The following is a 72,089-nucleotide window of genomic DNA, read 5'->3' as shown; positions in this document are numbered from 1 at the left end:
TTCCAAAGAAGGGCTGTGTTTTGGTTCATATATTGTTCTGGAAAGTGTGTGAATCAGGTAGGTTTGCCTTCAGATGCAAATTGAATGGAATTCCTAGGGAAGGAGACCTTGGGAAATGCTGCTCAGAGCCACCCACCATTTTATGTCCCTCAGCTCTGCCTATGGAGTCTTGCCTCTTTTTTGTATATGCCCATAGCATTACATCCACCGTTTTCAAAGCTCTCCCTGGGATCCATCTGTCTATGCTGAGAGCTGTTTGTTCTCAAGTGAGAACACAAGCATTTAGAAAAGGGCCTGCGTTTGTCTGAAGTTTGTAACATCTCAATGGCTAAGATACACAGAATGATATCCTTTGGACTGATGGAGCCATAAAAGTGAATATTGTAAATTCCCATATAATGAGCTAGCTGCTGTTTTATAAGAAGCCCCCTGATGAGATCCTTGGGGACTATGTGGCAAAAAGAGGGGAAGCATTAGAATCAGGAAACCGGAATGATCTCATGCAGTGGTATTTCAGGCATGCAGTTCCTTAGTTATTAGTCCTCCTTCCTTTTTGGATATACACAAATTTATATATTTCTTGCCTGCGGGGTCTATATTGTTCAGCTTGGAGAAAGGCCTGAACAATATAGTTAGCCAAATGCTTCTTTTTTACTCTGCCCTAAGAAGTCTAAGGTGAATACCTGGCAACATCTGCTTGTGGCAGACGTTTCAGTAGGAGAAACATCTACCACATCTACCACACCAAAAGCTGGCCATGAAAATGAGCCTAAAACCAGGGGTGGGGAACCTGTGAACCTCCAGATGTTGTAGGACTACAACTCCCATCATCCTCAGCTGTTGGCTATGCTGGCAGGGGATGATGGGAGTTGGGAGTCAAGTGACATCTGTAGGGTCACAAGCTCCTCATCCCTGACTTAATTGCAGCTAGAATCTCATCACATCTCAGTGAATTTCCACTGACACTGATAAGGGTGAAGGGAATCTAACTGCCATAAAATCAGCTACCTAAGAGAAGAATTGTGTGGCAGAAACTGCCCTCATCTCCTGGCACCAGCTCTGCTGGTGATGTAGCAGGGAGAGTCCTTATGGGACAGGGCTGCTCTTTGTCAAGGGCAAGACAGCCAGAACCACCACTGAAGTTGCTAAGGAGTTGTTGCTTTGCTAGGCAGCCAGAATCTGCTGAAGAAAACTATATAATGGCACTGTAAGAACTGTAGCTTTAAGAATTTATGCTTGAGCTTGCTTTTTCCTCTTCCCTCCCATTCCATTTTTCTTGTGTGTCCTGACTTCTTCGATTGTGAGCCTGAATGCAGGAAGCATCTTAAGTACTGATTTTTGAAAGCCATTCTGAGTACCCTTTGGCTAAGGGGCAGGGTATAAATGCACACATCAAATAAACAAAGCTTTACACTTACGCTTGTCCTGGAAGATTCCTGCTCACCTTCGTCAGAGAAAGGTGAATGTATCCTCACCCCTCAGTTCTGATATTTTCCATCTTCTCTTTCTTCTTCTTTTTCTGCCATTAAAAACTTAATATCAGCATGAAAAAAGCCCTATGTGGAATTAATCAAAGGAAGGCAACCTCCACCCCCTTTCCAAGTTACCATTCAGCCAAAACCACATATACAGTACTATGCATTTTTCATCATCTTGCCTTTGTGATGCTATTAAAAATGATGGGTGATGTATTAATGTTGCCAGAATGATGCAGCACCCTGTGAATGCTGCGAGCCTGCCAATGAGAGTGAGATAAATGGGATAGGATCCATCAACTATTATTCATTCAAAACCAACCAGTCCTAATAGTCCTAATGTGTGTGCACTAATGCATTAGTATGTGTTTGTGGGGTGGGGGGGAGGAATAAATGGACCCACACACAAGCCATGTTCAGCCCCGATGCTGAGATCATCTGGAGTGGCCTCACAGGTCCATCCCCCCTCCCTAAATGATTACTATAACTTAAAAAGAAATGCAATACATCTCACCCTAATCGGCCTCGGTCCTGTATACCTGAAGGAGCATCTCCACCCCCATCATTCAGCCTGGACACTGAGATCCAGCACCGAGGGCCTTCTGGCGGTTCCCTCATTGCGAGAAGTGAGGTTACAGGGAACCAGGCAGAGGGCCTTCTCGGTAGTGGCACCCGCCCTGTGGAACGCCCTCCCAGCAGATGTCAAGGCAATAAGCAACTATTTTACTTTTAGAAGACAACTGAAGGCAGCCCTGTTTCGGGAAGTTTTTAATGTTTGATACTGTACTGTTTTTAATATTCAGTTGGAAGCTGCCCAGAGTGGCTGGGGAAACCCAGCCAGATGGGCGGGGTATAAAGAATATATTATTATTATTATTATTATTATTATTATTATTATTATTATTATTATTATTATTACCACAGTGGGGAAGAATGTGAACAAGTGACCTGGGTGCCTGCCGAGTCTGCTTGTTTAGGTGTCAATTCTTGATGGGTAACTTCAAGGCCCTTGCCGTCCCTTCTTCTGGTTCTTTTATCTTTAATTCAGACAGCACGTCAAATAGAGGGCTGTCCTCTGCACATTGTCGCACTGTCACACTGGTTTCACAGAGGATTTCTGCATGATTACAGCATGGCCATGATATATTGGATTTGAAAAATAGATGGGACTCTTGCAACCAAACATCCTCCGGAACAGAGAGAAAGCAGATGCCATCTATCAAAACTGTGCAGTGAAGTCAGCAGTTCAGTCCATAATTGCTTTGTCAAGGCCAGGACTTAAGGAGGCCCCCATCTGATGCCTGTGTAATTCAGACTGCAACTGTCAGCCAGTCAAGGAGAAGCACTGCAGTTGGCACAACTTTCTTCTCTCTAAGAAAAGTTTGGTTGCAATGCTTTGACCATTTACTCCAGAGAAGTCCTCCTATATGAACGCAACTGAAGAAGTGACTAGAACAGGCATCCCCAAACTGCGGCCCTCCAGATGTTTGGGCTTACAACTCCCATGATCCCTAGCTAACAGGACCAGTGGTCAGGGAAGATGGGAATTGTAGTCCAAAACATCTGGAGGGCCGAAGTTTGTGGATGCCTGGACTGGAACAAGCTTGTACCCAGACCCACAAAGATTGCACAGGTGAACCTGAAGGTGGTTATTTTGCAAATCACCATGTCTTTTTTAAAATAAATAAATAAATCATTGAAAGCCTAGTTAGAATAGCAACAAATTGTGTTTGCAGTGGTGGCATAGGGTTTCCCTTTTCTTTGTTTTAAAAATGAAGCTAGTTTGAAAAGGAGGGTCCCTAGCTCAGAGGTGTAGCATGCCCATTGGATGCAGAAGAACCCCCCCCCCCAGGTATCCTGATGGCTATGGAAAACACCAATGGCAAGGTGTAGCCAGTGAAAGGGACTTGAATGATAACATGGAAAACTATTTTGGCACTTGAAAGGAATTTGAATGGCAACCTATTGGCACATGGCAAAAGGGCTTCATTGCCTGCGCTTTGAAATGAACGGTGTGGAATTATGTAACAAACTATTTAGGTAAAACTGCAGCACAGGCTGAATGGGAAAATGGCGAAGTCAGGTTATTTATTGGGACAGTGTGATTTTTGCAGCTGATGTTAAAGTTGCAAAACAACGAACCACGGGATGGAGAATTTCTGAATCAACAATGGGATATTAGCTCCACCCAAGGCATGATGGAGAACAGCAACAACCAGGAAAAGATAGACATAACATTTTACAAGGACAGGAAGAAACATCATGGACAGAAAAATTGTCACACACAGGAAGAACAAGGGTACAGTTTGAGTGCTCATTTGTAGATTTATTTTTATTTAATGTGTCAATATGAAGGGAAGTTGCTAATATTGCAGTTGTTGTATAAGGGATTTTTTTGACTGGAGTGTAATTGAAATTAATAAGATTCTGGAACGCAGAAATAAAGTAAATCATCAAACCATCAATTCTAGCATGCAGGCAGCCACCTAAATTATATAATTTAGTATTTGAATGATTGGTATTAGAGATTGTATTATAATTTGGCATTGTTATAATGAGGCTATTATTGGAATGAGGGCACTAGGAGAAGGGGACGACAGAGGATGAGATGGTCGGACAGTGTTCTTGAAGCTACGAACATGAGTTTGACCAAACTGCGGGAAGCAGTGGAAGACAGGAGTGCCTGGCCTGCTGTGGTCCATGGGGTCACGAAGAGTCGGACACGACTAAACGACTAAACAACAACAAAATTGAAAATGAATAAAAATTATCAAAAAATTGCAGCACAGTGTACAGCAAGCTGAATAACATTGTTTTTGCAGGAAACTGAATTGCAGCAGAACAAAAACAACACTGCATGCGTTGCATGTGGGTTACAATGGAAATCAATGCCTTATATCCCTAGTGATAACTCAACTAATATTCCTTGGACACTCACATTCCAGCATTCATCTCTCTCTACTTTCATTCTTACCCACCTTTCTTCATTGTGTATCCTTTTCTATCAATCTTCAGTGTCTTTTTAGTTATGCCACTTATTTCCATTTGCACCTAATTCCAAAGTCTCACAGAAAGCCTAACCTTGTTTTAGTGACAGTTAACTCTACATCACACAAAGAGCTCAGGGTCACAAAGTCCCCTCTTAGGGTAACTAATTTATCCTGAAAAGGCATGATTGCTTTTGAGCACACTATAGAAGCATAAAAGGTCTGAGGACACTAAGGGGTCATAATAGTGTGCTCTTGTGTTCTGACATCTGTCTAGTTGAGGCATTAAAAGTCCTTCATGGCAGTTTAAGAAATGGTGTTGTATGTTTGTGAAGCCACTGTCATTGTGTTTTGGGGGTAGATCAATCCCATATTTTAAATAGGTTGAAATGCTTATGTTTAAGGGCTTAATTACTCCATCATTTGCCAACAACTTTGGGCCAGTGCAAGGGCGTACCCACCACGGGGCAAGTTAGGGCAGCTGCCCTACTCTAGAAGCAGGGCTGGTGGGCAGAGGCGGAGCACAGCCCGGCGGAGCGCGAGTTCGCCATTCCCGCCGTGCCGCGCCGCATCCTCCCTCCAGCTCCCCGGCGCGCCCTCAGGCAAGGCCAAGCACGGCGGGGAACCAGGGAGCGCGGCGCGGTGGGCGGGAACGCCGAACTCGCGCTCCGCTGGGCTGGGCTCCGCCCACCAGCCCTGCTTCTAGGGAGGGGCACAGCCCGGCGGAGCCCGAGTTCGCCGTTCCCGCCCACTTTGTGGCCCCTCCCCTTCCGTGCCTTGGCCCCTCCCCTTGCCCCCCCCTAGTTTTGATCCTGGGTACGCCCATGGGCCAGTGGAGACATTTTGAATTTGGATAGTGCTGTAGGTGCTAGTCATGGGGTGTGCGGCACAATACACAATGGCTGCCACATCTAAGAGAGCAGAAAAAGAGACAGGACCACAAAATGGTATAGCCATAGGACCTACATCTGCGACTGCAACACCTGCTCACTTTTCCTCTGTTCAGAAGGGAAGGGAGGAAGTGCATCCTGGGATGCAATGAAATGTTGCCATGTTTGAGGGGACATGTCCAGTACAGGAAAGCCTGGACCTGGAACCAAGCTGGAAGAGCAAACATTCATTCATGCACTGTGGATTTCTGAAGGGATATTTACTTTTGGGTACACTGGACGCAGGTGGCATTGTGGGTTAAACCACAGAGCCTAAGAAAAAGAAGAAGAGTTTGGATTTGATATCCTGCTTTATCACTACCCGAAGGAGTCTCAAAGCGGCTAACATTCTCCTTTCCCTTCCTCCCCCACAACAAACACCCTGTGAGGTGGGTGGGGCTGAGAGATTTCAAAGAAGTGTGACTAGCCCAAGGTCACCCAGCAGCTGCATGTGGAGGAGCAGAGACACGAACCCAGTTCCCCAGATTACGAGTCTACCGCTCTTAACCACTACACCACACTGGCTTGCTGATCAGAAGGTTGGCGGTTCGAATCCCTGCGATGGGGTGAGCTCCCGTTGTTCGGTCCCAGCTCCTGCCAACCTAGCAGTTCGAAAGTACGTCAAAGTGCAAGTAGATCAATAGGTACCACTCCAGCGGGAAGGTAAACAGCGTTTCTGTGTGCTGCTCTGGTTCGCCAGAAGAGGCTTAGTCATGCTGGCCACATGACCTGGGAGCTGTATGCCAGCTCCCTCAGCCAATAACATGAGATGAGCGCCGCAACCCCGCAACCCCACAACTGGACCTAATGGTCAGGGGTCCCTTTACTTTTACCTTTACTTTGGGTGCACTGTAGCAGGTACTTGTGGGCATATTGGTACCTGCAGGCACCATGCTGACAAACTTTGAATTATTCACACTGGTGCAGCCTCACAAACTGCAGAAGCGCAATGCTGTCCAATGGGGTGGCAGGTCTTGCTCGAATTACCTTTCTCTGGCAGGGCACCTGGGATTTTATCAGCCATGTGGCAAGCAGAAAAGATCATCTCACATCAAGGAGGTAAAACGATGCAGGAATATAATCAATTCCTAGAGTAGTTTAACCATCTGGGAACTCTGGGAATTGTAGTCCTGGGAGGAGAAAAGGGGCCTCCTGACAACTCTCAAGAGCCTAGTTCCCAGAATTCTTGGGGGGGGGAGCCATTGCTGCTTAAAGTGGCATCATAGTGCTTTAAATGTAGTGTGTGAATGTGGCCAGAGTTCCTGGAGCGGCTGCCATTGAAGCAATGTGATAGTGAGCCTCACCTTTTGACCTATTCAGTGCTGCTAAGAATTGGAATACGAGTTTGTGGTTTTCACGTGCTTGTTTGCTTTCTGACAAAACAACATCTAATTCTGTGCCATGTTCCTGTTTTCCTCTCATTAAAAGGATCCACTATTATAAGAAGGGAGAGAAGAGGGCCTTTAGGACCCAGGCAGCAGAATGAGCAGGTACACAAGATGTCACCTGGCCACAGTATTGCCAACCATGGGGAAGATGCATTGTATTTTGGTTTAAATAACAGCCCTGATTTTAAAGCAGCATGTGCAAATTGTGGGCAAATATATGTCTTCTTTTGCACTCTCTCTCTCTCTCTCTCTCTCTCTCTCTCTCTCTCTCTCTCTCTCTCTCTCTCTCTCTCTCTGATGCCTGACTTGCCTTTCCACGGCCATCTCTTTGAACGCATGGAATACGCACAGCCTGAGCTGCAGCCAACCCAACACTTCAGAGGGGCGTTACGTGATTTATTTATTAGCAACAATGGATTCTTTTCATAATTCAAGCATGCACTCAATTATTTATTTCTCCTCTAAATAGGGAAAGGATCTTCAATATTTGATGGCCCCAGCTTCCCTAGCTCCCACAGCATTTACTAGGACTGTCCTTGTTCCTGGTACATTTCATGGGCACTGGCAAACAGGAGCAGATCCACAGGAGCGTATTGCATAATCCTTTAAAATCTGTTAAAAGAGGATTGGACAAATTCATGGAGGAGAGGGCTCTCGGTGGCTACTGGGAACAATGGCTATGATATGCCTTGAGAGCCAGTAATGTTTCTGTGAGGGACAGGGGATATCGGGAGGTCCCTTCCATCTTGAGATCCAGCCCATCTCCGAGCGCTGGGGAAAGCAGGGAGAGTTCCGACTCAAGTGGAGAAGCAGGAAGTGGTGTCCGAGGCTCAGGCAAGGTAGCAGAGCCACTGCCCAAGGAGGGACAGGAAGGGGGGAGCAAGGGGGGAAGGCCAATCCCACCGACTCCGGAATTGCGCAAGAAACGTAGGGGGAAGAGGCTGGGTCTCCCCAAGCTTTTATGCTGGAGAAGAACGCCCCAACCACCATTCGGAGGTTCTGAAGAAGACCGATAAGATGTGTTAATCTCTGTAAATAGCACTGCTTTTAGCACTGTAAATACACAGCACCAATAAAACAATAAAATGCAGAGCTGTGTGGAGTCATTTCTCTGAAGTAGCCCACCCAGGCCACTGTGACAGTTTCTTTTCAAGGAACTCTGGGAGCTGTAGCTTTGTTAGGGGGTCTCTTAACAATTCTCAGCACCCTTATCAGACTCAGATTCCTTTGATGGGGTTGGGGGGAGAGCCATGACGATGCAATCCATCCATCTCAAACCTTCATTGGCATATAGATAAAACTCTGAAAGGTTCAGTACAGTAAAACCACTCAGCAAAATCTACATCTAACAGTTAAAACACTGCTGTATAATATTCACGAATCCTCACTGCGTGTTACAGAAACCTGGCTACATCTCCATCTTATCCCCATCCTGAGGAACCCATCCATTAGGAAGGTTACGTTACATTTGTCTGAGAGCCACTCCCTGCTAACCAACTGATTAATGAACATAGATTGAATTGTGTGATACAAAGAGGCAGTGCAAAATAACATGCACGACTGGTTCTGTACCACTCAATCCATGGGGGCATAGTCTCTCTGCGAAGAGTATTTTCCGGAATCCCCCCTGTAGCATTGCTGAAGGTAGCGCATTCAGTCTCGCTAGCATGTACGCCCTGTGTTGATTCAGGTTGGTCAAATGGAAGAGATAAGTCACTGTTGGCTATTCACATTGCACAATTCCCAGATGTGCAAATAAATAATATAATATGATTGGTTCCCAATCCCTAATTTAAATCAGTGCATCCTGCTTTGAATTCTCTGCTGCTACTCTAGACTGTCTTTAGGAGCAGTCCAATTCTAGGAGCCTTACCTAGAAGAGATACGGGAAATTTGCTCCCTGTACATTGAAAAGTATTGGGACGCGGGTGGCACTGTGATCTAAACCACAGAGCCTAGGGTTTGCCGATCAGAAGTTTGGCGGTTCGAATCCCCGCGATGGGATGAGCTCCCATTGCTCGGTCCCTGCTCCTGCCAACCTAGCAGTTTGAAAGCACGCCAGGGCAAGTAGATAAATAGGTACCGCTCCGGCGGGAAGGTAAACGCCGTTTCCGTGCACTGCTCTGGTTCGCCAGAAGCGGCTTTGTCATGCTGGCCACATGACCTGGAAGCTGTACGCTGGCTCCCTCGGCCAGTAAAGTGAGATGAGCGCTGCAACCCCAGAGTCGTCCACAACTGGACCTAACGGTCAGGGGTCCCTTTACCTTTTACCTGGAAAAGTATTGGTCCAGTAACTGCAGCAAAGACTGCAATCCCCATTTGACCAGCAGTCCATCTCGAAAAGATTAATACCAAAAAAAGTGAACTTGTAAATCAGCAGATATTTAGGTGGTTATATCATCTATAGTGGAAGGAGTGTGGGGAGAAGAGGAGAGAAAAATGAAATATTTCGGGTTTCCCCTTTCTAACCCAGAGCATGGTTTGCTATCGTGTTCCAAAAGAAAGAAAAATAACAGACATCTGCTAAATAATGTGGTTGGAAAAGATTCCTCTAAATAATGCAAACATAAAGAACACCGATATATTTTCTTACGAAATGACATAAACCTCGGCGGGTGATGCACAGCCTTGACTATATATAACGCTCAGTCAAGTAGAAGTCCCCTTGGGCCTGTGGTGGAAACTTGCCTTTCCCAAATACGTTGAACACACAAGCCCAAGGCTGAAATGCAGGATTGCTGAGATCAGGGCTATTCTGGTGCAGACAAGTTATGCACTGCTGATAGGGGAGGATTAATGAGCCAGTCTGCTCATCCGTTGCAATTAGAAACAACACACTGGAACTATTCTGGGGCTGTTTCTGCGCCGAGAACGACAGCTTATCATAGCCCAGCCTCTTGTAGGCCTCCATGGAAAATGAGGAGAGTTATAAATATAGGATAATTCAAACTGGGAGCAGGATCATACATGCCGCTCTTAGTTTATCGAGGCAAAGGGCTGTTTCTTAGCAGTCACGGAACAGTGTTCATAAAGGATAGAATGAGGGAGCAGCCATAGCAGGATTTTAGTGTCTCTTTATCAAGAAGCTCAGGTTGTCCGAGTATTGTTTACCCACAGAAGGGTGCGCAACAGCTCACAGCTCAGTGGAAAGAGCAACTGATTCAGCTGAAGAAGATCCCAGGCTCCATTCCCAGCACTGACATGGAGAGGTCTGTGGCCTCAGGACCTGGAGGTTTCATATTGCCACCACAGCTAGAAGCATTTCCCTTCTTTATCTACAATCCCCTTTTAAATCCTCACAGAATCAGAGAATAGTAGTGTTGGAAGGGACCCCAAGGGTCATCTAGCCCAACCCCAGCAGGAACCTCCTAAACTAGTACCACCACATCTTTTTTTGCAGTCGGTACTATCGGTTAGGACTCTAGGAAGCTGCCTTATACTGAGAGAGACCCAGCTCAATGTTGTCTACCCTGACAGAAACCATCCTCATGAACTTTCCATGGTATTCAGAGTCTGCCAATAGATTAGAATTACATTTGGAAGATTCTGAAAATTTGCAACCTAAAAAATGCACACCACTGAGTGCTATGTGGTCCCTTACTATTGGCCAAGTTACATACATATAAAAAGACACTGTAAATATAACCATTGTGAAATTTGGAGAGCAGCAAAAGAAACCCTTTCCTCTTTACGCTTTTTGAAATTTAGTCTACGTGTTGTTAAGCATGCACTTAACAAATTGTTGAATGAAATGTGCGCTATGTATTTTAGTTATTATGATATAGAGGCATGTGCTAAGTTTAATGGGTTGTGCCCAATGTTAGTCATACTCAGCAGAAACCCGCTGAAATTAATGGACATGACTAACATACGTGCATCAATTTCAGTGAGTCAAGTTCCAGTAGAATGGAGCTTGATGCAACCCAATATTTATAACGTTTTCAGGATGGGTGCAAAGAATTGGAGAAGCAGGCCTAGAAATTAGCCAGCTCATTTTAGTCAAATGTTCTCTCATCATTTTTTCCTGAAACTCAGGAGCCATCTACTTGTGGCCCTTCTTTGTATTATCAAAATTCATTTAGGAGAAACAAAACGCAGACAGAAAGTCTACTCCTGTTCAGAGAAAGCAAAAATAATCAATCCTTGTATAAAAATAGTTTAATAAAGGCATAAAATTTCAAGAAAATATATGTATAGTAACAACATTGTTCAGTAAAAGTGCACAGCAATTTACACATCTGGGGTCAATATACACAGTGTTCTTTTGACACACCTTACTTCACTTTATTCGGCCTGTATAGAATAGAATTTGATCTGAAGCAGTGGGGGGGGGAGCCTTCACTGCAGTACAAAAATCCCACAAAGGTCATCTAGCTGGAACATCTCTCTAATCATTCCAAATTCATACTATCAGGAGGCACAATTCACTGGGAAAGTTCTTCAGCATGCTCCATTGAAATGAACAGAAACTGCACAAAAGCACTCATTTTAATGGCACTTGAGCAGCAGAACTTTACCATGGATTATATCCAAGCTTTGGACTGGCAAAGGGAGCAAAGACTAGCACATCTAAATGAGAGATCAAGTGATAAACGCCCACTTTATCAGCCGCATCTCACACTGATGTGACCATGGCCAAAAAAATAAAATAAGGCTGGGTGGGCAAATGAAGTCAGCTATAGCTCAAACACACAAAAAAAAACTATTCAAAAGCTCAAGGAGCTGGAAACCAAAAGGCCTTTTCCATGTGGGTGTTAAAATCAGTCAGCGAACTAGTGGAGGAATGGGGAAAGCAAGGCTCTGCAGTGTTTTCCATGGAATGGATTGTTACTGAGCCTCTATTCTGCTTCTATCTTCCTGTTTCCCCAATTGAAATTCTAGCAAATGCAATTGAATCATGTTTTTTTTTTCCTAATGTGGAAAATGCTCCAAGTGGTGCAAAATGGTAATTGGTTAGCAGGCTGCCGACCGAGAGGAAATCTCCATAGTCCCTTCTCATGTTACTGATTCATCTCTTAATACTTAAAATGGAGGCATGGCTACCTCCTAGGGTTGCCATATTTTGAAGAGCAAAAAAGAGGAAGCTATGACAACTCTCATTTTAAATGCCCCTACTATATGTAGGCTATAGAAGCTGTGATACATTGCTGAGGGGAACTGGAGAAGAGAAGAAGAAAGCAAGTCTTCAACCACCAGTTACGTCTTGTCTCTTCCAGAAAGTATACCTTCAACATTCAAGCATATGGACTATATGCTTTGAAATTCTCCCTTCAGGTATGCGGGCAACTAGGGATCCATGCATGTGCTTGGCAAGTGTTAGAGATGTGTTAAAAACCACTAGCTAAAAACCCTAGGTGGATGTACCCTACAATAATCAATATTTTCCCTACCTAGCTGTCTAATCAACCCTTGCTCCACATATAAAGGTAAAGGTAAAGGGACCCCTGACCATTAGGTCCAGTCGTGACCGACTCTGGGGTTGCGTGCTCATCTCGCATTATTGGCTGAGGGAGCCGGCGTATAGCTTCCAGGTCATGTGGCCAGCATGACAAAGCCACTTCTGGCAAACCAGAGAAGCACATGGAAACGCCGTTTACCTTCCCGCTGTAGCGGTTCCTATTTATCTACTTGCATTTTGACGTGCTTTCGAACTGCTAGGTTGGCAGGAGCTGGGACCAAGCAACGGGAGCTCACCCCGTCACAGGGATTCGAACTGCCGACCTTCTGATCAGCAATCCCTAGGCTCAGTGGTTTAACCACACTCCACATATACTCATCACAAAAATAGCAGCTCCCTGGGAAATGGTGGAGTTGGCAGCTTGCAGAATAAATCTGCAGTGAAAAAGGAGAATGGGAGCAATATAAAATTGACCCAAAATGGAATAAAATGGGATTGGACGTCTGTACTACAGAGTACAGTGGTGCATCGCTAGACAAATTTAATTAGTTCCACGGGTCTTTTCTTATACAGAAAAAATTGTACTCAAGGCCTGCTTAAGACTGCATGGGAGCCACGAAAGCAGCATTCACCAGTGTGCCCTGTAGCTGCCATCTAGTTAAAATGCTCGTATGAGCATCTGGACACACATGTGCAGTCTGGCCCAGGTGGATATGCTTGGGGTATGCCAATGCTACATGCAGATCAACTTGTTGCCCAGGCCCCTTTCAGACAAGATTAACTTGGTCTGAATAAACCACGGTTTATCAGACTGAAAACAAGAGTCGTATTACCATGCATCCTCTTCCCTTTCTGTTGTGCATCTAGGACTTTTTAAAACAAACAAAAAAAAAACCTGCCATTTCCTATTAAGTCTGAGAAACTGTCCTTTAAGAAACCCCAGAAGGTAGGGTTGGGGAATTTGTGGTCCTCCAGATGTTGCCAGCTCCACTGCCCATCACTCTTGACCATTGGGCCAAGCTGGCGAGAGTTGGACTCTGAACAACATTGGGAGGATCACAGGTTCCCTGTCCCTGAGAGAAAGGGAGAAGGAAGTGTGTGGGCACCATGCTCATTCTTTGTCCAACAAACCATAGTTTCACTGGACCAAGGCCAAAGTTACATGCATCTAGATGAGATAGGAGCCACATGGAACATCTGCATGGCAAGTACTCCCCCCCCCTTGTGCCACAATCTGCCCTCCCACCACTGCGCAATGCCCTGCTGCTTATTGCAAGTGGAAAGCTAACTACATAGGAGCGTTCACGAAAGAAATAAGGGAAAGGAGACACACGCACACACTCACAATTTCTAAAACAGTTTTCATTTTTATAATCAAACTTTGTACATGAACAGAAAAACACACCAGTATTTTGTGCGAAAAAATATTTTAAATAAACTTTGCTTGTTCTTGATCTTTGTACATTCTGATATACATATGTAACAAGGTGTATGGCACTATAACCAGAATCGGAAAAGGGAAAAAAATAATTGCTTTTTGTTGTTTTATACCTTCTTCTAATTCAAGCCAGCCACCTTTATGCTATTTAAAAATATTATTAATATTATTAATGGGCAGCCAGCTGTAACTGGTTTGAACACTCAAAATAAAGTACTCTTTCCATCACTCAAAACTATTATTGCACAAGAAGCCAGTAAAGGCATATGGCGTAAAATGGTCAAGTCCCTTGGTGTTAGCCTACCCCCAACCCCCAAATAGAAAAATAGTACCAGAAGATGAAACACAGCAAATAAAAAGATTTTCTCTAGTCAAGAGGGTGAGAAGGGATTTGCAGATAGTTTTAAGCTGCTCTGATCTTCTTTGCACCAGCAAGCATTTTGCTTAGGGTTTCTTTAGCAAAGCCTTTGCAAACTCAAGGCCGCCCGTGGGTTTTAGTTGTCTTTTCGCTTTTTTATTTTGGCTGGTTGTATTTTATTTTGAAAAAAAAAACATAGCTGTCTTCGGTCTATGAACCTGCACAGACTACTTAGTCATAATCTCTACAAGTCGCTGAATAACCAAAAAGGGAAGAAAAAATTATAGAGTGTCCAGTTTCTCTCTTACACGCAAGGAGACTTTAAAAACTGGTTTCTTCAAAGCATCCCCCCTCATCATCCTCTTTTCAAGAAGGGACTTGCAAAGCTATCTTGCCCAACATTTGTGAAGTCCTTGTATTTTTAAAACCTTTTCTTCAAAAAGGTTCCTGTCCAAAGTTTTGTCTTATAATAAACCCTCCTCAATAAAGCTAAAAAGAAAAAAAAACGGGGTAAATCCAAGCCTTCCAAGTCCATGTCAAGTGAAGAATACAAAAATCTCTCTTTAGTCACATGCTTCTTTGCCATCACACGACAGTCTCTACCCCAATCAGCTTTGGCGTGAGAATTCGCGGCGTGACTCCATTGTTTAGATCTTCCTCGAACTCCAATAACTGCCCCATAAAATTAAGATTAGGAGAAATGATTGGTCGCTTGCCTTTGACAAACTTATAGGCATCAGTCATGGTCATCCGTGTGTGCTTCATAAGGTAAGCGATGACAATGGTGGCAGAGCGGGACACACCGGCCTGGCAGTGGATGAGGAGGCCTTTTCCACACTGGTGAGCTTCCTCTGGAAAAAAGCACAGAAATAAAATGTCAACATTCACTTCCGTGAGTGAAAGCCAGAGGTCAAGAGACCCAAGGTCCTAATGCAGGGGTCAGCAAACTTTTTCAGCAGGGGGCCGATCTGCTGAAAGTGCAAGGTACCATTGTATTCAAGTTGGGTACACATTCACATTGATATTCTTTTGAAACACAGGCAACAGCAAGAAGGAAAAATAAAGTGCTGCCTTAAAGGCAGGGAAAATCAATATTAGATAAATTCTGGGTGGCAGATGTGGTTTGTCCTACATGCCACAGGTGACCCTCCCCACACAACCTTTTCTCCCACTAGCCCTTCTGATCTGGTAGGGGGGAAATATTCATCTTTTTTTTACACCCCAGCAAGTCATGTGTGCCTTTTATCCAAGGCTCGCCAAAGCCAGCTGAATTATGGAAACCACATAGAGTCCAGAATTTTTGTTTCGAAATTGTTAAGCATCTCCCCTGCAGCAAACCTCCAGTTCCTAATGTTCTCCACATTTTTATATATCTTTAGCTGCATCCCTAAAAAAGGTGATGTGAAAGTGACCTTCAAAGTGACCTAAGCCAGGTGGATTGGTGGCCTGATCCAGCACAACTTGTCTTACGGAACCAGACTGTGCTTCATGTTGATTCTTGGAAGGACACACACTGATTTTCCACAGGTCTTCTTCCTTTAATTCAGCCTTCATAAACCCCTGCTTTGGGAGCAGGGAGAAAATCTATTTAAGACACCCAGATCTTTGCAGATCCAATTTAAACTGTCCCTAGGGCAAAGCTAAGCTCTGACTAGTTACTTAACAGAATATTTATCCTACTAAAAAGTCAAGACAAAGAAATATATGTTCATCAAACGTGCAGGCATAGCTCTAGGCTATAGTTACCAAAGTGAAAAGGGGTGGCGTGTGAGAATTTAATTTAGGTAGATGATGATAGATAGATGATAGATAGATAGATGATAGATAGACAGAATTGTCCAGCATATAGCCTTAAGACAGAGCTGTTCCATCTGGCCTTTGGGTTTAGATTTGGGTCATTTAAAAATGAGGCTGCATTTTAAAGCAATTTTTAAATCTAAATTGTATTTTAATCTGCATTTTAATCAATTGTTTTTCTTTCTTTTATGTTTTATTGTACTTTTATTGATGTCAGCCGCCTTGAGCCCGGCTCTCACTGGGGAGGGAGGGTGGGGTATAAATAAATTATATTATTATTATTATTATTATTATTATTATTATTATTATTATTATTTAAGAGAAGTTTGTAAAAGTATTGGTTAATAAAGGACCAGTCAAGGGTAGACATTTTTTGCCCTCCATTTCATTGTCCTCCCACATTTATGACACAGTAGTAAAAGATAGATGCAAAAAGGGACTAAGATTTCCAAAAAGACAACACTGGCTCTGCTTTTCTTTATTATGAACATCCGTCCTAAACACATGAAGGTATTAACGGTGTGTTTAAACAGGAAGAAAATACTGCGCCTCAAAACATTGAGCAAGCTTTTGAGTTCTCCAGACCTCTTCATCGTTGTATTGTATGTCTATACAAAGTCCATACAGGGTGGGGGGTGGGAGAGAAAAAACACAACGAAAGAACTTTAAAAGCTTGCTCACTATTTTTGTGACGTTTTGGTTGGTCCAAATAAAAGGTATTGCTCAACTTTGGATTTCAGAACTCTGGCACTGAGTAAACATTTATGTCACATGGTGAGATCAGTGCCATCAAGAGAGAAAGGCTTGCAATCTCCTTTGGTTGTGGTTAAAAGCAGTTAAATTTTCAAACCGGAGAAATTCTGTAGTCGTATCTCTTTCTGTAGTATAATTTAGAATTAGTAATATCAGGCGGTGCCTTTCTAGGAAGAAAGCCATGAAATGATTTCCCCCTGATAGCAAGGACAGGAAAACCGACGAAGAGCCACAGAAGATCAGCCCAAAGGCATCCTCCTCCCTACAGTGACTAATAAGATGCCTCTGGGAAGCCCCCAAGCATGACATGCATGACGGAAACTGGCTTCTCTCACTGCTGCTCTTAACAAAAGGTATTTAGAGGCCTAATGCCTCTGAAACCAAAGGTAGCATACAGTTAGGGATGGGGAAAGAAGTTGTTCAGCCTGCTTTTCACAGCAGACTGATGTGATCCAGCGCTCCCAAAAGTGCAGGCAGATCAGAATGTCCCCTGTTGATTATGTACCTTTCTAGAAGTTGCAATGTAGCTTGTGTGTCGATTATGTGCACAAAAATATAACTTTTGTGTGAAAGATACAAGCAAATTGCATATATTACAGACCGGAGAAGCATTAAAAAGTGTGCATTTTGCATACAAAATGCATAAAATTTAAATGCAGATTATATCTATCATCAATCTATCTATCTATTATCGATCAATCAATCAATCAATCGATCATCTCCATCACAGAGCAAAATGAGTCTGTGTCTGAGCACCAGCAAGATTGAAATGAGAAAGAGTTAGGCCAGGGGTCCCCAAACTTACCCGGCTTCAGGCCGGTGCCTGCCGTGCCGATCGCACGGCGGGCTGGAGGGCGGGGGAGCGCACGCCCATACGCATGCACACACGCTATTTCTGGCGCACTTCTGGGTCAGAGGAGCAGTTGAAATAGCTTGTGCGCATACGCATTGGGCCTCCTCCAACCCGGAAGTGTGCTGGAAATGACACTTGCGCATGTGCGCAAGCTATTTCCGGCGCACATCTGACCCGGAAGTGGGCAGCCGCGCCGCGCCACTAAGAGCAGGCAGTGGCAATGGGCAGCGGGGGGGCGGCCCGGGGCGGATAAAAGAGGCCTTCAGGCCGTATCCAGCCTGCAGGCTGTAGTCTAGGGACCTCTGAGTTAGGCTGTTCAATCCATCTCCTATGTATAGCTGCCATGACTAGCAGTTATTGATAGCCTTATCTTCCACGAATTGGTATATTCCTTATTTTAGAAATATTCAAATTGGTGGCCATCGCCACATCTTCTAGCAGCAAAATCCCCTATTTCTACCACCCCTTTTAACCAATATTCTTACTCTGAAAGGTAAAGCCAAATGGGAGTTTCAGCGTATGCCCTAGAACACACACCCCCCCTGCTGTCACCTTCTGTGCACTGGGGTGTTCAGACAAACTCCTCGCTGCCTATATGTCATATGTGGAGGTGGAAGCAGGATCACACCCATTGGCCCCACCTATAATGTCCACATGCTCCTGGCTTCCTCCCACTAACACGCACACATTTAATGCAATGCATCAATGAGTTGCCAACAGATTAATGCACTGCAGGTGTGACTATGGGCATGATCTTCCGGCCACCAGTACCCAATGGCTTGGCTTTTAAGTCAGCCTTCGTTTCTCATTCCATCCTCCCCCTTGCAGCCACATTTCCTACCCCCAAAGCCTCAATGTATAACTGAGGCTGCAGAGGGTTGCTGGGGACACTCGTTTCTATGCAATTTAATTCCAGGAAAAAGATCCATTTGCAGCCACCTTAGCCAAGAAAATGATGGAAGTGAAGTGATGGAATTTGGGACATTATACTGGCATACTGTTCTTTCCTGAAGAGAAGCACACATGTGTGGAAAGGGCATAGGAGGAGCAACATTGCCCAATGACATTTGTTCTTGTGTCACACCATGGCCACTGTTGGGAATGATGTTTAGTGTGACATGCTGGTATATCCATCAAAACACTGCTACTCCATAACAGGTACTGCAGTGTGCAAGGTGCAGAAGTACTAGCATTATAATCAGGAAAACAAAGACAATATTTCCCATGCCCGAAGGCAGCCAAAGTGTGAATGTGAGAAACAGGTGTTTTGCAAACATCTGAATGATGCGCACTGTCAGCAGCTGCCCATCTAGCATGCCCCCTCCAGAAAACACAGGTGTGCTCCGGAAATCTTGCAAGTTTAAACACACATGCACATCGCAGAATCAGAGTTGGAAGGGACCCCCGAGGGTCATCTAGTCCAACCCCCTGCAATGGAGGAATCCACAACCCTGAACTATCCCAGCTGCATAAAAGAGGCCGGAAAAACGATAATAAAACCCTGGAAGCAACCAGATTTCTTTGGCAGCACTACCATAGGAAAGTTTTGCAAGTGCTGAAATGCTCAGACAACAACACAACATGATAAAGCTGCTTCCCACCCCCTTGGGCAAAGATAATCAGTTCCACGCCTGTCAGCCTGGAACTAAACGCATTTGCGCCGCAAAAGCAGCCATTGCGGCCGTTTTGCTAGGATAGTTACCAATGAATTCAAAAGCCTCTTCAAAGTACTGCCTGAGATTCTGCTTGTTGCTGTCTGTGGCCGGCAGCCGCTTGTAGTTGAGCAAGCCTTTCTCGTAATGGTAAAGAGGGAGGTGAGTGGTGACGTTGATGACGTAGCCGATGTTCAGCCGCTGCATCTTCTCCAAGTCCTGAGCGTCGTGCTCATTGCCAAGAAACAAGAAGGGCAAGATGGGCGTGAGCTCGGCGTTCTCAATGTCTGGGGTGGTCGGGATGGACTGAGGTAGCGTGCAGGTTACCGCGGCAGCAGCACCGCCCCCTCCTCCACTTTCGGGGCACTCTTGGAGTTGGAGGGAGTTGTCACAGAGGTTTTCGTGGTTCTGTTTAAAACTGCTGAGTCCACCTGCAGCACAGAGAGATTTTAAAAAGGAGAGGGTCAGGAACCTGAGATATTAATTTGTTACTATCATCATCTTTATTAATATTTATATCCCACCCGTCTACCCAAAGGAGCCCAGGCTGACAAGCACACAAATGATAAATTGTTGCAAATCCAAAATAAAACTATTTATTTATTTATCCATCCATTCATTCATTCATACCCCACGCATCTGGCTGGCTTTCCCCAGCGACTCTGAGCTGTTCCAAATAGAATATTAAAACCACGATAAAACATCAAACATAAAAACTTCCCTAAGCAGGGCTGCCTTCAGATGTCTTCTAAAAGTCAGATAGTTGTTTATTTTCTTGACATCTGAAGGGAGGACGTTCCACAGGGTGGGTGTCACCACCGAGAAGGCCCTCTGCCTGGTTCCCTGTAACCTCACTTCTCAGAGTGAGGGAACCGCCAGAAGGCCCTTGGTGCTGGACCTTAGTGTCTGGGCTGAACGTTGGGAGGAGAGACACTCCTTTGGGTATACAGGGCCAAAGCCATTTAGGGATTTAAAGGGCCAGCACCAACACTTTGAATTGTGCTTGGAAATGTACTGGGAACCAATGTAGGACTTTTAGGACCGGTGTTATATGGTCCCAGCAGCCACTCCCAGTCATATAGATGCAGTCATATAGATGCAGACTGGGAAATATCTCTACTTGAAAGGCTTGTTGGAAGACAATGGCCTTCAGTAGATGGTCTTCAGTGACGGCACCTATGTGATATTTAACAGAGCAGAAATTCAACAGGGTAGGGGAGGCGCCTCAACACTAAAGTTCTGATTACAGGTAGGTAGCCGTGTTGGTCTGAGTCGAAGCAAAATAAAAAAATTCCTTCAGTAGCACCTTAAAGACCAACTAAGTTTATATTTTGGTATGAGCTTTCGTGTGCATGCACACTTCTTCTGAAGGAATTTTTTTATTTTACTAAAGTTCTGAGTTATACACTGTGTAGAGCCTGGATAGCTCCGTTGGTTAAAGCATGGTGCTGATGATACCAAGGTTACCAAGTTCGATCCCCGTATGGGACTGTTGCATATTCCTGCATTGCAGGGGGCTGGAGTATAGATGATCCTCAGGGTCTCTTCTATGATTTACCCATTCAATTTGGAGGTTTGCTCAAACTCTAGGGTCTCCTAAAGGTATCTGCAGGAGGCCCTCAACTCCCGAGTGCACCGATTGATTGGGTATATAAGGGGTGAGATGAACTTTCTGGTATCCTAGTCCCAAACTGTAGGGTGTTATACACTGGTAGCTAATTGGTGCACAGAAAAAGTGGACTACTCCCACTAGTGTGAAAAGTCATTTCCCTCACTTTCAGTTTTTTCCCCAGACTAAAAACAAAGCAAAACATGGTTGGGTTACACATGTATTTTATAATTTTTTCACTTCCCAGATAGCACTTTTTTCAGATGCGGGAAATGAATAAACACCTCTCTCTCTCTCTCTCAAATCTGGGAGATGATCCATTTAGATTCCACAATAACATTTTTGTTTTGCCTATGAAAGGGTAACACTCCTCATGTAGTTCCATAATTGATGATTCTGCTTCATAAAAGAAGATTTCTCAAAGAGAGGACACTTGAAGGGTGAGGGGGTTTCAACAAATGCACCCAAGACTGATACACTTTTTAAAAGAATATTGTCCTAACATACTTTGGGATTTTCCAATTTGTTGTCTAACGCTGTTCCACAAAATCTGAAGAGAAAAACAGAAGCTTAAGAACTTTCTACACCTCATTCTGAGATGACATCAGCTCAGGCTCCCCACCTGCCTGGTTTCCATGGCAATTACACAAAGACATACAATGACATCAGCTCGGCATGACATCAGCTCTTTGAGTGCAAACAATGCAAGAAGAACTACTTTGTTTCAGGCTTTTTGGTACAACTGTGTTCTTGGGAACCAGTGATGTAATGCTAACAGGTGGTTGGAGCAGCATTTGCCTAACAGGGAGGAGGAAAAATACAGCTATATCCCTTGTGTACACATGGGTGATTATAGGTTAAGCTTTCACTAATGGCATGTGAAATAAGGCACTAATGCAAGAGAAATGTAGCTTTATGCAAACTGACAAAGATAAGAGAAAATAGCAAGAACCAGAGACACCTTGTCTAAAAAGTGATGTAACTCTTGGAAAGAAGGTTGAAAAATAATAATAATTGCTTTTGGTAAAAGGCAAAGGTTCAAACTATGGCAGCTCAGAGACCTTTTTAGTAACAATTCTTTATACTCTTATTTTGTCTATAAGCCTGTGTGCCAGAATAAAAACCTTTAGACACTCCAGCTAAGATCCCCCCCAAAGATAAGACCCTTATCTTTTATCACTTTAATAGAGATGCTTTTACACCATGTGAAATAATGAAACACCAATCGGCTATTTTAAGAGAGGAACGCAAGGTAATAAGAGCACAGGTAAAGAGGTGATGGACAGGTTAGAGATCTGATTGACCTTTTGGCATTTTCGTTTGCTCGCTTATGAATCAGAAATGCTCATTCAACTGACAAATCTGACAATCAGAATTTAGAAGTTAGTTTTCATAAAGGCATTTCAGAAAGTTTGGCGTAAGTGAGCTTATTTTGCTTTGGACTTGGATGAAGTCCTTTATGGTCCCTTTCCCCCAATTCAGAACAAAGGTAGCTGGATAACAATTTTTACCTACGTCTTCCCTTATTACACAAGAAAGGTTAGTAGCATCAATACCTTGTTTCTCTGAAAATAAGATATACCCATAAAATAAGCCGTAGCAGGATTTCTAAGCATTTGTGCAATATAAGCCATACCCCGAAAATAAGACATAGTGATTGGTGCAGTTCTGGGGGGCGCCAAGGAAGAGGCTAATAAAAAAAATAAGACATCCCCTGAAAATAAGCCGCTGTGGTTTTTTTGATGAAAAATATAAGACGGTGTCTTATTTTCGGAGAAACATGGTAGATCGCAACTCTGGCTTTAACCACAGCTGCAAACATTTTTTCTTCTAACTCTCAGTGCTTATTTAACCATACCCAATTGTTCTTTTTGGGGGAAGTAGGGTTGTCACTCCCCTCCACACACAGTAGAAGCCAGTGCAGGCTGGTCCATTAATGCTAAAGGGGCACCGGCCCAGTAGCTTCACTATACCCTCCGTCTGCCTCAACCTACCTGCCTTCTTACTTACAAGCAGCTTGACAGCTTCCTCTTCTTTAGTTTCAGTGTTGAAGCAAACTTTGTAAGAGCTCATCAGGGAAGAGGATGGGGGAGAAGATTAGAATTAGTTGGCTCTGCCTGTCATTGGCTCCGACTCCATCTACCCTTGGTTTCTGCCCTACTAGTCCCAATGGGCACCAGCCAATAGGGACAGAAGCTCCATCTCTTTAACAGCTGCAGGATGGCATATTTCAATCTGCATAGACTTTCTTATCTCTATACTGTACCTGATTCATTTTCCTTGCTATGCAGCTCCTAAAAAACACAGAGCCTCTGTCCAAAGAGAGGGAGAAACCTTAAACACAACTTCAGTACTTCCTAGAAATATAAGAGCATTTCTGACTTACAAAAATGTATTATTGGGGGAAATTTCTTGCAGAAAATTCTATGTTATTTTTCCTAACATTTGCATTTTTGCGCAACCCCCCCCCAAAAAAAAAATATACACAGAGGGACTGCGAGGAACAACATGGGAGGGGTGTTTCTAGGACTAAGGTCAAACTGAAGCTCCCTTGTTCTTATTGCTTTAGGATGTTGCATGTTGTTTAAAGAATCTTGTTATATTTACAGTATTGAAATGTGGTTTTGGGGTATGTTGTCATATTTATGTTTTGCTACGTTGTTTTGAAATTGTTTCTGTAGCGTTTGAAATGGATCCCTGCTTCTTTCTTGTAAGCCGCTTTGAGCACAATTTTTTTTTTGGTAAAAAATCAGCATACAAATAAAATGAATGAATAAAAGACAACTATGTTTCACATTGTTTTGAGAAGTGCAAATTAGGTAGGTTCACCTTGAAATGCAAAGTGAAATCAAATTTCTCCTCTCTCTACTCATGAGATTGCTTAAAATGGCAGGCAAGCAAAGGAAAGTAGTCACCTTAAAAGGATACCAGTTCAAGAGGTAGCCAGCCAGTGGTCAACCCTAAGCCTATACAAAAACATCCTTTCCTAGTTCCAAAAAGAGTAGGGCCAGAAAAGTCACCAGCAACCATAATATGGGAGAGGGCAGGCAATTATGAACAATAGAAAGTGATGAAGGGCAGCATATAAACATTTTAAATCAACAGTGCAGATTCCAAATTTCTATTTCAGGGAACAGTAAATAGCAACAACATAAGCAGAAGTGAATAAAACAGAAACACAGAAGTACTACACACATGTATATTCCTGCGTATAAGACTACTTTTTAACCCAGGAAAATCTTCTCCAAAGTCGGAGGTCGTCTTATACACCGGGTCATATTTCTTATACAGCGAGTATATCCCAACTGGAAAAGTTGGGGGTCGTCTTATACGTCCAGTCGTCTTATACACTGGAAAATACAGGTATTTTTAAAAACCTGGATAAATAAGAATGTCTCAGCTACTGTCTAACAGGCCTCCTTTCCCCCTAGAGAGCAGGCCAGTATTTAAAACCCCCTGGGGAAACCATACTGGTTGTTCAACAACCACCCCATTGTGACTTCCTACAGCGCAGAAGTGCGCCTCCTGTGGCCTAACCCTCTGTAGAGTCCTCCCTTGTGTTAGAATCCTCCCTCATGAGTTAGAGACTGTCGTGACTTTAAACACTTCTGCTTTCCTGGACTCTTTCCCTTTTTTATTTTCGTTTCGTTTCGTTTTGTACACCACTCTGTTTGATTTGAGATACACAGTTGCATTTTATGTTCCTCTTGCTTTTAAGAAAATTTCACTGGCGTGTATTGTTTTTATGCAAGCCACCTTTTGCATAAATAAAAGTGAAAATCAAGAAAATAAATAGAAATAGACATTTTTATTCTATTATTAAGGAGTATAACAATTGTATGCCTAAGGCAAAATGCTTGTGAACCAGGCATGTCTCTACTGTATAAAGGAGGGCATCCCACCTCGCTATGGAGACGTCCCTGGTTCACAAGCATTTTGTTACTTTAGATTTTCTGAATCCAGCGAGGGCTTCTTAAGGAGTGGTCTGACCACTGGATTCCATCAAGCAGGCAGTGAACATCCCCTCTCACAGGGAGGCATTAACCACCTCCCTGGTCCCAGTCAGCTGTTCCCTCCCTGCTAGTTTTATCAGCCGCTAGTGGCAAGAGTCCACAGCACAAGGGGTCATATCCTGACTGATCCAAGCACCTTGTCCACATCCGCAAGCCTTATTAACTGAAACTCATCCAACACAACAGGACTAGAGAGTGCTCTGGACACCCCTTGAAATTAATCTGCTGTAGTAGCAGAGTCAGGATCCTGGGGGATGCAAGCGATTTTCAAAATGCTTTGCAAACAAGCAAAAGATAAAATCTACTTGGGAAGGACTAAAGTTTATTTTTTTTAATTGTTTTTATTAAATATTTTATTGGGTTACAAAAGTACATACATTGTCTGTTTTCTAATGATAAAGTCATTTTTTTAAGACCATTCCTATTCAGTATGAGACTTTGATACTGTACAGTACAGTCATACCTCAGAAGTCGAATGCCCTGCAGCTCGGACAATTTGGCTCCCGAACGCCGCAAACCCAGAAGTGATTGTTCCGGTTTGTGAACGTTCTTTGGAACCCGAACGTCCGATGCGGCTTCCGATTGGCTGCAGGAGCTTCCTGCAGCTAATCGGAAGCTGCGCCTTCGTTTCCAAACATTTTGGAAGTTGAATGGACTTATGGAACCGATTCTGTTCGATTTCCGAGGTATGACTGTATAAGATTGGGGGAAGAGAAGTGGAGAGGGGAGAAGAAGGGGGTTGTAAACTTCCATTCTTTTACATACTGTGTGTGAGAGGTTTGACAACAGTAAACAGGTTCACACAGGGGAAATAGGAAAACTGGCTAAAGTGTAAGTGTAAGTGTGTGTGTGTGTGTGTGTGTGTGTGTGTGTGTGTGTGTGTGTATTAATAATAAGCAGATACATAAAGGCTTACATTCAGCATACATTTATTTATAAATGGAAAGATTAATGTTTTTGGAATCTGACTGTATCAGCAATATGTATTGAAGTCGTCTCCAAAACATGCACCTGGAAACTATTGGGTTGCATCTGACTAAGTCCTACACAGAGTTGTCCCATTGAAAAATCAGTTCTTTCAGTTGGTCTGCTCCAAGTATGTCTTAGACACAATCCATTGGTTGTAGTTGGGTTCTGAGTATGTTGTTATTTCTAAACATATCTGTGTCGTCATGTTGTTAGCCAGAGAGTAAACCAAAATTATATCCTGCTTGGACATTATTGCAAGCAAGCTCACAGAGACCACCCAGTTATCTGAAGCTATCTTTTGGATGTATCTATGCAAAATCAGAAAAAGAAGTTACAAGAACCTTTCCTCTAGCAATGCCCCACAGCCCACCCATCAACAATGATCATGGAATACATGCTCCAAAGTTCACTAACATCTAGCAATGGCATTAAATGTAAATTCCGAGCCTGAAAAACAAATATTTGATATTCCTAAAAGTGTTGCCATCCTTGCCTATGACAGTTGATGAACTTTATATTTAAAAAATGTATTTTCAGCATAGCCCATTCCTGAAGGCCTTGGGGCCTGTACTGTGTAATGTTTTATGGCTCCATTGATTTATTTTAATTCACCCAAAAGCAAGTTAACCAACCACCAGAAAGCCCTTCTTCTCCCAAGGACTTTCTGCAACACACTCTGGTTTATACCAGTTCAGCTATGTCTTCATTAGAATGTACCACTGAGGATAAAAGATGCTCACCAAAGCTAGTAAATGATCACAATGATCTGTAACAAGTTGTGTTGGGGGGGGTGGCATAAAGAAGGCTCAGGTTTTTTTGGGTGCAACTGAGAATTCTCTCATGCTGCCTCCAACCTTTCTCCGTGTCCTATGTAAAGCAGATACAGTGGTACCTCGGTTTAGAAACACAACTGGTTCTGGAAGTCTGTACTTAACCTGAAGTGTACTTAACCTGAAGCGAACTTTCCCATTGAAAGTAATGGAAAGTAGCTTAATCCGTTCCAGATGGGTCTGCAGAGTACTTAAACTGAAAATACTCAAACTGAGGCGTACTTAAACCGAGGTATGACTGAATTGCAAAACTCTTACCGGTAGTCGTATTGGGCATTCTTTGTGTTTAGGTTGTAAACAGCACTGTGAACTTTGGATGAAGAGCGGTATAAAAATTTAACAAATGATGATAATAATAATCTCACAAATGCCAGACCTGCCTCTGAACCTGGTCGGGATTATCGCAAAACAGTACCATTTTAAAGCAAGAAAGAAAAAAGTGCTATGCGGAATTATGCTGTCCAGGTAACTTGCAAACTTACACTTATTTTACTTACGCGATGGCAGCTTTGAGTGGGTGCGAGGGGAATAAATAAATAAATGGAGAGCAGGGAAAGCCCACTCTCCATTTATTTACACACACACACACACACACACACACACACATACCTGCACAAAACTGCAGTTGCAGGCTTATCCAGCTTTGGGAAGGAGGTATGAGGGCTCTGGCAGACTCCTAGTGCTTACTGGGCTTTGGGAAGGCAGTGGGAGGGCTCTGGAAACCTGTTACACCCCTGTGCCAGCTTTCAAAAGCCAGGCAAGCAGCCCTCCACCTTGCAGGGGGGGGCAGGATTCAGGGGTTCCTGGCTTCACGTGATTTGACTTATTCATACAATGGGCAGGAACATAACCCCCCCGTGTAAGATGCGAGTCACCTGCATTCTATGTTCAGGAGGATTTTTTATTTTATTTTATTTTTAAGTCTATGCTGTTTTGTTCATACTCTCTACCTAAGGCAGCAGGCCATTTTGGAAGTTCTGAAGTTTCCCTAGCATCATCCCTTAAAAAAAAAAAAGCTGCAGAAAACACGGAAACGTGATCCTGACATTGGATGGCGTTCATCCTCCCCAATCTCCGGAAATTCAGACCGGAGAGATCTTCTTGTGGCTCAAACAAAAAAGAGCTATCAATTTATATAACTCATATTAGTAGCCTCATAACGTCAGATCTATTCCCTCCAGCAGTGAAGCTGCTGAACCTGACAGTTCATTCACAAACCCTTTGCTTAGTTCACTCTCAGAAGAGCCTCTGTCTGGACAGTCGGTGTGGTAGAGTGGGTGGTGTTGGACTTAACACAGGCAGGAACTGGGTTTATATGCCCATTCAGCTGGTAAGCTCACAGGCAGACTGACCTAGAGTATTAGGGTGGCCACTTGCATATTGTCAAAAAGACACAGGTTTGCACAAAAATTGCACATGCCAATTGATATTGTAAGTATAGATGCAAATTTAGAAATAGCAGCTGTATTCTGCTGGCAGCACACGGAATGTTCTAGTTAGGAATCCCAAAGCATGTCCACTCTCCACTAAGCAACAATAACAGCAACAACACCACAACCCTATAGCTCCCTGGAGTTTTGTGGGGGGAGGAGAATGAATGGCTATTAAACCAGTTTAACTCTTCAGTACAGATATGCCCACATGCATCAGTTTCAAAACTATTAGGACAACTTTACTTTGCATTTGGTTGTGGTGTGGATCCTGTCCTAGTGCATCTTTTCCTCCCAGGTTTATTTTTAGAGTCACAAGTTAAGACTTCAAGAGAGAAGTTCAGCTGCTGAGCAATATTAGATGATTGACAGGAGATGGTACAGATTGCATTAGTTCAGACAGTCTGGGGATTTAAAAGCCTCCGAATGGCAAAGAGCTCTGCGCACCAGACGGTTATTTCCAAAACTGGTATCAAATAAGTAACATTGGGGCAGTAAATTTCAAAATGCAGGCATATAAATACACACACACTGTTTTGAGTGCACACTTGTGAGGTCCTGCAAGTACAGCCTGTTTAAGAACTGTGACCTCATTTATTTATACTGCTGCAGAAAGCCTTGCCAGAGCAACAGCTGATGACAGCCTTATGTATTTTTCCACTAAGCCAACAATTAAATGGCTTCTGTGGTTTTAATGAGCAGAGGACATTATGTCAAAACTGATTCAAAGCATGAGATGGTTGAAGGATAAGGCAATGTCATTTAAAGTACAGAAAAACAAAACACACGCAGCAGGAATATACTTTGAGCTTGGACCTTTCCGGGATACTGATCTCTGTAAGAGTATGAAAAATTGCTTAAGCCAATGTGGAAACACCCCCGAGTCCTTGCTTAATGGGCTAAAATTTGAAGTGTCATCACCGAACAAAAATGTTAAGGTGGGAAGATATGAGAAATAAAGGTTCTGCAATCCACACACATGTGCTGACTCTGCTCAGGCAATCAGTCCTATTGCATTCAGTGGAGTTCATTCCTAAGTAGGGAATGGGGAACCTTTGATCCTCCAGATGTTGCTAGACTACAACTCCCATCATTCCTGGCCATTAGCCACACTGGCTGGGGAATGTGGGAGTTGCGAGTCCAGCAACATACAGGTTCTTTGACTTTTAGTGTATAGGACTGCAGCCTTACTTGTTCATTCGAAAGTGCATTTCCAGGCATAGGCGCCAGGTATACAAAATTGCACTCACCAGAGGTGGTGAGAGAAGAGCAAAATATAGATGTCATTAACTAACTGGCAGGATGATGGGGAGGAGGGAAAGGATCCCGGCGAGGTGTGTAGCCAGGGCTGGGACACGCTGAGGCAAGGAAGGGTTGGGGAAGGAAGCACTCACAGGGTGACTGAGGGTGGCAAGGGGATGGAGGTCAATGCACAGGAACCAGAGCAGGAGGACTCACCACCAGAGCCAGAGGGAACCCTGTCTTCATTAATACAGCAGGCTTTAAGGCCTATGGAGCACCAGGAGGGATTGGCTAAGAGGCTGAGGCAGGTAAGGGCCTACAGCCCAGCTTCCTAGCTGGCTACGTAGGACTCGCTAGCTCTGGGAGAAGATGAGTAATTCCTCTGCTAGAGTGGGTTTGGAACAGGTGAGGGTCACCTGCCACGTGATGCAACAATAAGCATGCAAAGTATGAAAGGGGAGCAGAGCTGAGGTGCTGTGTCTGCTCAACCTCCCCTGTTGGTGGACCTTGGGCTTGGGGGCTCCTGGACCTCTACATGACTGTGCTTCAGGTTTGACTCTGGACTGCATCCTGACTGCTGGACTTGGCTTACTTGGACTGACCCTGGACTGCGTTTCCTGACTTTTGGTCTTTGGGCTTTGCTTGCTTGGATTGATGCTGGGACTCTGAACTTTGGACTTGACATACTGACTTGCTACCAGGTAGGCCAGAGGTTTAGGACAGCAGAAGTCAGTGGTGCTGTCAGGGCAGGCCTTGGGGACTGAAGCCTAAGGCCCTGTCCTGCAGAATGAGCCCTTTAAAAAAAGAAAGAACCATGATAATTGTTGGATTACAGTTGCTGAAGGTCTACCTGTTGGTTCTTGGATAGAAGCCAAGCAGACTATTATGCTTACCTTCAACATAACCTTTACAGGTGATGCACAATGCAGGGCTATCAACCTTCAGGGCACACGTTTCATTAGTCAGGTTGCCCCATGCGTCAATTATAATTATGCACAAGGCAAGATGAAAGGCTCCAGCAGAACTCCAAAAGGAAGACACACTCCCTTCTTGCTCAAGGCAAACTCAATTCAAGTGAGTCTTCATTACAGCCTCCACCATACTCTTAAAGTAATTTCACCCACAAGCGCTAACCCATCAGTATCACCCAGGGATGTCAAGGAGAGGTTTGCTCTAAGGAAAATTCAGCCCTTGGGTTTTAACTAAGGCGAAACCTAAAACGTTAATCTCTGTTACTGTCCTATTGTCTCTGGCAATATCACAAAATGGAAAAAGTACTACATATATCTTTAGGGTTACAACTAATCCGGATTCGTCATTGTTCTTCTAATCAAGCCATCAGGCATTCTGGTCAAGGAGGTCAGGTCAGGGAGGTCAAACTATTCCATAAAGGGAGGCAATCCAGGTTTAGAATTTATGTTTGACTCAGTGTTATTTTTTAACTTCCATTCTAGTTGTACAGTTTGCACTGAATATCGGAACAAGGAATGGTTAGGTATTGACCTAACTATTGACCTGAAGGCTGAAGCAATGACAAAGGGTTGATTCTCAGCTTCTTGGCTGCACTTGTGGGAGGGGGAGAGAAATGGATCACCAATTATTATGTCCAGCATCACCCTACCTAGAAGAAACCTTTAGCCTTCCTATGATTCTTACAGCCAACAGGTCCAGAAATTTATATTCCAGCTCACAGAACCCATTTTGCTGCATTTTCCCCCCAGAATTCAAAGTTAAATTACCTTTTACTCTCCAAGAGAAAAAGGGGGAAGCTTGTTATCTTAGTTAACATCCTTCCACATACACACACTCTGAAAAACATGCACACATTGGTTCAGAAAGCAAAAGACATCTAGGCAGGGATCAAAGGAGCGGAGAACTCTAGATGTAATTATTTTCCCCGATACAGCCATTACTAATTTTGAGAAGTAGTAGAAGTGCAACATTGATAATAATGGAGGACATTTATGCACCTATATCTGCATTGTATAATTATTCTAATCAAAGATTTGTGGGAGAATTTTATGGCCAAATCCTACGTATATTTGCTTGGAAGTGGTCCCACTGATATCAATGAGACTGGAAAACACTAGAAAGGTGTGCAAGTTGGCAGCCTTAAAAGCAGCAACCCTTGCTTAATGATCAAAGAAAAGGAGCACCTTCGCACACTTCAGCCTGTGTGCCATCATCTCATACAAGTAGGGTGGGCAACAAGGGGTGTGGTCAGGGACCACATGTCAGTGGGCATGGCATGGCCATGGGTGGAGCATGGGCTGCAGATAGGTAGGCTAAGGCCACTGATACTCATTATTCTGTATGCACCACAGGTAGACTCCACTCAGCCTGCAAAAACAATGATTGAGTAAACTGGGAGAGTGAGATTTGCCTGCAACACTCAGTGGGTGAGGATTCAGAAGTATGGGTGGGCTTGTAAGTCCAGCAACATCTGGGGACCCAAGGTTGAAAAATGCTGCTCTAAAGAAATGCTATGAGGACTCTAAACAAACTGTACTATAGAACTTACTCTATAGGAGGGATTGCGGTTTCATCGTCGGTTGCTTTAGATAAAGGAAGCTAACACTGAAAAGCTGGGGTGTGCAACCAGCAAAGAAAATCAAATGGCAAGCCTTTGCAATGAGAGGAAGTGGGTAACCTGATATGTTTCCACCCTTTTGAAAAGGCCTACAGGAATTGCATAACATGACAGCTCGAAGCCTATGGTGGAAGAATGCTCGAGATCTAAATAGGAGAAGAGACGTGTTTCAAGACAGCATAAGTAGAAGGTAGACTGATCACCACCACCAGTAATGTTACGGTCACTATCCAGGCATTGCTTTGGATTTTCACAGCTATGTTCTACTAGGGTTGCCATACATCCAGAATTTCCCAGACATTGCCGGGATTCAGCCATTGGAAACAGTGTCTGGGCAGGAATTGCTTAAATTTCTGGGGAAATCCAGATGCATGGCAACCAATGTCAGAAGTGTAGATTTTGGTGGATTTCCTTAAAAATAGCCCCAAAACTTAAACAAAAAGCTCAACGTTTGTGTCCGGATTTTCACTCTTTGAAATATGGAAACCCTAGTTCCACACATGCTCCAAAAACTTAATGAAAACAGAAGCTGAAAAGCACAGGGTTCTGCCAAATAATTGTTCTCTGAAGCCTTCAAAATGCACAGGGTCTCCACAGTGGCAGAGGCATGACATGGAACAGATATCTAGATTCTTTCCAGAGCAAAACATATGCATTTATACAAAAGCACACACTTCTACAGCCCATGCAACCAACAGACGAACATGGCAAAAAAACTTGTGAGCATTTCTTAACTCTACCACAGGGGTGGGAAACTTGGGGCCCTCCAGATCATTTCTGGACTCCAACTCGCATCAGCCTCAGTCAGTTGCCAGGGATGATATGAACTGCACTCGAGCTATATCTGGAGGGTCACAGATTGCCCACCCCATATACTGTGCAATAGGGGGAGAAAGAGGTGGCAGCTAACTGACAACCAGAAGAGCTCCTTGGAAGACACATTTCTCATGAGAGCTTCAACGGAGGAAAAAGGAAATTCCATTAGGACAGTTCTTCCTCTTACCCAAGTGTCAGAAGAGTAAGCTCATAGGCACTCAAGTCCAATACTCAGGCTGTGTGTCACCCTGTCATTTGCCACTAGCCGTGATATCTATGCTCTGCCTCCACTTTCGGAGGCAGTTTGCCTCCAAAGACCAATTGCTCCTCCAAATCACAGGAGGAGAGTGTGAGCTGTGCTGCTTATGTTCTGCTTGTGAGTTTCCCATAGGCATCTCTGGTTGCCCCTGTGAGAACAGGGTGCGGGACTAGATGGGCTTTTGGCCTGATCCAGCAGGATTCTTCTCTTCTCAACGATATAGCCAGTATTTATTAACAACTACACACATTCCAATTCCAGACACTGACACCCACCCAACATCTCCACCACTAATACTTGAAATGCAGCATTCCTCGCTAAGATTCCATTCTAGAAAGTTAGGGTTAACACCAAATGGATTTGTTTAGACATGGATTTTATTTATAGCAAACAGGAGTGAAATACCAGGATCATGCACAACCTTATATATGATAGTCTCTTTCTATGTATAGCTGTATTTGGGTACGCATATCTAAAAAAAAAGATTCAAGAACCACTGTGTATTATATGAACTTTCACTTCAGATGCAGGTAGTGAATAGGTATGAAATTCCCCTGCGGCACGTTTCAGGTGCAGGAAGGAGACCAGAGGTGCAAGAGGGGAGCTCAAATTGGGACTGGATACCAAGCTCTTACCCTACAAAGCCCTCATCAGAGTGTCATTATAGTTTTGTTCACATGTTTACTCTTGAACACAAGTACAAGCAATCTCTGCACAAGTGTTTCTATGAGAGTGTCCACGTGCTGATGGGCGGGGGGTGGGGGTGGTAATATATATATATATATATATATATATATATATATATATATATATATATTATTAAGCATGTGAACACCACTTATGTGATAAATGTAGCATTGTTTAGGGGGCTTCAAAGGGGATATGGAAACTACCAGACCTTAGCAGCTGGCTTCATCCACCTCACCTCCACTGCCCAACGTAACACCTCCCAAAAATTGACAATATGCCCTGTCTTTTGCTTTTGAAATCAGACTGTGAAACAGGGGGCATTTTGACTACGGCCCAGCCTGTATCAAATGTGTGGAGCAAGCACATGGATAATTAAATGTTCCTCCCTCCAGAAGCTGAGCACAATTCATGCCAATATCTACTCTGTCCACCCTTCTGGTGGCTTTATTCCATGAAGCAGTCTATAAGCTTGGTTCATAATAACACACATTTTTCACTCAGAGGGGAGGAGGCAAGTGTGTATATTTTATACATTCAATTTTTATTTATTATTACGTAATAACAGAGGAGATTCCAGCTAAACATCAGGAAGAACTTGCTGACAGCAAGAGCTGCTCGAAAGTGGAATTCTCCCTCGGGAGGTTGCGGACTCTCCTTCCTTGGAGATTTTAAAGCAAAGGTTGGGTGGCCAACCCAGCGGGTTGGACTAGATGACCGTTGGTGTGCCTTCCAACTCTATGATTCTATGGCATTTATATCCCACCTTTTCTTCAAGGAGCTCCAAGTGGCATACATAGTCCCACCCCATTATTACTACCCTCCAGTCCACCACCCTGTTCTCACAGTGGCCAACCAGATGCTTGTGAGAAATTGCCAAGCAGGACCCAAGCACAAGAGGCCTTTCCCATCCTGTGGCTTCCAGCAACTGGTATTCAGAAGCATTACTGCTGCATATGCTTTACTCACTCAAAATATTTTGCACAGGTCACACAATCAGCCTCGGAAAAAAGAACTTCTAGAATTTTCTACATGACACGCTCCTCAGAATTATCAGTTGTGACACATGAAAGGCCACTTCACACAGGCTCAGAATCTAGATGATTAACAACTGAACCTGTGAACCAGATGTGAGAAGAGGGGACATTTGCCTGAGGTTTTCCCATCTGCAATTGGATTTATAAAGCCACTGGTCACTCGGCTGTTTCAGTCACAGAGTGACTCGACAAACTTGCGAACCCTGACACATTTGTTTTGGAAAGCAGCGATACATTACACAACGCTTCAAAATCAAGACTTATCTACCTTCTAGAACAAGGGTCATTGTTGCTCTTGGGTCTACAGCTCCCTTCATCCATTAATCCTGCAGGCTGAGGCAGGCTGGGAGTCCTACAATGGGACAGTGTTCTTCGGCCATGGGTCTCCCATCATCCTCAGCTCACTTAGCCAGTGGTCAGGAAAGATGGGAGTTGTAGTTCAAAACCTGGGGACACAAGGTTGAAAAGCGCCAATCCAGAGAGCCCCATATTAGCCACCCCTACTCCTGCTTTGCAGGGGGTTGCACTAGAAGACCCTCAGGCTCCCATCCAACTACAATTCTGTGACATTATCAGGCACTGAAATGCTAGATCCCAAGTGCTATACCTTTTCAGAATGTCTGGACCCATATTTACTAGCAAAGCTGGTAGAGGACTACACACTAAGGCTCTACTTGGAGCACTCCCAAACACCGTGCAGGGGACAATATCACCACTCTCTGCATGCCTTGGAATCCTTTGTACATGTGCTGAGAAGCTTAGCTGCACTAGCTTTTTCTGTGCTCGTCCAGGAACAATTGAGGAATCCATTCTGGGTGCTGCAATCCACTCCAGAGTTTGAGTAGAACAGAACTGGATTCCACTCTCCCCCGAAAACTCCCAAAGCAAAATTGCTAGAGAGGAAGCAAGTTATCTAATCAGCCAAATATGTGCAGTTTGAACCGAGTGCCTATATTAGTTACACAGCGACAATGAGCACACAGCGAGAAAAAGGGTAGGTGATGTTTGCGCTGTGGGAAAGCATGCAACTCTCACGAATCCAGTTTCTCTCTGTGCTCAGACAGCATGTGGCAGAGGGCAAAAAAGGTCCTTTTCGCTTTTCCATTTCTCAAAGGGGTTTGGAAAGAGGAGCCTTCTGCCTGGCCCCTCCCATTCCCAATCGTCAGCATTCAAGCGCATCCACCCCTTGAGTTAAGCTGTCAGGGTGAATAATTTGCAGCGCTCTGGAACAAATGAACTGGGAGCATTCTATCCACTGGCAAGGTCAATTCCCCACCTCCGCCCCCATTCCATTTGCTAGTTACCTGGAAAGGCAGGTTCATAAACAAACTCAGTCCTAAAGCAGATTGTGACATAGCATTGCAGTCCCTTTTGGGTATTGGAAGCAGATAGTTTATAAAGAATTCACACCCCTGGGCATAGCCAGGATTTTTGTTAGGGGGGCAGGCTTTTGTTAGGAGGGGGCAGAACATCAGATTTGTATTGATTTTGATTGATTGGGGGGGGGACAGCTGCCCCCTGCCGCCGCCCCCAGCTACACCCATGTCCAGACCCTGCCCTTTCATCATTCTTTGCAGAGTGCCTTCTCTCCACAAAACCTAGACTTGAGGTGGGGAAACATTGCCCTCAGATGCTGGAATCCCAACTTAACATCCTTAGCCAGTGTCAGCAATAATCATAGTCAGTGTTAGAAACTCAGTTATATAATCTAATCGCCAAATGGTGTCTTTAACCTAGGTTATGGCCGCCGCAATGGAATGTCTAGGCACCCCCTCCCCCCGGTGGAGTTTATTGTTGTCATTTCTTTACTGTTTTATATTTTAAAGAACTGGTCTCAAAGTGGTTTACAACACATTAAAACATCAAATAAAACAAATTCAAGCTTCAGGTCCTTCTCTAAGCGATATTTTGCTCCACCCAGTCACCACCCTGGCATCCAGCGATCTCCACGTGGTCACAATTGGACATGAGCTAGTCGCAAAATGCACCTGGCACCTGGCTAATTTCTAAAACCGATCAAAGGTGGTAGGAGTTGTAAGTCCAGCAACATCTGAAGGACCATAAAACTCCCAATTCCTGATTTAGAATTATAGAATTGTAAGTTGGAAGGGACACAGAGGGTCATTTGGTCCAACCCCATGCAATGCAGGAATCCTGCCCTCAGCTATCCATGGGTGGGCTCGAACCACCAACCTTCTGGTTAACAGCCAGATGCACTGACCAATTAAGATCATCATTTTCTTTACTCCCAAGTCTTCAGTATATGAATGCATAACAAGGTTCTATCAACTAGAAGTTGAAGGCTGGGGGGGGGGATCAGGATGAATGCTGGGTGGGAAAGAAAATATGAGATTTCTCCCCACTTTTGAGCTATTGCTATTCTTCAACTGTACTTCAGAATTTAGTTTTCTCTCCTATCACAAATGCATGCATTAATTAGAATGTATATCCAGAGAGATATTTGTTTCTGCATGACAATGCTGAGGTCCACGTAACCATTTAAGACTAGATGAAAGCAAACATTCCCCCCTGTTTTCCCGCAATTAGCAAAAACTAAGAAACCTTAAGGCAATTCTGGGATGATGCAGAAGCCTGCAGCTATATCAACATGGGTATATTTGGAATGACTGTTTGAATAAAGCTAGGGCATTCATATTTTTAAAATACATAAATTAAATATGTGCTGTGTGTGCTAAAAATTGTACATAATACATGTTGATGTTTCTGTCTGCAGAAAAGCAGAGTTGCCTGTGTTGGTTTGGGGATGTGTGGGGAGAAACTTCATTTGGTTTCCATTTTAATTCATTAATGGCTCTAATTCACACATCCCATAAGAATGTGAAAACCAAACTGCATCGATCTTTCAAAATTCACAATCCTCCAATTTTTGTGATGCAGTTCTCCAACTAATGTATATACACTGTGTCTATTAGGGAAATATGTACAGTATGTAAAAAAAATGCATTCTATTTGTGAAAAATCAAATACAGTGGTACCTTGACTTACGAATGACTCAACAACCAAATTTTTCGACCTACGAATGGAGCAAATGTCCGCACACGTACAAATTTTTCGACATCCGAACAGAAACCGCGGCGGTTTTAGATAGGGTTTTTTCGACTTACGAATTTTTAGATGGGGTTGCTTCAACTTACGAATTTTTCCGTTTCCAATGCATTACTATGGGAAATCGCGTTTCTAATGGCGCTTTTCGGCTTACGAATTTTTCGACCTACGAAGGTGCCTTCAGAACGGATTGTATTCGTAAGTTGAGGCACCACTGTATGCAAAAAAACAGTAAACTGGGGGAACTACCTGACCGTTAGGGTCCCTTCCAACTCTACAATTCTATGATTCTACATACAAAAATGTGTCCTATTAGGAGAAATGCACAGTAAAATAATGAATTCTCATTAAAGACTTAACAAACTAATGCAGAAAAGTGGCGAACCAAATTCAAGATTCGAAAAATGATAAAAGTGAAGAAACTGACAGATCCTTCGATCCTGCTTGCAACAGCTGAACATGGTTGTCCCTCTGGAAGTCGTTACAGATTTGTTACCCTCTCATCAAGTCAGCAGATGCAACAAATATGTTAGCATGTAATATCTAACTAGGTCTCAGAAAACCCTTTCTCTAGATTAAAGGAGACCTCTCTTTCTAACTCGAGTCACTGTAGAGAACAACTAGATCTTTGTTTTTGTTTGTCCACTGGGTTCAAGGAACTCACAGGCTGATTAAAGCAACACAGAACTAGAAATGCCACAGAATTTCCTCTGAAGCAAGACTGGAGCCAAATTTGGAGGCTCCTCTGAAATGAAACATCTGTAGCAATTTCTGGGAAAAGATCTAATACTTCAGTTAACATCAAAGATATTTCCTGCCAGGGAAGAGTTCACACCCCTCTAAGTGAAACAAAATACTCTGCCGATCATAGAGCAATATTAGAGACTAGGACACTCCAACTTTACAACATCAAATACTGAGTAGTGCAGTGGTACCTCGGTTTAAGAACAGCCCTGTTTATGAACTATTCGGTATATGAATTCCACAAAACCGGAAGCAGTGTTCCGGTTAGAGAACTTTACCTACAAACGGAAGACCGAACGGTAGAAAGGCACCAGCGGCAGGAGGCCTTAGGGAAAGAACGGCTTTGGTTTAAAAATGGATTTCCGGAACAGATTAAGTTCGTAAACCGAGGTACCACTGTAGTACTCCAGTGGGCTAGAGAGGTGTCACCACATCTTAAATCTGGACCACCAAATTAAAGAAATTACTATCAGTTGAAGAGAATTTCAGAGGTGGAGTATTCCTATTCAGTGTTTTAGCCAGCCAGCCATGCCTATTCCCCAAACACTCCCTTCAATTTCTACACCTTCCTAGATTTTTCCTCCAGCAGCCAGCATTTTGCACTCACGGAGCATGCTCAGGCTAATTTAGGGTCATCCTCCCTCCACACCCAACCCTTAGGATCCCCTCCCCAATTTTTTTCCTGCTCCTGCAAATTCTAGGGTTCTCCCAAGCCTGCTGATCGCATATGGCTAATAAGGATGGGCACTTTTAAGAATGCGTAGACTAGAATCTTGCAATATGCTTTACGGGCGACTGCCTTTAGAGAGAGACAAAAACTCCAAAGTGGTACAGAGTGCAGCAGGAAGAATGCTTGTGGGAACCGAACGTCAGAGCATATTGCCCTAGTTTTGACTACCAGCTCCCATATGCATCTGTGCAAACTCTACAACCAGTTTCAGAAGCCCTGCACTCCAGTCCATCAATAAAAAGGGGTTGGGGGCGATGAAATGCATATGGCCCCATCATTAGTGACTTTTTAAGGAAGTCTCAACACATTTTAATTTTGATCCTGTTATAAACTGCCATGTCTTAATGGTGTCATATCGCTCATTTTCCCATTTTTGAACATAAATGTCTATGTGCTTCGACTCTGGAATATTTACATTAGGCACTGATTTTAAGTGAAACAGTCAAAAGAAACCCAAATGAGCAAGGCATTAAAGCATGTGCCTCATTTTTTTACATAAGCTGAAGGTGCTTTATCACTTTCCACAGACTTAGTCAGCACACGTGTCTGTACTGAGCACTCAGAAAGGGACTTGTATGAAATATTAATCTGCCCATTTGGGGATTTTAGTGCTGATTCGCTCCTTCTTCATCCAGCCAGCCGGGTATTGGTATCTAATGCAACACTGACTGTTTGCCCTTCATTGCAGCCCTCGTTTCGAAACAAAATCAGCAGCTGGCGCTGTCATGTGGGGGATTATGTGAGCATTAAGACAACACAAAGGGCAACATTCAGCGATTTGGAAGAGGGGCAACGTAAGAATCTCCTTGGGTGGATTTAGAGATCTGAAACCCTGTGAAAGGTAGAGAATGCTCATTTTACTTAAGTCGCAGGTTTAACGAAAAACAACCATGTTTACAACAACTGTGATGCAGAAGTCAGCTTTTTTCCTTTTTTTTTACAGAAAGGAACAGAGCATTGCCACCTCCTAAAGTCTACAGATGAAGTACAAGAGCAGTGGCCGGTCAAAAGTTGGCAATCCCAAGTGTGCCCTTCCCTCAGCTGCAATGTTATCTACGTTCTCCTTCTCCAGCATTTCTCAAAAGGCTTGTGACTCAAGCTGGGGAGGCCCATATAATAATTCTACCCTTTATTCATTATGTAGCCCTGGATCCTAGCCAACGCTAACACTAAAATGGAATCGTTGTTGTCTGCAAACAGGGCTGTCACCACAGGGGAGGCAGAGCCCTTCAGGGATATTCCAGGCCCTCAGCCTGACTGCTCAGGTCTCAGCAGGAAGCCATCCCCTGGCTTCTTCACTCCTGGAGAGATACAGTAAGGAAAACCAAGCAGATGGTACCGTATTTGAGCCAACTGCTCACTTAGTAGTTCTTAAGGAGCATTGATGCGTACTCCCCTACTCTCAGTCTGAAACAGTACAGTCCAAGGGCTATAGCATGTGATTCTCTGATCGTCATTTTCAGTTTTAACCCCCAGACTTCCTACATCAAACTGCCTGTTTTTCTCAAGATGAGCATAAAAGGGGACCAAGTATTCCATTTGAAGAGTGGACCAAGTAGTGTTCGAAATTAGCCAGGTGCATTTTACACCTGGCTTTTGACCGCTTGTGACCAAGTGAATATGCCTGGGCTCCAGGATGGTGCCTGACATCTCCACCATCTGGAGGTGCCTGCCTGGGAACCATTGGATCTGGACTGTTTTCGCACACCAACACCCCATTCTGTAGAATTCTATCAGTTATATTTTATCTGCACAATTGGAATGAATTTCTGGAACCAAAATGTTTTACTATGTTTTTATATATGTTGGAAGCTGCCCAGAGTGGCTGGGGCGACCCAGTTAAGTGGGCGGTGTACAAATAATAAAATTATTATTACAGTATTATTATTATTATTATTATTATTATTATTATTATTATTTCTGTGCAGTCTGAGCAGGAGGTCGGAATAGGCCAGTAGATATGTGGACTGTCCCTGGATCAAGTGACTTTTCCTTTTTAAGTTATCAGAGTTCCTAACCTATCTCAAGGTTGTCATCTGAACTAGCCAGATGTTTAACTGATAATCACAGTCAGTCCATCATTTGAAAAATAAGACTTTAGAACTGTCTTGCCCCCAAACGGCAACTAGACATTCTGTTTTGGTGACTGCAACCTTGGTTTAAGGAGCGATTTGGTGCATGGTTCTTGGTTTCCACACTGGAACCAAGGATGATAAAAACAATGATGTCCACCAGCTTGGATGGCATTAAAAAAGGACCAGACAAATTCATGGAGGATAAGGCTATCAATGGCTACTAGCCACAATGGCTCTACTCTGCCTCTAAAGTCAGAGGCAGTAATGTTTCTGAATGACAATTGCTGGAAACCACAGGATGGGAGAGTGCTCTTGTGCTTGGGTCCTGCTTGGCAGTTTCCCACAAGCATCTGGTTGGCCACTGTGAGAACAGGATGCTGGACTAGATGGGCCAGGGGCCTGATCCAGCAGGCTGTTCTTGCGAAATGTCAAAAACAATGATATCGGTTCTGACACACACACAACATTGCCCAAGTCAGGAAGACCGTCCTGATCTCTGCTTCTCAATCTTCACGTATTCTGAAAACACAATGAGGGTTTAGGAATAAAAATGGCACTCACACACCATTTTTAATTTTGAATGTGCATTTCGAAAGTCATTTCAAAAGTATAATTCATTTAAAATTGAAAGAAGCAATCAAATGTTCAGTGGAAGAAAACGAATGCTCCTGGCAAAGCTATTTAGATGAACAAACCTGGCAGAGGCCTAAAAGCTGGAGAGAACAGCCAACAAGAACCTTGATGGAAAGTCCTGGCAGGACATGAGAAAGCGCACGATAGAGCATGATGAGTGTTCCTGTGGGGAGGAACATGGCACACACATCCCCAAGATGCCTTTGTGTAAATATTGGCATCTCTTTAACTATGAATTAGCTCACCAAGTGATTACATGCTGAAGAGGTGAGTGGAGTTCTAGCCCATTTTACAGATAATCTAAAATTTAGGGATGTGGAGAAAATAAATGACTGGATAGCTCAGTTGGCAGAACCAGAGATTCTTAATCTCAGGGTTGTGGGTTCGAGCCCCATGGTGGGCAAAGGGTTCCTGCATTGCAGGGGTTTGATGACCCTCACAGTCCCTTCCAACTCTACAATTCTATGATTCTCACTCAGGCTGACACTAGCAAGACTGTCCTGCAAAGAGCTCCTTACAGTAGCGTGGTCACCTTCTAGCATCTTTACATGTAGCATGGACAGCTTTACTGCAGGGCAGATGTGGAAAAGTTTTAAAGGGGTCATCAGGGTAGGCTCAGATAACGGCCTAACCCTGGTAATTAAGGGTTAGGTTAACAGGTTAACAGAAGCCTGCTGGGTCATGTCAATGTCCCATCTAGTCCGGCATCCTGCCCGTACAGTGGCCAACCAAGATGTCTATGGGAAGCCTGGAAGCAGGAAATGAGTTGGTTGACTGTGGGACAAGTTCCATGATTTAACTAGGTACTGCATTCATGCCATGTGGCTCCTATAAGCAGGGACCACGGGACTATGGAACTTCAAAAGTTGCCTTATAGGTAACAAGGTGAAGGTAAAGGACCCCTGGACAGTTAAGCCCAGTCAAAGGTGACTATGGGGTTGTGGCTCATCGCGCTTTCAGGCTGAGGAAGCCGGTGTTTGTCCACAGACAGCTTTCCGGGTCATGTGGCTAGCATGACTGAACAGCTTCTGGTGCAACGGGACACCATGGCGGAAACCAGAGCGCACAGAAACACTGTTTACCTTCCCGCCGCAGCAGTACCTATTTATCTACTTGCACTGGCATGCTTTTAAATTGCTAGGTTGGCAGGAGCTGGGACACAGTAACGGGAGCTCACTCCATCGTGGGGATTCGAACTGCCGACCTTCCGACCAGCAAGCCCACGAGGCTCAGTGCTTTAGACCACAGCACCATCCACATCCCAGGTCATAAATCCCTGTGTTGTCCCCACTGACTGACGTCAGCTCTCCAGGGTTTTAGACAATGTCTTCCCAGGTGCCTGGAATCGAACCAGGGACCTTCTGCATGCAGAGCATGAGCTCTACCATAGCCCTGCTCAGAATCTGACAAAGGGGAAAAAAGACAATGGTCACCTTTGCTTCTCCCCCACATCACATCCATTGACATGTCATGCTGACTGTCAAGCCTTGCCTGCTCGATTCAGACACTAGTAGTCAAGGATCAACAGTAGCCTATCAGGGGAAGTAATAGCTCCTTGGCAGGGTTCTACAGACAGGCCTCCTAGGAAAATGGGAAGACACTGCCTGGGCTGGATTTAAAGGGACAGTGCAGAGAATACTTAATATATTATCCATTCAGGGGCCCCTGAAATTGTACAATGTGTTACACAGCAAGGTCTGCCAACACCTGTACCTGCCAGCTTCTAGGAAAGAGCATAACGTAGATTATTTATGAGCTTTCCAGGACTTTTTCATCCATTATGCTTTCCTTTCGCTCACAAAAAGACCGAGCTGTGCCTCCCTTATGGAAATTCGCAAGCCTCCCTTATGGAAATTCTGGACCCTTAGATTAAGAAGCTGGCCTTGCATAGGGTCCCTGCATGTATAAAAACAGCTCCCTTCCAATCCATTAATACTATAATTCCATTCTTTCTCTAAATGAGCAGAAGACTGCACGAGCAAACATTCTCCAGAACCCCGTAGCCAGAATTATTTGCCTCTCATTGCTCTGATCCTGCAACACCCCTCCACCATTGCCCCTTCCACTTTCCAGCACAAATTCCTCATTTCCTTCATTGCTCCTTTTAACCCAATTTAACACCCACCCTAACCATTGTAAAGACATACTGGGATGCCTCTTAATCTGGGTTTACAAAACCCAGGAAGCTACTTTATACAAGTTATACTATTGATTGGCAAACCTCAGTACTGCCAACACTGACTAGCAGCGATTCTCCAGGTTCTCAGACAGGAGACATTCCCAGCCCTACCTGGAGATCCCAGGGAATGAACTTGGGACCTTCTGCATGTAAAACAGTTGCCCTACCACTGAGAGTCCTACCCCAACCTAATTAAAGGCCAGCTCCAAATCCTATTGGTCACAGATTAGCACTCATGCAAATGTTAAACACTAACCACAGTTAAAGCTGACAAATGAAGTGTGGCAAGTTTTGTCAACTGAGAGAGGAGTGTAACCGTGGTAAGAGATTAGCAAATATTACATCTGCATTGGACTAAAGGAACAACTGCTTTTAGGCCAATATAGTTCTGAAAGTTTGTAGAACATGATCTCAGTAGTACAATCTCACTAAGCCACCTCAGTAACACCAAGTGTGAGTCATCTGCTTGTCTTTGGGGATGACAACCCTTCCAAAAATTGCTAAGAAAGCAAAGCTTTGCTCAAAGAGAGTTGTCATTTCGCAAATATCGCACCATAGGCCGTTCTCAGTTCTGTATCAGGAGCTGCAGGAAGAAAAACATGACGTTCAAAGAAAGGAATCTGCTCGAGAAACTGCTTTTTGGTAAGAAGAGTCACATGATAGGTATCTTCTTAAAGGGACCGAGGAGGAAGACTGCGCACATCGAACTAAGAAGCCAAATGCAGGATGAACGGCACGGAGCACAGCTGAGTCCGTCTAAAATTGCAGCAGGCTAGCTTGGGACTCTCAACCACCATTCACTCTTCTGTTATGAAGGGGTCACTCTCTATCAAAGCTTGTGATTTACAAGTCAGAAACAAAAACTAACCATGGATTCGAACGAAACATTCCATAGCTAATGTCTCAGGGCCTTTGGAACAAGGGAGAAAGGATAAGTGTCAGGCGTGACAATGAAGAATTTCAGAGCAAGGAAAATTCAGGTGCACTGGAGGGAGAGAGGGCTCACCTGAAAATATCAGCATAAATTATCCATTTGATAGGAAAGAGTGTGTCCATATATAACATCTGTCCCAAGGTCACTGCCATTGTATTATAGTATAGCAGCTTTGCCCACCAGGTGCCCTACAGATATTTTGGACTACAACTTCCATCATCCTAAAATAAGATAAGATAATCTTTATTGCCATTGCCCCCCTGCAGGAACAATGAAATTACTTGGCTGCTCCATCCACTCAGATAAGGCACTCCACATAAATTTAAAATAACTACAAAACATTAATTAAACAATGCAATGCAAAATGACAAGTAAAAATAAGATGACTTCAAAGCCCAGACTTTCCATTTAAGGCCGAAATTGCTCTTGAGAAGAAACTGTTCTTGAGACGGCTCGTTCTTGACCACAGACCATGTTGGCCGGGGCTGATGAAGTTGGAGTCCAACAGCAACTGGAAGGCACCATGTTGGGAAAGGTTCAGCCTCAAGACAGATTTGTTATTTCTGTTTTAAGAAGCAGTAGTGAGCCATTCAAGGTACTTGCAGTGGCCTACTGGTCAACACGTCACTTAACTCTTAAGAAGCCTACTGCAGCCCGGCTGCAAGGAACACATGGCCATGATGCTCCACGCTCTGCTAACTTCCAGACTGGGTTATTGCAATGCACTTTATGCAGAGCTGCCCTTGAAGACAACTCAGAAACATCACCTGGTCCAAAATGCAGTGGCCAGACTACTGGCTGGAGCTGCCTTTAGAAGTCTCATAATCCCCGTTCTAAAGTAACGGCATTGGCTGCCAGTTCATTTCTAGGCCCAATTCAAAGTGCTTGTGTAGGTTTTCAAAGCCCTAAATGACTTAGGTCCCAAATATCTGAAATAATCCTCCTTCCTATCCTCTTGATAGTTCTGCCTCCCTCCAAAGTTTGGGGTGGGAGGTGGCATTCTCTATGGCAATCTCCGAGTTGTGGAATTCCCTTCCCATAGAGGTGTGTCTGGCTTCCTCGTATGTGGCTTTCAGTGAATGATGGTGAAGATATGGCCCTTTATCCTGGCCTTTGACATGTGTGAGATATGCGTTTCAGGAGGACCCACCCTGTTCATTGTTTTAACTGTTGTTGTTTTTTTAATTCTGACTCTTAAATTGTTGTAACCCACCATACGATCATGAAGGGTGGGTAATAAATACAACCACAAAGCAGATGCCTATTAGCAGTGCTGCATTTCACCCAGCAGAGGTGATGGATAAACAGTGGTTCTCAGCTTAAGCAACAAAATCATCTCCTCTGCAGGCACAAATCCCTTGCATAAGCACGACTCCCTCGAATCAGGGCCACTTCATATCTACTCATTATAACGCATGCACAAGCTGTTAATTTCGCAGAGTGCTTTAATGTATTTCCCCCCCTTCAAAACCCTGTTAGAAAGTCTCACTGTATAAAGCATGGGACGAAGGCTCCAGTTCATATTTAAGAAGAGGAGATCCAGCTTCAAACCCCAGCTCAATTATGGACTCTCTAGGAGGCAACCACTACCTCAAAGACTAACCTAGATCATCATATCCCGGGAGAGAATTGGCTAACTTGAGATCCTTAGAGAAAGAGTAGTTAACCTAGTGGCCCTATGCATATTGCTTGGAATACAATTCCCATCAGCCAGCACATGCCATACAGAGAGACACAGGAAGAACAAGCTAGAAATGTAATGAAACCGAACTGGTGTTTTCAAATCTATATTCCGGTGGACACATTTCAACTGTATTTTAACAAAAGGACAGCCTGGCCTTCTATTGGTATTGCCACATTTCTGAACATCACAGAGCACCAGCAAAAAAAAAAAGCACTAGACGTCTAGAACAGGAATATATATTTGATCGAGGTCACCAGCCAGAGCTGTAAATTAAGCCTGTAATTTAATCCCTAGGGGCCAGGGGCCTCTGATCAGTTTCTCCTCTGTGTGACACTGTACCACTGAAATGGCAACAGAGAGCTGCCTGCTTGACAGGCAGCACCAAACATGGAGAACATGGCACTGGATCAGTGGGTGCGGGGAGGGGGGGGCGGGACAAACTTGGATGGGGCAGTTAGCAACCAATGTTTACAAACATAAACTGGGAAGATCAGATGGGCAAGCCATAAATTATGACTGGATCGCAGTCAAGGCAAGAGCCTCACTCAACATTAAAAGCAAGAGGGGCTTTAGAGCCCAGCTTCAGTTTTAGTTCAAACTCTAAAAACAAAAATTGCATCACATGCAGGACATTAAGAGCTACTGAAGCATGATGGAAAAAATTCCAACCGACAAGTGAAATTGAATAACAAACACCTCTCTGGCCACACTGCAAGCACAGATGCTGAAGCAGAGCCTTATTATGTCTCCTCGGTCCAGATCACACTTCCAAACAAGGCAGGGATGAGAAAGGGGCTTTTCGTTTGTTGTCCTCGCCTTTAAGCACTGCTGCTTTAAAAAGAACATATGGAGATGTGGCCATCACTCCTTTTCCTGCTCACTCTTTTTTCTGACCACCTTTAAGTAAAAAAAAAACAAAAAAAACCCTGCAGCATTAATCCCTTGATCTCTACCCACAATTTTTCCTAGCTGGCAGAAGTGGAGGAAAAAATTAATCTTTTCTTCTAAAGCTTCTTTAGATCAAGCGGCTAAGTGCTTTTGGCTAATTTTAAAACTCCCAGCTTCAGAGCAGGGCAAGAACAGCGTTTGCTGGGTGACATTGTGAGGATTCTTTTCCCTCCCAAATGATGCAATCAAGGACTAAGAGGCGACCTAAGCCTTTGAAACTCTGGGGACTTCACTCCTAAGGACTACATGCCATATTTCAACCATCATATACACATATTCACTGTTCGATTGGACCCCAATCTTCTAATAGTCAAGGCAGAATTCCAGCAGTGCACTAAGTCATGGATTTTTGAATTTGTGTCTCTGTGTGTGTCCTTTCACAATTCCTATAGTCTCAACATTGCTAGGAGAGACGGTAACTTGAGATGGATTATTTATCTATAATCCCCGTTCTCAATAGATAGTCTTAGTGATTCATCATAAGCTGAAAGGTGCACATAGGACAATAGACTGTTATTATTGTGCTACTCAGATGGTATTCACATCTAAAACATATCTAAATGGGACCATCTCAAGTAGCTTCACTCCAGATGTCTACATGTGCAGAGTAGCCCACCCTGCTGGTGGCTCCGTGTTCCAGATGAAGTGCATAGAAGTCTTTGTGCATATGGAATATGGATGCAAAGCCGTGTCACTGAAGACAGTCACAATGTATTTTTGGACACCAGGAGGAGGAGCTACTCAAGAGTGCGGCTACTCAGTCCCCCTCTTCACATGTTGGTTTTATACACAAATACAGTGGAACCTTGGGTTCCGAACCTCATCCATGCAGGAGGCACATTCACAACCCACAGCGTTTGCAACCTGCGACTCAATTCAGCGCTTCTGCGCATGCGCAAAACGCGATTTAGTGTTTTTGCACATGCATGAGCGCCGAAACCTGGAAGTAACCCATTCCAGTACTTCCAGGTTCGGCACGTCCATAACCCAAAAACACGCAACCCACAGCGATTGCAACCCAAGGCATGACTGTAGAGTAACTAACCTTAACCATTTAAAAACACTCGTGCACAACTTAATGTTTCAGAAACCTCTAAGTGGCATAGAGTCTAAAAACACCAAACAATGTATCATTATAACAGAAGCATAGCCTAAAAACAGGTCATCACTTTGAGTAGAATTTCCTCAGGTGATACAAAGGATTTCATGGGTCTGTACGAGGGCAGGAGGTCCAAATAGGGCGTTAATATAAGTTTCAGCAATTAGCACTGCAATTCACATTCCACATATATCTTCTCCATGTTGTACATTTATACCCCACCTTTCTTCTGTCATGGAACTCAAGGTGGAAATGATGGGGGCAAAGTTCAGCCCTGACATGGAGGTCCAGCTCCGAGGGCCTTCTGGCGGTTCCCTCACTGCGAGAAGCGAGGTTACAGGAAACCAGGCAGAGGGCCTTCTCACAGTGGCATCTACCCTGTGTAACACCCTCCCATCAGATGTCAAGGAAATAAACAACTATCTGACTTTTAGAAGACATCTGACAGCAACCCTGTATTGGGAGGTTTTTAATGATTAATGTTTTACATTTTTTATGTGCTGTAAGGAAATATTGAGAGCACAAGGAGAAGGGGACAACAGAGGACGAGATGGTTGGACAGTGTTCTCAAAGCTACCAACATGAGTTTGACCAAACTGCGGGAGGCAGTGGAAGACAGGAGTGCCTGGCGTGCTCTGGTCCATGGGGTCACAAAGAGTTGGACACAACTAAACGACTAAACAACAACAACAAAAGCCACCCAGAGTGGCTGGGGAAACCCAGCCAGATGGGCTAGGTATAAATAAAAAAATCATTATTATATTATTTAAAATAACTGTGTGATGGACTTAATTTGGCGGGTCTTTAGAACATAAGGTGAGTGGTGTTACTTGCAAATTTACTGCTGACTGTTAGACTACATTGTGTGCAAACACAAACCACAACTTAACAGTAAGTTCAACCATGTCCTCCAAGAGATTCAGCTGTCTGTTAAGCACCTGTTTATCACCACCCATTTATTAGCGCTTAAAGTGGTGCGGAACGCCACCCCACTTCTTTTCAGTGAATGCAACAGTCAGGCTTCATCTGAAGAGATGCTAGTGGTTGGATCTGGGACCTCCCTAGTGCTAACATGTGCTCTGCTAAGAAACTCTGGCTTCTCCCTAAAGAACACTGAGACCATTGGGTGAATCAGGTTATCTAGTCCAGCAGGTGCCAACCTTTTGGGGGGTTTGTGGACATATTCTGGAATTTTGAGAGAGTGTGCTATGGAAGCTATCCTCTCTGGTTGATTTCCCCCCCCCCCTTTCCCTGGGTCACACCCACCACCCTGACAAAAAGAGAAAAAAGCCAACCCACACATATAGATTATTTGCTTTTCCCATGGGGTCTGGGTAAAAGCTGGACCCAGTAGAATTAAAATGGATTTTACAGAATTTGCATGAATTTATGGCAGGTCCCCCGAAACATCACCAAATTAAAGCTTACACTTTTAGACTGCTCTGTACAAAAAATTGCTTAGGTGTTTGCCAGTACCACAAACAATTTGACCCAAGGCACAGATCATGATTTGTACACAGGATGATAACAAAACCACCAAATCACAGAACACATCTGTGGACACAGATGTGACCTATGGTTTGGTTCTAGCTTTGAGGGGGTCCTTTGCAAAATTATGAGCACCATACCATCTGTGCCTCAAACCTATGTTTTCACATCATTTATTTAGGCTACTTATATACTGCTTAATTACCAAAGTCTGTATGGTGTACATAATTAAAAATGTGTAATAGATAAGATCAATTAAAACAGACATAAAAATAAACATGGCACTATGGAGTCTTTTACCTTCAGTCAAAGACAGATATGATCTGATGCAGGGAGGAACCCTTTACAAATGATACAATTTCATGAGGATCATGTGGTGGTATTGTGCATGGGCCCCACTGCAACCTTCTCTCTCTCTCTCTCTCTCTCTCTCTCTCTCTCTCTCTCTCTCTCTCTCTCTCTCTCTCACTCACTCTCCAGTCTGTCTTCCAAATCTTGTGGCACCTTCTTCTTCCCGCTATCCTGTCTACCCCCTTACTCACTATACTTTCTTTTCAGCTGCTCATGTAACAATCTGAGTCTTGAAAAGCATACTGTTCTGAAAGAGGAAGTACAGAACATTTCCTCTTTAAACTTCCTCCTTCAGTTCTATGCACTTTTCAAAGGAAAGATAAAGGTACCCTGCCCTCACCAACTCATTACAAAGGGGTCAGCGAGGAGGGGCTCAGAGGCAACAGGAGATGTCCTCAAAGGCTCCCCACAAGTGCCACACTGGTGACCATAACTCTTGCCACTGGATTTATGATTGCACCTATTCCTGCAAATGACGTTCTAGTGGTTAAGTTTCTCAATCACAATGACCTTGTTTTATTGCATGACATTTGTCTAAAACCATATTCTGTCAATAGATTAATGCAGTTCTCGGTTGCTGTATGCCCACGCAAAGTCATAGCTAACCTTCATGGCTCACTAAAGTAAAACATGGATGCTAATTAGTTCTAGTTAATACATGAACCAAAAAAGGCACACAATTACTTTAATTACTGGTAACAGTTTTTGTAGTAGTTACCAGTGTTCTCCAACACAAAGCTAAGCCCACGGACAGACAATCCTAAACACACACTCACAATTCCATTGCATTAATGAAGCTTCATAGCCATGTAAATGTGTTCAGGTTGCTGGGCCGATAAGATCAATAATCATTTACATAAGACTATATTACCTTTTAGGAACTCTATTCCACCATTTCATTTCAAAGTCACTCTGACTATTTCATATGTTACTAGAAAAAGGCAAAGGAAAGGAACTGTAGTTGACTTGCACTACCTCCACAGCACAGTGAGCAGAACTCATCTTACTGGCTTCAAGACCCATGCGCTCCATAAGCTGCCTGGGCCCCATAGATTTCAGAGTTTTCCACTTCCATGTTCAAAAGGAAACAAGGAAGCAGGAAGTTTCAGTCACTTGCCCTTTTTCCTCTTTGAGCTCATGCTGTGAAGTGGCTCAAAAGAGACTCATCAGTCTTCAATGTAGTTCTTGTCAAGGTCAAGCTCTACTCCTGCCCCTAGATTCGTTGATGCTACCTAATTTGCCTTCTAATTATTCTGGACCTAGAACATTTCCCAACATTCATATCCAGCTTTGCTAACATGAAAGTTAACATGGTGTTTTGTTTTTTTTTTTTTGCAAGGGACCTGAGAGTTTAAGTGCCAAGGACAGTTGCTGATTCTTTAGGGTTTTTTTTCTCATTTCCAAAAAGGATGTCCTCATTTGCTTCAGTAGGCTAATGTGCCTCCGCATAACCCATCAGCTTTTGAAGGAGGCATGGTTCTAACAGTTACCACCATTAAGACTGAAAGAAAATATGCAACAGGCTTAACCAAATGCCTCTCCAATCTCTATTAAGAAAAATATCAAGCCCAGGATGAATCCTGTAAAACCTAGAAGTGTGCATACCACATTGTGAGCATTAATCCCAAGGAAAGGCACTCTGTCCGTTAGCCTTTAGATTAACCTTAACCTCACAACCATATTAAGAAACGGGAAAAGGTACCATGACCACATCCTTCCTTTTTTAAGTCCTCCTGCATCAAGAGATCCTGAACTATCTCCACAAGAACATACAAAGCTTTGCCTTCCCAATGGCATGGCAAATCGCTCCATCCCTAGAAAAGGAGAGAAGAAAGGCAGCAGAATATGGGTCATAAATACCTTTGAGAACCAGTGGCTCCTTGCCTTCTCGCCTGAGAGACTCCAGCACTATGTGCAATGGCTGCGAAGGTATGACTCTGCTTGGCTCATTGGTATTCTCGTCATAAACAACTATTTCTTTGGAAAAGATCCTCTTGAAGGAGTCCTTGCCTTCCCGGCAAGAGATCAAGTCCAAGACGGTAATCTTGCCTTGCTGAAGTCTTCGCCGGCTGATCTTGTCAGAGCAATTGATGTGGACAGCTCCTTGGATGTGGCTCTTGTTGTATTCCATGAAGGGCCGGCAATCGATGATGACCGGCCCTTGGTGGCTCTTGCTGCATTTGGTCATCTTCTTTGCCAGTTCATTGGGATAGATGATTTTGACACTAGGCAACGGCTTGGTTGGGCCTGAGAGCGGGCTCCCCACACCGCTGGAGGGACTCAACGGGCCAGAGTTCTCATTGTTGTTGACCATTTGGTTAGCAGGGCACGTGGTCGAGGTTCCTACGTTGGCAGAAGTGCTGCTGGTGCTGGCTTGAGTCTGGGCCTGATTGTCTTTGTCGTATGTTGCCACAGTGCAGCAACTGGCACTGCTGCATCCACAACTCAAGGAGCGAGCAGAGCCGTTGGATGAGGGCATATACGTCAGATTCGCAGCCTTGAGGGACACAACAGCTGTGCTGATGAGACTCACGTGGCTCTCGCTGGCAGAAGAGGCAGAATCCAGATAGCTGGAATCTAAGCAAAGGTTGAGATCCTGAGGTCGGACGGGCCTGGAGAGTGCCACTACTACCCTGTCGTCTAGTGGAGATGGAGGCATGAGGAAGCTGAGAATGGCAAGTCAAAAGGAACTCAAGCTCTCTGTTAAAAGGGGGAGGGAAATAAAATAACAATAATAAAGTATCTCGCAACACACAAGCGTTCCATCATTATTCCTGGATAGCAATGCTCTAAATATTGTTGATCAAATGCTTTGTTTTTCATAGAATGGAGGAGAGCCATTCTAAAAGGCACACAGCCACCAAACATGGAATCATAAAACTGTAAGAAGTTGGGAAAATATCCATCCCAACCATTTTTTTGCCATGGCAGAAACTTCCACACATTGGCTGCCTCCAACCCAGGATTGTGAGTCTGCTGCAGTTGTGGAGGTGCACAATAAATGCTTGCTGGTCACTAACAGCTTCAGCATCTCGGCCTGCACTTACCTTAAAAAGCTACTTTATAGTCCTTATGATTGATAAAAACTCTATTAAGGGCTATAAGTGGTCAGTATGAGAAATCAGAGAAGTTGCTAAATAAGCCTCCCAGAGAATAGAGGGCTTCTGCACCCTGTGTAGAAGGGAGGGAGGGATTTGGGAAAGTGGTAAAAGATTATATAATAAATAATGGAAAAAACGGGAGATTGGCATAATTTATGCAAATTTTAATTGATATGCACATTGAATAATTTTCTGCTGCTGCTGCATAAATTAGGTTAACTTGGTGCAGAATGTTGATGTTTTATCTATGTTTTGAGAATGTTCAGGCCTGATGAAGACTAACCTAAATAGTCCACATTACATAGGCCAAACACCAAAAGGTATTTGCAGAGCAGCTACTATCATGTACCCAATGCTTTCTTGCTCCAAGGGAAGGAAGCTCATTGTGGAAAAGGACCTGCCCTTACTTCATCCTGCCTGCTGCAAATTAAAAATAGACAGAAGCAACCAGTGTGATGTTAACAATTATCAATAATGTAGAGAAGCCAGATCTGGCCTGAGGTGATGGTCTAACTCCCTCCTAGCACACAGTTTTCAATACTGTTGGCTTCCTGTAAAAATCCACCAAAAGGGGGGGGGAGAGAAGTTCACCAGTAATCTGAACACATACTGAAAAGAAATGAGAGATAAGAAACAGAGGCCGCCATGCATCCCTTATGAGCAGAACTGCTATTCTGGAACTGCCCTTTATTCAGATACTAACACACTCTTCATAAAATGACGGACCTGGAATATCAAAGAATTCAGGTTCCAACCTTCCTGCTGGAAGACTGAGATGATCCACTGTCCTAATATCAGAGTTCCCTGCAACTCCCAACCCCATGCAAGTTCATAATATATATTGGTTTTATAGCATTCATTTAATGACCAATTACGTTGACATTTGGCAGAGTCCAATTGAGGTCAGTCAAATGACACTCACTTTTTTTAAAAAAAAAAAAGTTATTACATCACCCTCTCAGTATCTTTTAAGGCTGAAAGCATAAGCATACTTATCAAGAACTCCCATTTTACTCAAAAAGGGATTTTATTTCATTTTTTTTACTAAGCTTGCTTAAACTGGACGAAGTACAAGATGACACAAAATTAAGGACAGTTGTGTGGAAATGTGTGGTGCCTCCAGTCAAAGAAGAACAACCTACACAAATTAACCCAATTCAAGAATACTTTTCAAAAACGTGAATTCCCTTCCCTACATTCTACTATCTGTTTCTATAATCTAACTAAGGTATGTCCCACCCCCTCAAAACCCCAATACACACACACTCCATTAGGATGGATCACTATCCTAGGATAAGGACCCAGAAAACATAAAAACCCATATATCTCCTCCTGAGGAGGAATGGAGAAAGAGAGAGAGAGAAGTATTTGCAGAATGGGTTTAAATTGTGATCAGAGGAAATACCACTTATTAACTATGGGGAAAAAGAAAAAAATGAATTAAATAAAGGGAGAGAAAATGTAAAATACAGAAAACAAGTTTCCTTTCCCCATCTTCTATTTGTGAAGAACAACAAATAAATGTACAGAGAAAAACAAAACAACGCCATGCATTCCTGAGAAATAAGAGAAGCAAAGGTCGGGAGAAGGGAAATAGTACCGTTTTTCTCTTTTACAAAAAGAGAAAACAAGGGGTTAGTTTAGTAACCAAATCACGTGCGAGACCAGTAACGTTATGTTTGAGTTTGTTTTTTTAATGTTTGGATTAAAAAAAAATACTAATAAAGTGTTTGGAGACCGGCTAAGGGGACCCTGTTTGCCTTAGGATGGCAAAGATATTTGGGGAGCTCTGCATCTCTGCAGCAGAGGTAATATATTTCCAGCCAAGCCATGAAGTCAGACTTGGGAGTTAAAAGAGCCCAGCCAAAATGAGGCACCTTTTCACTCTCACCGATCCAGAGCTGGTTCAGGACCTCACGGAGGGGGGGGGGGAGAAGGCGTTTTACAGAACAGGCGTAAAAAGGAGGGAGGAGGAAGAGAAGCACTACAAGAGATGTTGCTCCGGCCCTCTTCTGCACTCCGATCCCCCCCTACCCCCCTAGATACTGCAGCAATCCCGGACGAGAAAAGCCTCCGTTTATTACAATCTAGTCGGTGAAACGCACGCAAGTCGGCGGGCTCCAAGCGCGGACCGGCGCGGGGACAGATAACATTGCTAGTACCTTATTTCCCATTGCTCCCCAACATTTTTTCGCTTTTCCCAGTTTGTTTCCAAGCAGGCATCTCTCTCTTCCCCAAGATAGGGCAGATTTATTCTAGGAGACGCTACGCGGTCGACCTACGCACCACAACCGCTCCTCTCGTAAGGAACCCAAGTCTCCCACTTACTTCATAAAGAAATATTTCCCTTCAGCACCCGGCGCTCGTCTTGGCTATCGATTTACGCATTAAGCCCCCATTCACTCGGCTTCATTGATCTCCACCAGCAACATACTTACTTTCTCTTTTGCTACACAGTAAATGTAAGGTTCGAAAAGGGCGTGGCCGGGGGAGGGATAGACAGCGAGCTCCCCCAATAGGGGCTCTCCGGGAGGAGCTGCTCGAGCCCCTCCTCGCGGGGATGCCCGGGATTGGCGGCGGGTGGGCAAGGGGGAGGAGCCAGGGGCCGGCCACTCAACTCTTAAGGGATGGCTCGCCCGCCGCTGCTTCGGGTCCTGTGTCAGAAGTAGCGGAGGGAGTGATGTCATTGGCAGCCAATCAAAGGCCCGAGTGGGCCAGCCGGAGCCGGAGCGGAGCAGCTGCTCTCTATTTACATGTAAACTTAACCAGGGGATGCGGTTAACTCTTCCCTGCGCGCAGTTGTCAATGGAGCATACTTTTAACTGCCTTCTCCAAATGGTCTTTTTTCTCGCCCGGCACCCTCGCTTAAATGTCTTCATTCGCTCTGTCCGCAATTCCACAGCTTCGCTTTCTCGCCTCCTCTCCCTTTAAGATCCACTCCCCCACACCCCGGCTTCAATGAATGAATGAATGAATGAATGAATCTCACGTCCGCTGAATTCCTCTTACACAGCAGGCGACACACCAGAAGCTTGAATGGTGATTAGTTGCCGAGTTGGCCACTTGAGGACCATGCAGCAAAAAACACAAACAACCCTCCGAAAACGATCCAGTTTTATACCATTTTCATATTTACCTGCTATCGCTCAGAAACTGAAAATAGGGGGGAGGGAGAAAGTCGATGGGAGTTAAATATGGTAAAATCCCCCCATCTGTTTCATAATGAATGCAAGGGAAGGGGGAGGGAACCAGAGAGCAAATTGCGTGCATAAACCATTCATGGGAAATTATATTTGAATAAGAGACCCAGAATGATGGGCTGAGACTGCAGTCCTATGTGTGCTTTAGTGGGGATAAGTGTCATTGAACTCAAGGAGACTTCTACCAAGACATGCATAAAATGGCCTGGTAAATCAAATGTTCTGGATATCCCTGCATTTTAAATACAGTATCTCCACAGAACCTTCATTTTGCATCAATCAGGCCTGCACCATCAGTGCTCAAATTGCAGAGGTTGGAGTGGCCGCTGACATATTGCTACTGCAGCAGAAATGCATCAGACACGCATAGGAGGCCTGAGGTTTGTTCAAAATTTGTAGATGCTAATTTAAATGCACATTGAGAAATAATCATGGTAATTTAAATAAAAATAGAATGCATCTCATTATAGTGGGGGAAAGTGACCTGCTTGCTTGCCTGCACTGTCTTGCTTTCCAGTTGCTAACTGCCAGTAGGCAAGTTCAACGCCCATCCTGCTCTCCCTTCCTAATGGTCTTTTATCATTAAATCAGACTCAGTCTGGACCATAGCTGCCAAGTTATCCCTTTTTTTAAGGGATTTTCCCTTATGCTGAATAGGCTTCCTCGCAAGAAAAGGGAAAACTTGGCAGCTATGGTCTGGACAGCCCATGGAAAAGAGGACTGTCCTCTGTAAACTAGGAGGTGCAAAGATGGAATCAAGCCCCGTTACCTGTGGTGTTGGCTTTTGAGATGGCAATTGTCAAGCAGCCTAGTTCTTCTGCTAGGCCTTGCCCTCCAAGGATGGTTCTGATGGGAGCTTAGACTTCTGGGTAAAGAGCTGAGCTCATGAGGAAGCTGTTTCTTGCTTGGTTAATTGCCAAATGCTCTCATGGCTTGCACCTGTGTGTTGTTTTTGTCTTGGCTGAAGGTGGCCAGTTAGCTAGTTGGGAAAATTCCACAGCTTTGTAGTCACATGTACACTCATAGACTCTCTGATCTGGAAAGTTACAGCCTAGAATGACTAGTTGTTGAAGACCCACCCTGGTTGCTGAGCCACAAAGTGATCCATATTCACTTTTTGTTCCATACCTTCCTCACTGGTTCCTTTTGTAAGGTCTTTAATGGTTAGCAATGTATTATACTGGGTTAGCTTGTATCCTTAACCATATTTTCCTGTTCTGTTCTCCTATTGGTAAACAGGTTCCATTCTATGCTGCTACTCTCAGGGGCGTAGGAAGATAGGGGCGGTGGAGGCGGGGCGCCCTGGGCAGCGTGATCCCAGGGGTGCCATCGCGGCTGCCCGCCCCGCCCCAAATGTGCGCCCCGCCCTATGCGTGGCGCCCCCCCGCCCCCAAATCGCAGGCCCTGCCCCTGCATGCGAACACCCCGTCCCCAAAATGCATGTCACACCCCAAAAACATGCACCACGCCCTGCCCCCAGAACACACGCCAGATCCCTGGGGGCAACGTGCCTGCTCTCCGCCCCCAGTGGCGGAGCATGAAGTTCCACCCCGGCTACTCTACCCTATTTATTGTTAATAAAAAACCTCCCTTTCCATTCTGATGTTTCCTTGGATTAAGCCTCAGTACTAAACCAGTCCCTTGGCCTTTGGGGGGGGATGTAAAAATCTGCCCGGATGGGCTTGTTGGCCCCCCAAAAGAGGACATGTCTGGGTTTTCCTGGACATATGGCAACCCTAACTCTGAACATGGAAAGATAAGCACCCCACCATCTGTTACGCAATGGTCTGAGGATCTCATTGTCCTTGCTACATTAGAATATATTTCCTATGAATGTCAATCTCAGGTGGATACCGATGTGGACATCTGGGAGGCTTGTATCAACTTACAGGTTTAATTTAAGATGAAAGTTCTGGTATCCTTAATTTGAGCTGATGACATTATTTATTTATTCCCTCTCCTTTGTTTTTGTTTTTGTTTTCATTTTCTTTTCACCATTGTTAAATCTGCTAATGAAAAATTAATTAAAAGAAAAAGGTACCAGACTATATGAGGTATTACTGCAAGGTGTTTTGGGAACTTATAAAGTGTGATAGAAATGCAATCAACAAGCGACAGATGAACAGACATGGTATAAGAAGCTTTAGTTGTTCTTGTCATAAGCGTGTAACATTGGTCATATGAATAAACTAAGCTCAATCCAGTGGAATTACCAATAGTATATCATGATTATGATAATTAAAAGCAGCATAGAGAGTTTGGAATACAAGGACAACATAATTAAACAATACAATAGCCATTTACAGCAATATAGAGCTTTTTACACCAGGTCCTTAATCTTAGCTAGCTAATTGGTAGCCAGTGCAATTATTTCAGGAGTGTTGTGACATGGGAGCAGTGGTTTGCTCCAAAATAGAAAAAAAGAAAAGAAAGACACAGTTGAGCCGCTGCATTTTGTATCAGCTTCCAGGACAATATACAAATGCAATGATTGCTTACACCGACTGTTCAGTTTGCCTGTTAAAAGGCTAGCTGCGTTATTTAATTATGAATTAATGTGCATCTTTCTCAGACTTTGCCACCGAGTGGAAAACACATGGACAATAATTTGGGAGGTAGCACTGTTGCAGAGGGATTTGAAGTGACTGCCAAAAAAAAAAACCACAATGAAAACCTAGGCTCAATTTTGGAAATCACTCTAGCAAGATTACAGAAAAATGTGGGGGGAAATATACTGTTTGTATATATTTGCATTTAGCTACTCGCTGGATGCAGTTTTGGTTTGAGTTCTTTGGTCTGGCCGACTACTGAAATCTTGATGAATTATGCTGTCATTTTAGTTAACCAATCTAGTTCTTTGCTTGCTAGACTCCAAGGGCAAAAATGATGACCGATCCCTGTACACTGCACTGCAGGTAAATGTGTATCCAAAATAGGGTAGATTTAACATGGGTGCTTCAAGGGATATTATTTATCTATTTGTATTATTAATAGGACACAGAAGGCATAGGACTATTCATAGGACCAGAAGGCAGCCTCTCCTCAAACAACCTGAGATGTTAAGTGAGGTCTTATCGACCTTAGCAAGGACTCCTATTAAGTTGCCTGCCTTAAGGGTGTGGCTTAACAGGTACCCTGACCCGGCTGCTGCTTCATATTTGTGGCTTGGATTTTCCGAAGGCTTTCGCATCCCAGTGGCGTTCCGCCCAGGGCTTTGAAACTGGAAAATCAGAAATCAGTAAGAGAAATGCCTGAGGTGGCAAGACATAAAATCAGGAAGGAATTGGCATTGGGTAGAATTGCTGGCCCATTTGACAGCCTTCCGTACCCTGATCTGCACCTTTCCCCTTTGGGAGTTTCTGCTTTAAAAGGCCCCTGGCGAATTTCGCCTAATCCACAATTTATCTTACCCTCAGGGTTCATCAGTTCATGATGCTATCCCTGCTGAGCTATCCTCCTTTAAATACGCCACCTTTGACCAGGTGGTCAAGTTAATTAGGAGTTTGGGGAAAGGTGCTCTTTTAGCAAAATGTGATGTGGAAGCTGCCTTCTGCCTACTTCCTGTGCATCCACATGATTTTAAGTTGCTTGGGTTCCAGTTTGATGGAGCTTATTATGTGGATAAGGCAATGCCTATGGGATGTTCTATATCCTGTGCAGCATTTGAAGCTTTTAGTACGTTCTTGGATTGGGCCTGGCATACTAAAACAGGTTTCAGGGGCATGACCCATTACCTCGATGACTTTTTACTAGCTTCTGCAGCCGATTCAGATGAATGCTTGCTGTTATTGCAGGCATTTAGTGACCTAACGATAGAGTTAGGTGTTCTTTTGGCGGCTGATAAAACCGAAGGCCCAGCCACAAAGTTATCCTACTTAGGAATTCAGCTGGATACGGTGGTGCAGACTTCCGCTTTGCCCGAATTAAAATTGGTGGCTTTGCATGAATTAATTATGCAGTTTCTGCCACAAGATAAGATTACATTGAGGCACATCCAGTGCTTTTTGGGTCATTTGAATTTCGCTTGCAGAGTAGTAGCTCCTGGTCACCCCTTTTGTGCACGCCTGGCCAGGCTTTCATCAGGCCTGCGTTCACCCCATCATCGGGTGCGTTTGCCTAGTGAGATCAGGGCAGACCTCAAAATGTGGCTCGAATTCCTGAGGGAGTTCAATGGCATATCCTTATGGCAGGATACTTTGAATCTGCATTTCGATTTCCAGGTCCATTCAGACGCTGCTGGTTCTTTGGGTTTGGGGCTTTACTTCCGTGGCGGCTGGTGCACTCAGAGGTGGCCTGAGCATTGGCGGGATATAGCCATTACCCATGATTTAACCTTTCTTGAGGTTTCCCCCCATTGTAGTAGCAGTAGTGCACATCTGGGCCAAGGAGTTCAAGGACCGGCAGGTCTGTTTTTGGTCTGATAACCAGGCTGTGGTGAGCGCTTTGACAAAGTAGTCATCCCGCTCCAGTAGAGTCTCTGCCCTGTTGCGCATGTTTGTGCTGTGGTGCCTCAGATTTAACATTGTTTTTTCTGCCCGTTTTATTCCTGGCACTAATAACGACATCGCTGGTGCCCTATCCCATTTTCAGATGGAGCACTTCAGATCCCTGGCTCCAGATGCTCAGCAACTTCCAGAACATTTCCCAGCCCAACTTTGGAACCTTGGCATCAGCTAGTTTTACAGGGAGTAGTAGCATCTATTTGTCCTTCCACCTTAAAGTCTTATAAGAAGGCCTGGATGGACTTTTTAGCCTTCAGGGCGCAGCTCACGACCAGCCTTTCTACTGAGTATCCATCCACACAGCAGGTGTTGCAGTATTTGGCACACTTGCATTTTATGGGTCGTGCTGTAAAGTCCATTCAAATTCAGTCATCTGCCATTTTCTTCTTCTCTAAGTCCCTTTATTCTAGAGATCCTTGCGTGAAATTCATTGTGTGTAAGGCTCTAGAGGGTTGGGTCAGATTGCATCCACCCAGGGCTCCAGGTAGGAGGCCGGTCACTTTTGACCTTTTATGCGCTATGCGTAGCAAGCTGAGGCTTATTTGCTGGTCTACTTATGAGGCAAGACTCTTTTCATCAGCGTTCTCAATTGCTTTCTTTGGTGCACTGCGTGGGGGTGAAGTGGTGCTGGAGTCAGCACAGGGCAAGGTTTCTAGGGGCTTATTGTTACAGGAAGTTCAGCTATCTGATGCTGAGCTGGTGCTCACTATTCACAATTCCAAAACGGACCAGTTGGGCAGAGGCGCCTTGATGAAGCTGCCTGCTACTGGCAAGCCCGGCCCTTGTCCAGTTAAGGATGCCAGGAAATATTTAGTACTTTGCCCACCTGGGGATGGCCCCTTCCTGGTTCATGAGGATGGGTCCTTGTTAAAGAGGCATCAATTTGCTGCTGTAATGCATAAAGCAATCATAGCTTGTGGTCTGTCAGCCAGTGAGTTCACACCTCATTCGTTCCGCATTGGGGCAGCTACCATCGCTGCACATTGGGGTCTGTCTGTTGACAGGATTAAGGATTTGGGCCATTGGAAATCCGAAGCATGCAAAGGTTATGTTCAGAAACGGTGCTGAGGTGCAGTTGCTAACATTGTTTTGTTCATTCCTAGGTACTTTGTTCATTCCTTCAACTTGGAAGAGTTGAAGGCAGCTCTTCCTGGACTCAAAACATTCTGGTCGCAACTGCTGCCACAACACGAATGCAGAGGAAGTCGTTGCCCAGCTGCCACCAAGAGGGCCAGGAGGCACATCCAGAGCGCAGTGGCCAAGAAAGTTCTTGCCTTGGGCAGGATGGTGATCCGTCACCCGGGCATTACCTATTGCAATGCGTCCCTTTGCAGGTTTGATGGGGGTTCATCTGTCTGTGACTGGGAATTATTTGTGGCTAACCTCTGTGTCAGTGGGGTTAAGGGATTGGTTACAGGTGTGAGTGGTTGGCGGTGAGCGCGGGGCTCATGTGGCGGATAGGCTCTGGTTCAGGTGATAGGGATGGGGAAACGCTCTCGCCATCCCTATGTGAAGGGGTATACCGTTAAAGGAATCCAGGGACTCAATGGTTTGGTCAACCCTACGAGGGGTTGTGCCCGTGCCTGAGTCCAGGGGGACATCTGGGTGGTGGACATAGCATGTCCCCGGTTTTCCGCCATTTCAGGTGTTCACCCTAGGCTGACCTATGGTAGTGCCCTGGGTCAGCGCTGCCTGCAACGGTGCAGGGAACTAGTCGAACCAGAGCCGATGCAACCACTCACTTGCTGTAATCAATAAAGTTGTGGCCTAAATTCTGCCAAAAACCAAACCAAAATTTGAGTCTTGTGTGAATTTATTTAAGGGGGAGGTTTAAAGGTCTAAACACGCAACAACACAAAGCAGAAGGATAAGACTGAAAAAAGTGGTTTTGTGTGTTTATTTGCACTCCAGGCAAAGCTTCACTTGCTTACATTGGCTGGGGAATTGAGTTACCAGCTTATAAAATATGTGAAATGTTGCTGTGATCCAAAATTCATTCATGGGAAGCTAATCTGCTTCTCCTAATTGCCAATGACATTATTTCTTTATTCAGGTTTCCTAAATAAACCCCTCTGTTAAGACTTCACAGGACGAGATAGATCAGAGCACAAGCCAGCTATGGGCAGTTTGAGATGTGCCCTTGACATCTCTGAAGGCTGAAGTGCTGCTTCAAAGCCAGTTATCAGCAGCGTGAAGACTCTGGGAATGAAAGGCTACATTTATGAACAGACCTTGGTTTTTTATAATGATGATGTGCATTATTTCATACCAATTTTCAGAAGGCGTGTAAGTTTTTAATCACTTCTGTAAGAACATGCCCAATAAATTAAAACACAATTAGCAAGAGAGTAGGCCAGCCCCTGGTCTCAACTAAACCACAAAACACCATTGATTCCCCCCCACCCCCACCCCTGCAATAAACATCAGTGGCTCTGCATCTATGCATTTGTAAAGTCTCCTTCCCAGAGGCATATATCTGATTGCCCTTTCCTAGTGGCTGGCACTTTGTGAATAACAAAGTCTCTGTGTTGGGTGTGAATTAGCCACTTCTGCAGCTGTCCTGCTTGTCAAGGTTTAAAAATAGGACCAATGTTTTCAAGGCATGTACCGGTATAGTCTGCTCCAGAAGAAGTTGCAATGATGGCACACAGAGCACTCTTACACCAGAGGCTGGTTAAAAGGAAGATCTGGATCAACTGGTAGTTCTGGAGGTGATTTGCAGTAGATTGGCAAGGATATGTATCTCCCACTCAATAGCAGAAATAAAACTCCCCTCTCCCCACCCTAAATGATACTGCTGAAATGAAGAAAGCTTGATGTTTTTGTGTATAAAGTCCATAGACTCCATTCAGCTCTGGTATTCAAAACTCAAAACAAATTCCTGGGCTCAACATTATTGGCGCCCGCCCTGTGGAACACCCTTCCATCAGATGTCAAAGAAATAAAAAAACACCTGACATTTAGAAGACATCTGAAGGCAGCCCTGTTTAGGGAAGTTTTTAATGACTGATGTTTTAATGTATTTTTAATCTCTTGTTGGAAGCCGCCCAGAATGGCTGGGGAAACCCAGCCAGAGGAACAGGGTATAAGTAATAAATTATTATTATATACATTATTATTTTTAAATTCAAAGTGTCACTTTTAAAAACTTGGTGGAATAACAGAAGCACAGAGTTGTAAGGGACCCCATGGATCATGCAATGCAGAAATATCCATCCATACAGGGACCAAACCTGTGACCTTGGCATTATCAGCACTATGCTCTAACCAACTGAGCTAATTGGCAAGACAGGATGGTGATTCTCAAGGTTCTAGTTTAAAAAAACAATTCAAATTCCACAAGCATGAGGTCTACCCACCCTTTTCATAGCAGCTCATCCACAGCCTCTCTACACCAGTGTTACTTGTAGAGGGGATTATATATTGTTGATTCCGCAATGCCCATCTCCAGTTATCTGGGCAATTTATCTTCTGACCACTGAGGCCACTGTCTGAGTGAATCCCTTTCCTTTCTGTCATAGAAACACAGAATTGTAGAGTTGGAAGCCCCCCCCCCCCAAGGATCATCTAGTCCAATCCCCTGCAATGCAGGAATATGCAGCTGTCCCATACCGGGATTGAACCTGCAACCTCGGTGTTATTGGCACCATTCTCTAACCAACCGAGTCAAGAGTGAATGTGTGTTGTTCCTTTCTAAGGCCAGTATTAATCTTTTCCCTGGGTCCCTGCAATTTTAGGCTTTCTACCCAACCCCATCATGCTGACAGGCATGTGTGTGAAAATTTAGAGGGGGGGTTGACAAAGCCTGCAGAAGAATCAGCTTGCTGATTCCACCAATGCATTATACAAGGAAATGAAAAACATACGCAGTATGTGCAGTGAATAAGATGCTGTTACTATTAGCCGGGCTGCTATCTTTCCTCTGCAGGTGTTTCAGACAGCCTTGATTGAAAGGCCCTAAAATTACACTGAGTGCTCGTCCTAAGCAAACAGGTTAACAAATTTGTGTTCCCGCAGGAATTTTGCCTTGCAAAATTAGGGCTCATTTTTGTACTCAAAACCCATCCCCTGGGTTTCTGGGGTTTTTCCTGTTGTTATTCTGTCTCTCACAGCTACAATAAACCTACCATTACAATTATGGACTGGTCATTTCTTTGTCAGAGGACAAACAGGCAAATTTAGCAAATCAAATACTCCCCCCCCTCACTGTACTTTGCCGTAGTGGAGATTTCTTTTTAAAACTGATATCAGTTCGTTTAATTCAAGGTAGGTAGACCTTACCATTTCCTTATTTCAGTTGGCCTTGTTAAAATTATTTGATGAATTATTATTATTATTATTATTATTATTATTATTATTATTATTATTATCGGATTTCTATCTTTCCTTTCCTCACAAGGGAGCCCAGTACAGCAAGCACCAATGTGGTAAAATACTTCTGTTATTTTTTAAAAAGACAATTAAGAGCATCTCAAAACATTTTAAAGCATTAAATCTTAAAGCATGTAAAACACTCACATGCCCTCAGGGTTAACAATTTCAAGCTAGCCAGGAACAGTATATTGCAGCCTGGTGAACAGGACTTTTTTTTTTTTTTAGTTCTTATTGAAAGTTAATGAGGAAAACAATTGCATCACACCGGCGAGGGCATTCCACAAATGGGGAACCAGCACTGTGAAGGCCCTTTCATGGCTCCATGCCAAGCAGGAAGCTCCTAGCAGCAGAAGCGCAAATAAGACCCCTCCCCCTGCCAATTGTAAGGCCTGAGGTTCTCTGCTGTAAGGGTGGGGAATCTTTCTTTAGTCCAAGATTTGGATTCCCTTCTGGTAAGCCTTTCAAGGGCTAAATGCCGTTGATTTGCAAGAAAAGAGGCAAAAATGGGCAGAGCGATGAATATACTGTATTGGCCCGAATATAAGCTGCACATTTTCCCCCAAATTCCGACCGTGAAAAGTTAAAGTGCGGCTTAAATTTGTGACCTTACAAAAATGGGCTTTTACAATATCGCTGCTGAAACAGACATACAGTAAAACGGAACATTTGCCATTTACGGGTTAGAGTGCCTGCGGAATTTTAAGGGAGTGGCTTATATTTGGGAACCAGGCAGAGGGCCTTCTCGGTAGTGGCACCCACCCTGTGGAATGCCCTCCCACTAGAGGTCAAAGGGAACAACAATTACCAGACCTTTAGAAGGCATCTCAAGGCAGCCCTGTTTAGGGAAGCTTTTAATGTTTGATGGATTTCTGTATTTTAGAATTTCTGTTTTTTTGGAAGCCGCCCAGAGTGGCTGGGGGAACCCGGCCAGATGGGCGGGGTATAAATAATAAATTATTATTGTTGTTGTTGTTGTTGTTGTTGTTCTTGTTGTTGTTGTTGTTGTCTCCCCCCCTTGAATTTTAAAGGTGCGGCTTATTTGAGGGTGCGGCTTATATTTGGGCCAATACGGTGATTGTTTACCTTTGTTCGGCAGGTTGGTTTCTGCACACTCTCGCACAACCCTCCCTATCTACCATCCAGGTAAACAAGAAACATTTGAGGTACATGAGGTCATTCAATGGAGAATGGGTTGTGTGCATTCCTTCTCCATCACATGAAAAGAAGCATTGCATAGGCAACTGTAAGGGTTATAGCAGGCATCCCCAAACTGTGGCCCTCCACATGTTTTGGCCTACAACTCCCATGATCCCTAGCTAATAGGACCAGTGGTCAGGGATGATGGGAATTGTAGTCCAAAACATCTTGAGGGCCGAAGTTTGGGGATGCCTGGGTTATAGAGAACAGCCCCCCCTCATCAAGTCGAGCTCTTCGCAGAGCAGAAAGTCCAGTAGCGGATCGGATTACAGGAATCAGGAAGTAGAGAGGGAGGTGAGAGGCTCTGACAGCATGCGAGAGCCTCAACACCGCGTAGAGAAGGAAGCAGCTGGGAAGGAAATGACGGGATTGGCCACTGGAGAGCAGTCAGAAGGACGGCCCTTCCACTCCGACGCCTGAATTGAGGCGCACAGCACCCCGTAGGGCGAGAGGGAGGCGCTTTGGGGTTCCCAAGCTGTTATGTTGGGCGCGAAACAGGAAGAAGCCATCGCGAGGTTCTGATTCGGACTAAGCAGACATGTTTTCCAGACTCTTTGCACTGTAAATAATATGCACAATAAAAACACCTGAAAGACAAGGAGGTGTGGAGCGTCATTACTCAAGAGTAGCCACAAAAACCTCTGGCAGCAACTTATGAGCCTGAGGCTAGTCCTACTAAAAGTCTGCCACAACCTGACTGGAAGATATTTTGCTGCCTCTCTCTATGGGTTGTGCACTGGGCGAGGAACAACTGAAACCATCTTAGGATAAGAAGGCTTTTCCGGACAAAAAACAGTCTCCATTTGCCATGGTGAATGATAGACTTTGTTCCTAGAGTTGTTGCTTGAGAGATGCAGAGATGTGTCCTGTAAATATACTTCTGTTTTAGTTTATGCATCAGTGTCCCAGCCTTAAAATATTGCCATTGCCAGTCTAAGTGTGTGTTCTGTATATCCCTATAGGGAAGTCAGGCAGAGCGATCTGCTATGAGCTGTGACGGAAGGTTGCACTGGGTTGTCACTGCGTCAATCATTCATGACACATAAGGAACAAGTCAGGGTGCCTAAGCAGTCTATATACATGTCTGTTGTTTATATGATTACTGAATCGGCTCCATATTAATCTGTTGAGCTATTTAGAAAATTGAACAAAAGCACTCCCAACATTCCCCCCCCTCTCAAGCATACACAAACACACAGAGAGATGCAAGCTGCTATTTTAATGGAAGCTGCTGCTTTGCTAGAGTCATCATAAAGCTTTCTTCCAATATTTCTTCCTCTTCTTGCCCTGACACTGAGCAATTTACTTTCATTTCTTTTCTAAACACTGACTAAAATATTTCTGAGGGATTCCCCCCCCCTCCTTATCTACTGAGGATTAAATTTGCATGTGATTTAGCTCAGCCAAGGCTCATGTTTTTAATCAACATTAATTAATTAAGCAAGGTTATGCTTAAAATTCTACAAGGCAGGCTTAAGCAGTATGTGGACCGAGAACTCCCAGAAGTGCAAGCTGGATTTCGAAAAGGCAGAGGAACCAGAGACCAAATAGCAAACATGCGCTGGATTATGGAGAAAGCTAGAGAGTTCCAGAAAAACGTCTACTTCTGCTTCATTGACTATGCAAAAGCCTTTGACTGTGTCGACCACAGCAAACTATGGCAAGTTCTTAAAGAAATGGGAGTGCCTGATCACCTCATCTGTCTCCTGAGAAATCTCTATGTGGGACAAGAAGCTACAGTCAGAACTGGATATGGAACAACTGAGTGGTTCAAAATTGGGAAAGGAGTACGACAAGGTTGTATATTGTCTCCCTGCTTATTTAACTTATATGCAGAATTCATCATGCGAAAGGCTGGACTAGATGAATCCCAAGCCGGAATTAAGATTGCCGGAAGAAATATCAACAACCTCAGATATGCAGATGACACAACCTTGATGGCAGAAAGCGAGGAGGAATTAAAGAACCTTTTAATGAGGGTGAAAGAGGAGAGCGCAAAATATGGTCTGAAGCTCAACATCAAAAAAACCAAGATCATGGCCACTGGTCCCATCACCTCCTGGCAAATAGAAGGGGAAGAAATGGAGGCAGTGAGAGATTTCACCTTCTTGGGCTCCTTGATCACTGCAGATGGTGACAGCAGTCACGAAATTAAAAGACGCCTGCTTCTTGGGAGAAAAGCAATGACAAACCTAGACAGCATCTTAAAAAGCAGAGACATCACCTTGCCGACAAAGGTCCGTATAGTTAAAGCTATGGTTTTCCCAGTAGTGATGTATGGAAGTGAGAGCTGGACCATAAAGAAGGCTGATCGCCGAAGAATTGATGCTTTTGAATTATGGTGCTGGAGGAGACTCTTGAGAGTCCCGTGGACTGCAAGAAGATCAAACCTATCCATTCTTAAGGAAATCAGCCCTGAGTGCTCCCTGGAAGGACAGATCGTGAAGCTCAGGCTCCAATACTTTGGCCACCTCATGAGAAGAGAAGAATCCTTGGAAAAGACCCTGATGTTGGGAAAGATTGAGGGCACTAGGAGAAGGGGACGACAGAGGACGAGATGGTTGGACAGTGTTCTCGAAGCTACGAACATGAGTTTGACCAAACTGCGGGAGGCAGTACAAGACAGGAGTGCCTGGCGTGCTATGGTCCATGGGGTCACGAAGAGTCGGACACGACTAAACGACTAAACAACAACAACAACAATTAACTAATCCCTGGAGGGTCAGCGTGGAATTCCTGTTGTAAACATGTAGGAAAAAAGGAAGCCGAGGGTAATCAGCGATGAAGCACGAGTCGGAAATTGGGGGTTGAAGGTTAGGAAGTTGCACTTTATCCTCCTACGCCGATGATTATTTCATTAAGCAACACTGACTGGCACTGAAATGGTTAGATCCTATTAGCTAACGTGATAATGCCACTTCATATTTCTGCATCTCTAAAATTGATAACCATTATTTGTGTAGCCATGCAAGTCTCATGGAGGAAAAGTGAAACAACTCCTGCCTTGTGGCTTCTATACACAGCAGGTTCATACCCTCTAATATTCCTCTATGGAAACAGGGACATGGGGACATCAGTGACCCCCACTCCCACCCCACACCTCCTCCTCAGAGGCTGGGGCAGGGACACAGATGCAGCGGCTGAACGAAGCAAGCGAGAACCGAGTGACCATAGCGGCTGCTGTTCAACACCCACGACCCCTCAGCACCCATCACAACTATGGCAGTGACCTCACAGACAGGCCCTGCCCTCTTCACTCTCCAACCCACCACTTTCTTTATGAGAGACTGTCTGACTGAGGAGTAGGAAAACTGTGAAAAAGTTTCTTAGGGACATTGAAGTGACCCAGACTCCCCCCTCCCAATAAAACAGGAAGTGGCATCATATTGTTGGGTGGAGGAGGAAAGGGAGCAGGAAACATAGATCTAAGAAAAGTGTAAGAGGGACGCTTAGATCTGCCCTTCTGGCCCTGGATCTGACATCGTGCTGAAGGGATGCTGTGCTGATGGGAATTTGGGATTCTGCATGGAAAAATTGAGAAGCCATGATGGCTTAAGGGGTTTTGTGATGATCTCAGTATTTTCAGGGCAGTTGGAGGGTCTAAAACAGGCATAGCCAACCTTGGCTCTCCAGATGTTTTGGAATTACAACTCCCATGATGCCTGACCACTGGCCCTGTTAGCTAGGGATCATGGGAGTTGTATTTCCAAAACATCCGGAGATCCAAGGTTGCCTATGCCTGGTCTAGAGGATTACCGTACTGTGTAGTGCAATTTGCCACTCAGAGGATGCACTAGCAGCTAGAGCAAACATCCCCAAACTTCGGCCCTCCAGATGTTTTGGACTACAATTCCCATCATCCCTGACCACTGGTCCTGTTAGCTAGGGATCATGGGAATTGTAGTCCAAAACATCTGGAGGGCCGAAGTTTGGGGATGCCTGAGCTAGAGGAAGGGATTCTTGCAATTCTAACACAGGGGAAGGCAACATGATGCTGCCCCATAATCCTTGCCCATTGGCCATGCTGGAGAGGGTTGATGGGAGTCGGAGTTCAACAACATTTGAAGGGTTCCATGTTGGCTACCTCTACATAAGAACATAAAAACCTGCTGTATCAGGCCAGTGGCCCAGCTGGTCCAGAATTTTGTTGTCACAGTGGCCAGCCAGATGCCTTTGGGAAACCCACAAGCTAGACCTGAGCCCAAGGAAACTCTCTCCTCCATTGGCTCCCAGCAGCTGATGTTCAGAAGCACACTGCCTCCGACTACCCTTGATCTAGCGGAATACGTTGCATGATGTTGTGTAAGAGATTGAGCAATAACCATCTTGACCTTCCCAAGAGAGATGGTGCAAACAGAAGCACACCTGTGGATATCAGTTTTCCTTTGTGAGGATCTTCAAGTAAGTAAGTAAGTAAGTAAGTAAGTAAGTAAGTAAGTAAGTAAGAAAGAAAGAAAAAAACCCTTTTGCGGGTAAAATACACCTCCAATTCGTGGAAGGACATCTCTGCATCCAATCCAGAGAATACAGAGAATCTCCATGCCGCCATCAGCAGGAAACTTTGGCAGTGATGTGGAAGTTTTCCAAGTGCACTATATCTTATCTCTGTCATGTGGAGAAGCTGCTACACAGAAGCTGTTTCAATCAGTTGTCCTTGTGACTGACAAGGCTGTAATGTGTGGTCCCTATGGACAGACTGTGGTGGTAAAGCTACTGTATTTAAGATTAAGAAGTGGTTGATTTCATGATGGGGGGGGGTCATCCATTAGCATGAATGTTTTGTTGAGAATAACTTTTCCCTTCCATTATTAGTACCTCACTTATTGCAGATGCTTTAAAAAGTGCCACAGGACCAAAGCTCTCATAATAATTATTAACTCATGCGACCTGCCGTATCCTAAAATGAGGTGAGAGTAATAGTGACAAGGCCAATACAATAAGAAAACCCACCAGGGCATTTTACTATCTGAGGCAAAGGGCAATATGGCAGCCCCCCCCCCATTCACCGTGGAGAAGGCAACTAAACTACCAGCTGAATCTTTCTTCAACGCTGGGGACTGGACAGTGTGCCTGAGAGCAGCAAGCTAGGTTGAGAGGCACTGAGTGGTTGGTGCGGCACAAATAGCTACTGTATGTTCTCCAACAGAGGGAAGTGACCAGGGGGCTCGGGAGGAACATTCAGGGGGTCTGCCATTGCTGTCCATTCCTGCTACCCCCCACCAGCATCCCTGAGAAGGCTGCCTCGTGTTGTCTTATGGTGTGTCTATTCACATA

At 44.2% G+C, this 72,089-nt stretch overlaps 1 protein-coding gene across 3 annotated transcripts; it reads right to left on the bottom strand.

Annotated features, from left to right (window-relative positions):
* Positions 1-13,058: 13,058 nt before the first annotated feature.
* Positions 13,059-56,032, bottom strand: DUSP10 (dual specificity phosphatase 10). Of its 3 annotated transcripts, none has more exons than XM_060272984.2 (4): positions 55,981-56,032; positions 52,302-53,141; positions 19,079-19,459; positions 13,059-14,824 (listed from the first exon to the last, which is right to left on the bottom strand). In XM_060272984.2, exons 2-4 carry the CDS (start codon positions 53,098-53,100, stop codon positions 14,559-14,561), a joined length of 1,446 nt encoding a protein of 481 aa, XP_060128967.1. In that variant the 5' UTR covers positions 53,101-53,141; positions 55,981-56,032; the 3' UTR covers positions 13,059-14,558. The 3 variants fall into 3 exon arrangements, with proteins under 3 accessions (XP_060128967.1, XP_034967278.1, XP_034967279.1); XM_035111387.3 differs by having other exon boundaries at positions 55,871-56,011; XM_035111388.3 differs by having other exon boundaries at positions 55,705-56,006.
* Between the last annotated feature and the right edge of the window lie 16,057 nt (positions 56,033-72,089).

Source organism: Zootoca vivipara, chromosome 3 (assembly GCF_965207765.1).
Source record: "Zootoca vivipara chromosome 3, rZooViv2.hap1.1, whole genome shotgun sequence".
Lineage (NCBI taxonomy): Eukaryota > Metazoa > Chordata > Lepidosauria > Squamata > Lacertidae > Zootoca > Zootoca vivipara.
This window is presented reverse-complemented; position numbering and strand designations above follow the sequence as displayed.

Excerpts from the sequence above, each read along its gene's own strand:
- DUSP10 (XM_060272984.2), bottom strand. The coding sequence starts at position 53,100 with ATGCCTCCATCTCCACTAGACGACAGGGTAGTAGTGGCACTCTCCAGG. Across the intron at positions 19,460-52,301 it reads GGAGCCACTGGTTCTCAAAG|GTGGACTCAGCAGTTTTAAA; the intron begins GTATTTATGACC and ends TCTGTGCTGCAG. Across the intron at positions 14,825-19,078 it reads AGAGGCTTTTGAATTCATTG|AGGAAGCTCACCAGTGTGGA; the intron begins GTAACTATCCTA and ends GCTTTTTTCCAG.